Genomic DNA, 72,089 nt, shown 5'->3' with positions numbered 1-72,089 from the left:
TTTTCTCTCTTATGTATCATCGTTTTCGACAAACACGCTAAACCATGAATCAAGACGTGGGCACATTTCAATTTCAGTTCATTCTGATGTTTTTCCTTTACAATAAATGTAATGATGAATAAATTAAATAAATATTTATCATCTGGGTTCACTACTTTTGTTACTTTTTTTTGTATTTTATTTTAGTTTTAGATGAGATCCAATACATCATATTGTTTGTGTTGTACGATACATGATACAATTCATACGATACGATGTGATTCAAAGCGCAGCAATACGTACCAGGGGGTGTCTCTGAAAAGGGGTTTATATCATACGATACGGTACAAAAATTAAATCAAAATTGATAATTTTTAATATAAAAATAAAAATTGACTTTATGATTCAAATTTAAAAAAATATAAAACATTATTATCAATAAAGAAAAGAAAAGAAAGATTTTATTTTTAATTTTTAAACTCAAAAATCACTCTTAAAAATTTGTATTAATAAAGGAAATAATTAAATAAATATTTTAAAATTATTTTTATTATGTTTCTATATCTTACGATTCACAATACACGATACAAAAAATATCCAAACATTACGATTCAACAACCTTGCACTACACTATTAGAATAAAAGAAAAGACAAATAAGCATGTTATAAAATATTAATTTATAAATAACTTAGAATGTTGAATATAAACTTTGTAACTATTGCTATATATTAATGATGCAATTATTTTCATTTATGATTTTATAACCACCACGCTGATAAAACATTAACTCCTCAATATTATAATCTTATGTATGGACCTGAAAATGATTGGATAATAAGAACAAGAATTTCACCTTATTTCCTTTTCTTCTCTTTTCTCACATTTTATCTTCTAATACGATTTTCTTTCATATTTCTCTTTACTTTTTAACAACAACAACTTATATGGTTTTGTTATGGGATAAGAGATTAATTTATATCGGTACAAGATAAAAGAATAACCATCAAAATAATAAATAATTACATAGTAATGATTGGACTGATACAAGTTATATTTTATATAATATTTTTAGATAATGCAAGAATATGTCCTATGCAAAGATCCCTCCTCTTATTAAAAATAAAAAGTTTTTAAAGTTGTCCAGTGCAATAATATTTTATTATTACTTTAAATCCAAATTTTAATATATATTGTAAAATCTTGTGTGTCTCATTCATTATTTTGTAGCTATTTTTATATAATATTATAAACATTAGACAATCCATAATACAACTCATGGCTCAAAATCACCGCTCTGATTTTATTAGAAGAGAAACTTCTAATGATCTCGATGAATTTCAGTCATGTTTTATACATGTATAATTATTGGCCATGAGCCACAACTTTAAGATAATTATTTCTAAATAAACAACTTTACTGATATAAAAAAAATAAAGGTATATCAAGCTAATAATTTCTTAAAACTAATTTTTTTAAAAAATAAATATGCACATAAGTCATGCTTAAACCAAAAGGAAATATTATATTAAATTATATTATATTATTTTAATATTAGATAAGACCTTATGTACTTTGAATCTTAAGGGGAATGAGAAATAAGAAAGAATGCTCGAACTTACAAGTTAAAAACTACTTGGTACTGCGTTGGGTACAAGAAAAAAAATTTAGGGAGATTTGGTATGGGAAATATTTTTTTTGTCCGAGAAAAAAAAGATTTCTGATAATATGGTGAGAAATAATTTAGCCCTGAAAAGTAACAAAAAGTTGTTTGATAGGTCAACATTTTACCAAAAAAATGTGCTTAATTTCACTCATGATGCTTTTGGTTGATCGTAAAATATTGAAGAGAAAATTAACATAAATTACCAATTTACCCATGAATTTTGGATATTGTAGCCGACTGGAAGTATAGCATCGCGTTTGCGCTCTAAACCCAGCATCTGCAAACGTCAACGGTAGTCATTTTTCATCCAAAAGTCAGGAGCAACGCTGCAAGCTGCCATTGTCCCTGCATTTTCATACATGAATTCATTACAATCAGAATCGGAGTACACAGGGAAAAATAAATACCATGGGCTGGGGGCATAGTTTTTCTCCACTGCTTAGTGCAAATGAGGATTAATGGGAGAATTTTTTTGCTGGCAATAAATCACGATAGCTTATACCAAACACTAACAAAAAACATTTCCCACCCCACTTCTTCATCATTCTAAACAAAATCTCCATAACAGATCCCGGGATATTGATAATCTTATTTACCTATATTTAGTATAAAGATTTTGAATATTTTCCTCAAAAAATCAGATTCCGAATAAAAATTGTTATAAAGAAAAATGTTATTCAAGAATACCATATTCTTGGAAAAAAGTAATAAAATTAACTCTCTAATGACGACGACGAATCTCCACGCAAACCCTCTCCTCCACTCAACACCACTTCGTAATTGCCGCAGAGCTCCTAATCACCGTACTACAATGTGACGCCGTCGTCGGCCTCCGATGAAAATGACGAAGTTGCTATCGTCGGGAAGTTGAGTGAGGTAGTGGATACGAGCACAAGCATGGACAATAGAGACGACGAGGCATAAGTTGTGGAAGAGGAAGATACGGTTGTTGTGGAAGCGACAGAGAAGACGAAACTGTCTAAAGTTGTAGGGCTTGCTGCTAAGAACTTGGTTACTGATTTGGCTAGTGAGAGCCACAAAAATCAGCGTTGATAAACTCGACCCGATCGGGGTTCTGGGTTACTGGAGCACTGAGTGAGTCATTGGTCGGACAGTTGACTCGGATATATATAGATATATAAAAAATATATATAAATATGAACATATAAATTCAATTATATTTTTCATATCTAAAATGAATTCAACAAGGTTCACTAATTAAGTTCAAAAACATGAAGCATAAACAAATAAAAATACACGCTATTACTATGTCAATTTAAATTGCAACTCAGAATCCCCATAAACATACCTCTCAATGACATTGAACTCATATTTTTCAAATTCAACTACTTTAAAATAACATATATCACATTCTGTTAATTTATTATTCCGCAAATTGCTTCAGTGTTGAAAACTGAAATTTGAGGTCGTTGTAGGATTGTAGAAAAGTATAATAGCAAATAAAATTATAAAAAAAATTTAAAATGAGTTCTATATTTTTTTCCTGGTAAAATGAAACAATTTTGGTTTTTTGATTTTTTTTGCATGACCCGACCGAGTCAACGGGTCACCGGGTTTGTCCGGATTTCATCATGGCAATGCATGATCGGTTCAATGCTTGACCCAAACCGGTCCGATGATCGGGTCACTGGGTTCCGGGTCGACCCGACCCGTGAGTTGGGCCGGGTTTTGCAACAGTGCACAAAATGGAAGTTGTGGAAGAAACGAGCGACGAGATTTCTGTTGAGGAAAGCTTGGAAATGTGGAGTGAAACGATGTGGTGGCGTGTTCGTTCCTCGGAGGTGAACACTTTTCTGAATTTTGTTTTTGGTTGACCCTCTAATTTTGTTTTCATCTGTCAGAAGGAGAAAATTTGTTAATTGCAAAAGGAGAAATTTTGTTTTCGGCTGAATGTTGAAGGATAATTTTGTAAAATTACCTCACATTTACAACAATATTTGATAATCAACCAAATATAGAATTAGTAAATATGAGTCAATATTTCTAGTAATATTTTGGCCTACCAAATAGCTCCTTGATAACATTTTCAAAAAATTTATCTTTCCACTCTGGAAATCATAGTTCTCGGCACAAATTTTTTTTTCTGCCCTTTCAAATTCTCAGGTAAAAGTAGATTCATTTATTTTTTTTACTTATGCGGTGCAATTATATTGTATTGATGTAATTAAAATTAAAAGTTTACAATATTTTATATTATAAAATCTCGTGTACCTCACATATTATTTTTCTGTGACTTTTTAAAATAAAATTATAGACATTAGAAATGATTTAGATATGGATTTATTTTTTAATATTAATTTTATAAAATAATTAGCTTGACACTTGACTTAGTGCAGATTTAGTTTTTGTGTTATATTAGCAAATTCATAAATATAAACAACTTGATTTAAAATCATGACCGAATACATACAATTATTCTCATGGAGACTCAAAGATCAGTTTCATGAAATCCTTATATTTCCTAAGGAGCTTCTGCCAAACGCTCTTTAATAAAATTTTAACATTAATTAATCATAATCAAGAAATTATTAATTTTGACGGACTTACAAATTAACTAATAAACCACAGGGAGCACCTGCTAGAATAATAGTATTATGAGCCGCAGCAATGAATCTATTTGAAATGACTCTTTTGTACTTGAGATGTCAATATAGGTTATGACACGCGGGTCGACCCGCGACATGACACGAAAATTCGTGTTCGGGTTGAACAGCAAAAAAATCGTGTCGTGTTCGTGTTGATGTATTCGTGTTCCGGTTGACCCGTATTATTTTTTTAATTATTTTATTTTTATTTTATTATTATTTTTTTTAAATTTTTTTTAATTTCGATCCATTTTAAAAAAAAAATTCAATTACCATTTCAACCTCTATTTTGCGTGTTATTCGTGTCGTGTCGTGTCAGTGTTGAAGATTTTGACACGAATAAAAATTTGTATCGTGTTCATGTTAATGTATTTGTGTCGTGTCAAATTTGTATCGTGTCAATCTATTTTGACACTCCTATCGAAAAACCCATGTATAATGAACAACTCATTACGATATAACTCATGGTTCAAAGTTACAACTCCTTTAATAAAAAAACTCATGGTTTAAAGTTCCAACTCCTTTAATAAAAAAACTCATGGCTTACAAGTTAACATCATGATTTGTACACAATAGTGGCAATGAATGACCAAGATCCTTTAAAATGATATGATGATATTAAATAAGACATGAGAAAATTTAATTTCATCTATCTTATATCACAATATATAGTGATAACTTCTAGGCGGGGCTTCACTACAACTTGGGTATTTAAGCTAAATGTAATTTTAAATATTTTTTAACAACTAACTTTATCATAGATATTTCAAAATATATTAAATATAAGATATTTCGAAGTACATTAAATATAATAATTTGACTACGAACCCGGGGGAAAAAGTGAGTACTGAAGTAATCACTTCAGAAGGACATGAGAAATAGTTGCCGATCACCGAAGGACTAATTCTATATAGTCACCATCACCTTAGTCTTTTAAGATTAGGATATGATAAGTGGTTACTCTCCCGTTTCTCTATCTCTGTCTCTCTTTTAATATGTATATCCACGATGAATTGTCCAAAATTTATTAAATGAACTTTTAAAGGACAAACAAAAAATTTAATTAATAAAGGGTAAAATTGAAGAGGCATCTTTTGCAAGCCTGAATTAATGACGAGAAACAAAATATCAACATTTTATGTCAGATATCACAAAAATTGATCACAAGAATCTTCATTTCTGCCAAGTCAAGTAACTAATGCGTCAAAATACTCCAAATCCAACATATCAATATGCTCCTCCTACCGGAAGGTCAAGTAACTAGCATCTACCACCAATCCCTAACTACAATATAATCTGCTTATTTCTTATCTCGAATCAATAGGAGGCATAACATAGTTAACTATTTCAAATCAAAGGTAGTTTAGCTATGATAGCGAAAACAAAAATGATCTTCTCAATCTACATCTTCCCCAGCAACTGTCAGATAAGAAATATCTATCTCTCAGTGAATGACAAAAACAAGAATCATGTCCTCCCCTAAGGCCAAAGCACAAGATATTCCTTCAGAGGTGAGTCATTTTGCACATTGGGTTGACGTTTATGTGAAAACAGGTGGATGCGGAGAAGCCTACACTAATATGGTGGATTGCTTTGTTAAGGCTGATGATCATGTTGTTAACAAGTGCACTGATGTGATTGTAACATGGGGCCAGTGCATGTTTGCAAATCCTGAATATTACAAGCCCATTTTGACTAACGATACGACCCTTCTACAACAATTCTTTGAGAAACTGACGAAACAAGCTATGCATGGTGAAGGTCCAACTAAACAATAAAACAAGCTGTGTCTTGTTTCTTCAGTTTCTCAATGGATTGTTGCAGAAGGGTCGTATCGTTAGTCAAAATACGCTTGTAATATTCAGGATTTGCAAACATACACTGGCCCCATGTTACAATCACGTCATTGCACTTGTTAACAACATCATCGTCAGCCTTGACAAAGCAACCCATCATATTAGTATAGGCTTCTCCGCATCCACCTGCTTTCACGTACACATCAACCCAATGTGCAAAATGAATCAGTACCTCTGAAGAACATCTTGTGCTTTGGCCTTAGGGGAGGACATGATTTTTGGCAAAGAACGATGGTTTTTTTGGGTTGAAGAGAAGAGGAGGATGTGTTGCTAGGTCTCATGTCCACCGCTTCTTAAATACTCAAACTCTTCTAATGATGCGTGCATGATGCCTTTTGCATGAACTTAGGAAAAAGGCCCAAAAGAGAAAAGGATTTAAAAGAAAATTATTGAGATTACTTAAATGGATAAATAAATTTAATACTATATTAGTGAGATTAATATTTCACCTCCAAAACAGTCAACAAATAAAGTATTCTCCTGCAACCCAAAATGACGTTGTTTTATGGTTTGGAAAAAAAATAAAGTATTTTAATATAATCCATTATATGAGATGAGAGTAAAATTTATAAAATACCCTGTATTTTGTTTTCAAACCCCAAAACGACATCATTTTGAGTTTGCTTGAGATAACTTTATCTCTTATCACAGGAGAAAGATTTTTTCCTATATCAATATGTATTAATTTTCATTCAATTATATAGTTATACATGAAAAGAAAAAATTAAAAACATTTTAATATTTTAAAAATAAAAAATGGGAAAAAAGAGAGAGAAGGGAAATAATTTTTAGTCATGCAAGTAGGGTAATTATTTTAAGGTTAAATTGTAAATATAGACAAATCATAATGACAAAATGGCTTGACCAAAACAATAAAAGGCGGCAATCCCTTTTATTGGGTAGTATAGATTAAGTGTTATTTGTATATTATTTTTATTTTAAGTAGAAATTGTAAAGTTATGCTTTTCCAGAGGGGAAAGGAGATTAAAATCATTTAATGCTTTTAATTCGATATAACAAATTCAGTATAATATTTTGTAGTTGAGTGTATTAGTATAATATCTTGTGATCAAATCAATCATATGAAACCTATACCAAAATAAAGTTGAGGTAAATGGTATATGATTTATTAACTCATTTATTGTGGCACTTTTATTTAGTATAATATTTTGTATAGTTGAGTGTATTTAATATCATGTGATCAAATCTATGATATGAAACCTATACCGAAATAAAGTTGAGGTAAATGGTATATGATTTATTAGCTCATTAATTTATTGTGGCACATTTATTTAGTGCTCTATGAGTGCTATCCACAAATGCTTTTGGCAAAAAAAATTTATTTTAATAACAAATTCATTATAATGTTAAATCTGATGAATATATTATTTGAATTAGTTTTTTTTTTTTTACAGCATTTACACCGAATGTTAAATATCTTATGGAAAAAATATTTTCAGACTTCTTTTTTAAATATTTAAAGATATCTTTATAGTTTACAATAAAAAAGATGTCTTTATAATTTTTTTAACATTGGGATTAACCTCTCCTTAGACGTTAGCTAGGCCTTGATCACAAGATGTTTTTTAGGAATTTCAAATCCCATACTTCAGAGGTAAATACTTACCTATACGAAGATCAACTGATCAACCTAAACCATATTTGTACCTCTGGTGGTTATGTAATGAAAATATTTTTAAGCTAATATGCTTATTGTTAAATTATATTTATAATATTATATTAATTTTTTTTGCTAATTGCATTCCCACAAATTATTTATTAATACAATTAACTTATTATTAATGCATTCATATCTATTTTGATTGCATTTGCACTTATTCGATTCGAATCTATGACCTTATTGTTAATACATTGAAACTTATTAAAGCATTCACACCAATAAATTCATTCACACCCAAAAAGTGCATGTGAGTAATTATTTTTTAAGTTTTTCAAAGCAATTGATGTTACCCTTTTGTAGAGAAAAATACTAATGTAATATCTTTTTCTATTTAAATTTTTATGGAATATTGGAAACATTCTTATTAGGGTACCATTCTAATAGCGATTTTTTTACGATTTATATCTTGAAGTAACATGAGTTATGAATCTTGTGTTAAACTTTTCTAAATTTTTATCTGATTTTATAACGCGTAGATATTGTCTATTTCTCTGCGGCTTGTTGGATAAATTTTGGCATCTAAAACTACACATATATAGCACTCACAATTATTCCCGTTTAATTTTAAAATTTATTTTTATGATAAAATATGTGATCTGTAATGATAATATTGATTATATATTTTTAAATAATAATTACAATTAATTTGTAATTTCATTTTTTTAATAATTATCAACAGAAATTAATAACATAACTAATAATTTACAAAAGTACTTTACTAAATTGGTACAAAACTTATCCACGAACTAAATTCTTTTTTTTTTATCAAAATATCCATGGAGAAGGTTATACTTACAACTTATTTTCTTTACAACTTCTTACAACCATATATCTTAACTGTTGATTTCCGTCAATCAACGGTTAAGATTTTCGCAAATCAAATTTATTAATTAATTATTAAATCACAATAAATGATAACCGTTGATTGACGGAAATCAACGGTTAAGATATATGGTTGTAAGAGGTTGTAAAGAAAATAAGTTGTAAGTATAACCTTCCCCAATATCCATTTAAAAAATATAAAAAATATATAAATCTAGAATATAAAAATCCTATGAAAATGGATGATTTCAAATATAATTTTAACATCATCATGTCATGTTATGAATCTTATTCATTCAATAAAGATTAATGGTAACAATTTTATTGACAATTTATAAAATGAAAACAAATATTAAAATTAATTACTTATCATTGAATATTAATTAATTACTAATTATTATTAAGCAAAAAATTAAGAGGACATATAAAATCTTATTGAATTAATTTACTAAAAAAATTGAACCGGTAAATTTTTTACCTATATTTAAAATTTTATTGTTTACCAATTTTTTTTATCATTATCTATACAATTCTTTTATTATTAATGCATTCAAATATATTATTAATGTATTTGTATTATTATTTTTTGAAGCAATTGTACTTATTGTTAGTACATTGAACTTATTAAAGCGTTAACACCAATAAATACGTTCAAAAATGCATGTGAAGAATTTTACCCAGGATGTGCTGTAGTTAGCACCATTTATTTGTGTCTTTTTTTTTTTGCTGTTTTCTTCGTAAAGTTTCCAGAAAAAAAAAAAACTTAAAGCCTATGTCTTAATTTTTACAATGTAGTTGATGTTATGCCTTTGTAGAGAAAAATGTTAATGCAAGATAAATAATTTTTTCTTTTTTATGAAATAAAGGGAGGGGGATGAGGGAGAAAGGGAAGAGAGAAGACGAAGAGAAGTATTCAGCTATATATCCAATTACAAACTATGTCAATATATAAAGTTACAACCATGAATAAGAGATAATTGCACCATTAGTTCCAATAGTAACATAATGATAACATGATTAATTAAGTCATCTATAATTGCATAACGATAACACGATTTAAGTTATCCATATTTTAGAACACTCCCCTTTAATTGGATGGCTATATATTATGAATATGCCTCGTTAAAACCTTCCTAAGAAAAATTCAATGGGATAAAAAACTTAAGCGAAGGGAAAAAAAATACAAAATTTATAGCTACTATACCACATTTTATATGTTCATATAAACTGCCTCGTTAAAAACATCTACGAGTGCCGGCTTTGTGAGGAAACTAAGAGGCTGAGGGTTTGCAGATACAATGACGGTGAAAGGGAAAAATGTTAACTTTTTTACCCTAACTTGACACCAGCATCGAAAAATAATGTAAGTCTCTCGCCAATTCCCCCGCAAAATGCAACATATCGTTTTCCCTCGCAAATCACAAATCAATAACCATTAATGATCATTAATTCTCAAAATAATTCAAAATTGCAAGGGATTTTACATTTCCCTCACAAACTTTTGGCTACTTATTTGAATTTCAAAATTTATCAATTTCGCCAAGTTTTGAAATCATAATATCTGTTGCAAGCTCCGTAGCTGTTTGCGACGGATATTACAATTCCCTTGCAACACTAACTTATTTAATATTTAAATTTTGGAATTTTTTTAACTCAAAATTCCGTGTATATTGCGACGAATAATTATTTAGTGAACTCGTGAAGATGTAAACAATTGAAGAATATGGAGAGACAAACACAATCCCAATGGTAAGATTAAATAAATAACTCAACAACAAGTTGTACCAAAAACTAAAGAGGTATACATATAAGCAAGTTTCTGTCCAAAATGTATTCTAACTACCAGAAGTAACAACTCCAAAATTGCAACAATCAAATTAATTAAATACAAGATAGGAGGACACTTACTAATTTTGAGGACAATCCAATGGTTGAGTAAAGAAATATTCCCTTTTGTACCTCAGTGCCCAAAATAGAGCAGGAATACTGACATCTTCTATTTGCAGTCGCATGAATCCCTCTTGAGAGCTCCAATCGACAAACAGACCGTTAGATATGAAGTATAATGAGTGTAACCCTTGCTTAAAGTTTTTCAGCACAATCCAACAGTAAACTTAAGAAAAGTCTTTTCGGAAAATTATCTTCTCATCATATTTTTGGAAATCATAATTCTCGCTCGGCACAAATTTTTTTTCCTGCCCTTTCAAATTCTCAGGTAAAAGTACATTCAATTTTTTTTTTACTTATGCGGTGCAATTATATTGTATTATGATTAATTTGATGTAATTAAAATTAAAAGTTTACAATATTTTATATTATAAAATCTCGTGTACCTCATATTATTTTGCTGTGACTTTTTAAAATAAAATTATAGACATTAGAAATGATTTAGATATGGATTTATTTTTTAATATCAATTTTATAAAATTATTTGCTTGACGCTTGACTTCGTGCAGATTTAGTTTTTGTGTTATATTAGCAAATTCATAAATATAAACAACTTGATTTAAAATCATGACTGAATACATACAATTATTCTCATGGAGACTCAAAGATCAGTTTCATGAAATCCTTATATTTTCTAAGGAGCTTCTACCAAACGCTCTTAATAAAATTTTAACATTAACTAATCATAATCAAGAAACTATTAATTTTACTTGTTGGGCGGGAAATGCCCGACTTACCAATTTATCTAATAAACTATAGATAGCACATGCTAGAATAATAGTATTATGAGCCGGAGCAATGAATCTATTTGAAATGACTCTTTTGTATCCGAGAAGCCCATGTATAATGAACAACTCATTACGATATAACGCATGGTTCAAACTTACAACTCGGGGTCATTTGGTTTAGGGAAAAAAAATTTACTAGGTAAATATAATGACCGGTGAAATTGTGAGAATTTAAGTTTATTGATAAAGTTGAAAAAAAGTTATTTGGTTGGACGAAATATTACTGGATAAATTGATTAAAGTTTTGTAAGTCTATCAGTCTATGTTTGATTGAGGGTAAAACATTGATGGAAAAGTGGTGTAAAATGACAAAAATAACCATTTTTTATATTTTTGAATCTGAATAGAAGTATCTTGCATGTTACATCTCTCCTCCAACGTAGCCAGGGTACCATCAACCATACATCTGTCTTCGTCTCTTCATCTCCTTTCAAAGTCGGTAAAAAAAAAATTAAAAAAATTATGTGCACATACTTACCAGAGCGGTCACCACCAGTATCGATTGGAAACACCCGTCTTCTTTTCAACAGTCGCCTATAGATGTGTGCAACGAAGAAGATTGAAAATGACCTTCGATACTTTCAGCGCAACGGAGAAAGCAGAAAATGACCTTGGCATAGATGTGCAGTCTGATGAAGTTAGATTAGAAAAGGACCTTTCAGTCACGTCTCTCGTTTTCTTTTATCCATTTCCTCAATCATCTAAGAATAGGACATTCGAAGTGTGATTTCTGCTTTGTGTAATTGTCTGTTTTTTCCTCACAATTGATAAAAGATAGACAAATATGTTTGCTTGCTAAATTTATAAATAACTTGAACCAAACGTGGTCAAGAAAAAATGCCACTTGCAGATGCCTAAGTATCTCACCAGAATACCCGAACCAAACACCCCCTAATAAAAAAATCAATAAAAAAACTCATGGCTTACAAGTTACCATCATGATGTGTACACAATAGTGGCAATGAATGACTAAGATCCTTTAAAATGATATGATCATATCAAATCAGACATGAGAAAATTTAATTTCATCTATCTTATATCACAATAGTGATAACTTCTAGGCGAACTTGGGTATTTAAGCTAAATGTAATTTTAAATATTTTTTAACAACTAACTTTATCATAGATATTTCAAAATAAATTAAATATAAGATATTTCGAAGTACATTAAATATAATAATTTGAGTACGAACCCGGGGGGAAAAGGTGAGTACTGAAGTAATCACTTCAAAAGGACATGAGAAATAGTTGCCGATCACCGAAGGACTAATTCTATATAGTCATCATCACCTTAGTCTTTTAAGATTAGGATATGATAAGTGGTTACTCTCCCGTTCTCTCTTTCTCTATCTCTGTCTCTCTTTTAATGTGTATATCCACGATGAATTGTCCAAAATTTATTAAATGAACTTTTAAAGGACAAACAAAAAATTTAATTAATAAAGGGTAAAATTGAAGAGCCATCTTTTGCATGCCTCAATAGAAGCTAATATTTCTTCTTTTTTGTTTCTTCTTTTTTCTTCTTCCTTTTTTTTTTTTCTTTTTTTTTTTTTGCTTTCCTTTCCCTGGTTCCCTACAAAAATCGTGTATACTCATGGTGGAGCAGAAGAGTGCATTTGTTACTACAAAGATGCACTCTATGGTAGTTGACCTAGTAAGTCATCACAATTAGTTTCCTCACAAAGGCACTCGTAAGGGTTGGCATAGAAATAATCTTCTTCCTTTGGCTTGTCTAATATAACCCTACGCCGAGTTGGCTTTACAATTCTCTTTTCATGAACCTCTCGCACTGCATCTGCATACTCTTTCCAATGAAGGCTTCCATTCTGATGCATGTCAACCAATTCTACTACCTTTTTTCTATCCAGTAAGATGGTTTTCTTAAAACCAGAATACCTACACATCAACCTTAGTTAGTTATAAACTTTCCATGCCAAAATCATATTGCAAACTCTTAACTCTAAGGGTGAATATGCATACCTACGATGACCTTCCACGAGCTTTGCCATGTTCCCATCATAGGTAGGAATAAAGGTGTTACTGGCTACTGATACCATAAAATCCAAGGCTGCCATCTGCGATGAGTGATTCTGGAAATGCTGCAGATCATCGCGGGCCAGCAATGTTTCCTTCTTCACCTAAAATTGGAAACGAGAAAACTCAAAGTCAGATGCTGCCAAGTAGAACAATTTTTTGTAGAATCTGCCATGTAACTATGTGATACAAAATATGCATGGACAATTTTGGATAATCATTAGTAGCAGTCACAATCATTTTAAGACAGAAAAATGAGGGGGGGGGAATATAATGGGGTTGAACTCACAATTAGTGGAAACGCAGCTCTGAGTTGTACAAGTCTACGTTCACCACCATAAATCTCACCAGCTGCAATATAAATCTGTGTCTCCCTACCAAAACCTAAGGCTCGCAGAACTATGGCCGCCTCCTCCGGTGTCAAAGGACATAGACCCTGTGATCTCCTCTCTTCAGAAATTATCTCCTTTTCTCTCCACCAAGGGAAAGCATACCTGAATTAATGACAAGAAACAAAATATCAACATTTTATGTCAGATATCAAAAAAAATTATCACAAGAATCTTCATTTCTACCAAGTCAAGTAATTAATGTGTCAAAATACTCCAAATCCAACATATCAATCTGCTGCTCCTAGCGGAAGGTGCCTCCATCAGCACAAGTAACTAGCATCTACCACCAATCCCTAACTATAATATAATCTGCTTATTTCTCATCTCGAATCAATAGGAGGCATAACATAGTTAACTATTTCAAATCAATGGTAATTTAGCTATGATAGCGAAAACAAAAATGATCTTCTCAATCTACATCTTCCCCAGCAACTGTCAGATAAGAAATATCTATCTCTCAGTGAATGACAAAAACAAGAATGATTTAAAACCCAATATATAGAGCATAACAAGAAACATAAAAGACCTCATCCGCTTGAGCTCCTCAGCTTCTTTACCAGTGCAACCCTGAGTACAACCTGAGAAAGCTAACATGTCCATCTCGTATCTCAGATGCAATGCCACAAAAGGGCCATTCTCATGAAGTATCCGAATCAATTTGCGCCCCAAATTCTCAATTTGAGGAGTGAATTTAAGTGCCTGGTAATTGACTCGACACCTGAGCTTCTGTAGATCAAGTGGGAGACCATTGTTTGCCAGTCGTGTATCAGTTTTGTTGAAGTGTAACACCTTATGCTTTCCAAAAAGTGGCAGAATCTGCAGTGTGGAATCATTAGCATGGGATTAAACTCAATGTATTTACTACTCAAAATAAGGGAGGGGAAGAATATATTAGAAAGTAATTTTTTCTTTACTTCCAAACACTCAATGAAGTGTTACTTTTGGAACCTACTTTGGTTTTGCTACATTAGAAGAAAATCATTTTAGTTGCTAAATGTAAATGCTAGAAGTCACCCATAGCTTAAAATAGTACTTCTAGTTTTCTTCATATGACTGATCATTATTTCAATTGAAAAGTTGCAATGCTCTATTTCAATTCTAATATATTTCTACAACTTCAACACATTTCTTCTCCAGTATTATTCGTTTTCCTCTGCTGTCATTTCCTCTTTGAAGTACAGATATTTAGGAAGAACATAATAATGCATTTAATTTGCAGAATTTATATTTCTCAGCTAATAACTGCCAGCCCAGATGAGGAAGCAATTGATTACTTAGAAGGGGAGAATTGTCCATTAGAAAAGGTAGAGATTTCCAAAAAAAAAAAAAAGGTAGAGATACAAGCATTTCAGACAATAAGATCAAATTCCACAAACTCATGGTTATTTACAGGGAGAAACATGCAAAGTAAGCCATCTATAATAGCTTAGGGTTCTGCAAGATTTTTTTTTTTTTTGTAAGAAAATTGCATTTTAAACAAGAATCAATAACTTAAAAAATGACTTCTCATATGGAAGGTTAAAACATTTTTTGTCTATTATCCAAATTCACTCTAACACTATGGACAGGTACAGACAGTAAAGAGGCAATTCATTATTGAGAAAAATGAGCAATTATACTGCCCTCGCTATTTATACACTACAAGTTCTCCCTGCTTTTTAGTCTCGGTGCATCAGATCACAAGATCAAGATTAATCAAACTACAAAATAATATCAATTAGTAAGTAAAGCATGATTTTGAACAAGAAATCCATAATAATGGATTAGTGACGATAATAATTCCAAAGTTCCAAAGCCCCAGACCTTACCTAAAAAGGGTTATATTTCTCTTATGTTGCATAAGATAAACAAATTTTCAGCACACACAAAAAGGGATGGGTTCCACCTCTATTTTTTCTATCTCCTCTTACCTGTGAGTTCCACTTGTAATTTTATTTCTACCACATGAGATAACTCTTTTCCCACAACACAAGAAAATTATTTCCCTATCTAAAAAGCATTGAAAAATTAGCAATTTAAGGGAAACTATCTCCTCATAAGACTGATAAATTAAAGAAGCCATACTGTCATAAAACTCTAAATTTCAATGCAATAAAAATTAAGGTTAAAAATCATTAATCAGTCATATTATCAAACCCAAAATTACAAATAAGAAGCCCAATTATGTACAATATATAGCTTTTGGCTTTTTGCTCAAATGCAACTAATAAAATATGCAGACCTGCTCCAAGTAATATTTTTCATTTGACCAGCTAACAGGAGGCATCTCCAGGGTAGAGTATCCATTTTTAATATTAAACCTTTTCGGCACTCTTTTCACAATTCGAACTTCATCTCTTAAAGAATCAATGAAATGCTTCACATCAAAAATGTCCTCGAAATTACTGCAAAAAGAAAACTACAAAACTTTAAAATGATAAGGAGGCCAAATAAGAGGGTAATCAATTTTTTTTTCAGAACAAAGTATACACCTAGGGTCTGCCCAAAATGATGTCTTATCAAGCTCTGGAACAACCAATGTGAGATTCAAAAATCGAGCAACTGTTACCATGTCACAAATCTGAAATATCATACCTCGAAATGAGTATTTAAGCTTATCATACAATAGAAACAGAGAAATGGCAGATAAGGAATTACAAACCGCAGCACGCATTTGATTCAAGCCCCCATTGCAGGAAACTCTTAGAAAACCATTACTTGTGTAATTTCCTGTATGATTTCAGGTCAAAAGGCTTTAACATTTACCAAAATGAGTAAGAAAAATAAAAATATATTTTTATTTGGTCCAGCACTGGGGAAATTATCAATATTAGTATCCAAAACAAAAATCACAAGTAAACTGCCTAAAGCAGGCAGCTTCAAATAAATCATAATAAATACATATTAAATAGTTATAAAAGAAGTTACTATAGAAGGATGACACATAAAAGCTAGGAATGGAGATTTTTTTGTGATATTTTGAAATAATTACCACTTCAATTTCAAATTAAAAGGTAATGTAAAACTATCTGACGTGCATACATGCATGTCTCAAAAGAAGAAAGTGTGAAGCATTAGACCTTAAGTTATGCTACTTTTTGCTTTTCATTTAGTATTTTTCCCTCCCAATTGTTTGGGGCCACAAATCAGTATAAAGCAACTCTTTCTTACCAGGAAATCCTCAAAACATGATGATAAAATATCAAAATTAATATCAACATTCAGAACTCCCTAAGATCTGATCTTCTTCCTATTTAAAATCTCTCATCATAAATCCCCAATCACAGCCTTATAACAGCCCCAAGCAAGGTAGTCAAAATCGTGATCCTCGTGAGATCGCACGATCTTACAATTTTCCCCTCCCCAGCTATCCCGCTCACATTCTAGAACACGTTTTGGTGGGATCAGGTGGGATTTGTAGGATAGCGACAATCCCAGTGATCCTGAGAAAATCTGTTTAGGAAACACCCATGCCCACCAGACTGAAAAACCTGATTTTTTTACCCCTCGCCCCATTTCATTTAGATGGCTTTTGTTCTGAAGCCCCATGCATCTCCGTGGTGGTGGTCCTGCAGCTGTTCCTATTTCAAGCTTCAAGCTACAACGAGCTGGTTCAGTTTCTCCTGCTGCTGCTAGTTGAACCCTGTTTCAGCTGGTCAGCCACCACCGGTGCTGTCTCTTCTGCTGCTTGCTTTCTTCTGTTGTGCTCTTTGAAGGTGTTATGCATGTCCGCTATTCAGCTGTTCTGATTCTTTGCGTTATGCACGCTAATGCTAATAGTGATTTAAATGTTAATTTTCTTGTTTATGTTATTTTATATGTATATACATATGTTTGAATGTAATTTTATATCTTAGGTAGGATCTTACGATCACACGACCTACATGTCTCGGTTTTGACTACCTTGGCCCCCAGCCTGTTTGAAAATCAGTAATGAATACCACTATATGACAATCGATGAATACATCATTCATGCTCCCAACAGATTTAACAATCCACAAATCTACTTCATAACATAATGGAAAAACAAAAACTTCCAAGAAAATTAATTAACAAAAATACAATTTGCACCTACTTTCAGTTCATCACGACCATAACCATGTAACAATAAATATCACACATGGTCAATAATACACACAAATTTCATTGCTCAATTAAATTATATCCAAGGTTGCATTACATCTTCAAATTCATAATTTAAGCAAACAAACAATTTAGCTGATACAGAAAGCACTTTAAGACAAGTATTCAGTTAAGAAACTAACTTGCGGGAAGAAAAGTAGGAGGCGGTTGAGAAACTCCATTATCAGCTTGTATTGGAAGCTGAACTTGTGTTATGTGATATATACCACTAGTAATCCCAGAAATCAAACGTGAATGCCATAGTTCACTCACTGTCACTACCTGAACCAAACACGTCCACAGCACAATGCTTGAACACACACGAATGAACCAAATCCTCAAACGTGTCCTCGGAATCACAGGACCCTGAATTTTATCACACCTCACTTGTATACCCTCTGATCTAACCTCCATTTCTTAGCTACACACCTCATTGCCGCCTCATTGATCCTTAAAACCTTCACAAAGTTTCCAACATTCCCGCAACAGCCAAATCAGCATAACACGAAAAAAACAATAGCAACAACAACAACATAAAAAACTCATTCATGCACATTACATTGCAAGATTCGCAACCCCATGAAGCCCTACCTGGGGAACAAACAATGCAACAGAGTGAATCGCGTCACGCAATTTTGGAGAAATTGAAACTGAGCCAGAATTGAATTTGAAGCAGATTATTGTGGGTAAGGCTAAAAAAAGGAACTTCTTGCCCTGATTGCTTCAACAGAATTTGAAGAACTTCAAGAATCGAAGACCAGAAAATTAAAAATTAAAAATAAAAGAAAAAAAAAATGTTATAGAGAAAGATGGAGAGAGCAAGAAGAGATAAAGATCCAAGAACAAGGGAGTGAAGGGAAAGGATCAAATCTCAAATATCAAACACACCACCGACACAGGAATCGTGCAATGCATTCTTGGGTTCCCTTTTCCGGGAAAATTTTGTTTATTTTTCTCTCACTTTTATTTTCCTTTTCCCTCTTGCCTTTTCTATCTGACACCACGATTTCGCCAATATCAATGGAAATTCTCTCTCTCTCTTTTCACACAGAAAAAAATGTCCGCTTTCTCTCTCTTCGATTTTTATTTTTCTAAGTTTACATGAATTTTCAGAAATAAAATAAGTGAAACAGTTAGTCAGTTACTTAGTTAGGATCTGTTTGGAATTATATGAAGAGATTAGAGGGGACGAAATAAAATAAAATAAAATAATATTAGTTATGAATTTTAATTAGAGAAAGATATTGTAATAATCAATTAATATTATTATTAATGTTATCAATTAATTTTACTGTTAGATTGATTATATTGATCCAACATATATATTTATTTTTATTTTTGTATAGTTATAATTTCTTATATTTAATATTTTATATTTATTTACCCCTTTGTAGGGTTATGATTTTTCATATTTAATGTTTTCATATTAAATATGGGGAATCATAATTATACAAAGATGAAATTAAATATAACTAATCAACATAATCGATCTAACAGTGAAATTGATTAGTAGTAACATTAATTATTTGTTACAATATCATACCCCTTTAATTAATTAAAATAGAATGAAATATGATAGAATATTTTTTTATTTTAACCAATAATTTTATTGCTTTTTAAATAGTAAAATAGAAATTTTATATTATTCTCATTACTGAATATTTAATGAGAATATTTTCAATAATGATATAATATTTTCATTTTATTTCATTAATTTCACTCATTATTGAATATTTAATGAGAGCATTACTCTTTAAAAAATTAATAAATTGATATGTAATCACAATGAAAATAAAAGAAATGAAATGGAAAATAGTTTATGATTATTTCCTATGATTCTTGTATAGTTCTAGCATCTTATTAGGGCTTTTTGACCCTTTTGCCCCTCATTAATTAATTAATAACCAATTTGCCCCTGATCAAGAACTATCCACCAACCTGCCCCTTTTAGTCGACTACCTTGTTGTTTTAGTCGAGCAAATGGTCAATCTTCAGAAAGTGGACTTCCGCAAATTTAGTCGACTAAAAAATCATCTTAATCGACTACATTTTTGGGATATTTAGTCGACTAAGTATCGATATTTAGTCGACTAAATATCGACGGATTTGTTTTTTAAAAACCCCCATTCGGCAGAGGGGGAGTAGGATGACCTAATCGACTAAGGAGGCGGCCCAAACCCCAAATCCGCAGGAGCAGCTGAAGAACGCCCCAAACCCTTCCTTTAGGCGTGTGGATTGCCCCAAATTTGGTCCAAATCGTGATTGAGAGGATTACACATGAACAAAGGGAGCTATTTAGGTTTACACAACAACAACAATCGAAATGAGACCGAAAACATGGAAAATATAGGGTTTCAGTCGACATTTAGTCGACTAAATATCGATACTTAGTCGACTAAATATCCCAAAAATGTAGTCGATTAAGATGATTTTTTAGTCGACTAAATTTGCGGAAGTCCACTTTCTGAAGATTGACCATTTGCTCGACTAAAACAGCAAGGTAGTCGACTAAAAGGGGGCAGGTTGGTGGATAGTTCTTGATCAGGGGCAAATTGGTTATTAATTAATTAATGAGGGGCAAAAGGGTCAAAAAGCCATCTTATTAGCATAAAATGCAGATTCTGGAGTAATTAAATTTCATTATTCATTAATTATTTAGTTAAATGGTTCATTTTTTCTCTCAAGTAAATGCAGATAAGTTATTTGTATTGAATCCAAAATGACGTTATTTTGAGTCGAAAATAAAGTGTTTTTGTAATTATAATTTATTTTAACGTCATCCTTATAATTTTTTAATCTTTTAACCTAAAATAATATTATTTTAGAAATGAATGTAAGCAATTTATGTATTTACTCGAGAAACATTAAAATCTTGGTTAAAATTGAACTTTTGCATTAAAAAACAAAAGTATTTCGATTCAAAACTATAAATGTTCATGATGGGATTCTCTTATGATGTAAGAACATATTGTGATTCCCAGTAACAACTGAATAAATGGCAACAAAAGCTATAATTATTCAATGGTACGAAAATATTCATTATGAACTTGACGAATTTAACGTCATGAAATTGGACAACTCTACGCGTTTAGAAAAAGACAAAAATGAAATTAGTTTGTAGGAACCTATCCTGGGATAGTGGGATCAGTATTCAATTTGTTTTATTGTTAAAAATGCCACAAAATATTCTAAGTAGGGATATATATATATATATATATATATATATATGAGGCAGGATCCTTTGACACCGGTGTCAAATTTGAAGTTTGACACCTCATCTGAGAACCGTTAGATCAAAAAAGATCAACGACTTTGATTTGTAAGCATGTGACACCATTGATCTTTTTTGATCTAACGGTTCTCAGATGAGGTGTCAAACTTCAAATTTGACACCGGTGTCAAAGGATCCTACCTATATATATATATATATATATAGAGAGAGAGAGACTACATATGTCCAATATTTGTAGGTTATTCATAGTTGACGCGGCTATTTTAACTAATAAAATAAATTTATAAAAGTATAGAATTTTGCAGGTGCATCAAGCTGTTAAGTTGTTAATTTTAATATTACAATGTCAAATTTTGAAATAGTATAGAGACAATCAAATAATTTTGGTAGAAATAGTTGAGACTTTAAGTGATAAACAAAACTGAGTTGAGTGATTGAGAAGACTTTATAATATTGAATTATGGTATTTACAATTTTTTATAAGTTGAGCTTAGTTTATTTTTTTTTTGTAGAATTTTTTTTACTTGTTTCGGACTTTAATCCCAAAATATGTTTCTATTAAAATCTAAGAAATTTTTTAATCTCAAAATAATCTTTTAAAATCTTAAATTAATATACCCTTAGTTTTTGGTCACAGTGCGTCTTTAGTGCATTTTGTGTTTCTTCATTATAAGAAATCCTTATACACTCAACTCAAGGAATATATTATTCTCTTCACAAAAATATATATATATATAATTCGGTAATTAAATCATATTTTGTAGTTTAAAAATTAACACTATAATTAGTAATACAATAAATGATGATGAAGTTATTTTAACAAGAGAGAACCAATAAAAAAGAAGATAGATGAAGATTATAAAAGCAATCCTAAAATATAAATCCTTCTTAAAAGCATCTAGAAATAAATTTAGCTTTCATAACATGATTGCTGAGGAAGATAAAGGAACCCATATGTGCATACGGCAACAAAGTTGAACTTGTTCCCTACTAATTGCAAAAAAATTAAGATACCTTCGCTTTCAAGAAAAGTTAGCCTTTTTCATTCTCACAAAGTGAACAGGAAAGGAAAAAAAAAGCCTACAAGGAGCTGTAAGAGGCAATGATAAATTATTGATAATGAACAACGTTAGGTTTGGTACAAAGATGTCATGACCTAAAAGATAGCTAATAACATACATTCATGGACTTTGGCAGTGTCAATCATGGGATTTGATTTCTTTCTTATCTCTTTTCTAGTCCTGAAATCAAGAACCATACGAAAATATTTTTTAAGATTCGGAAGTATTCAAAATTTGGTATTCCCCCACGTAAGACTAATTTTTTCTTTTCTTTTTACCTTTCCTCTTTTCACAATCCTGAAGCATAAAAAATGATTTCGATTCATACATACATATTTGATTATAAAATTAGGGTTAACTAGAGAAAATTTCTTTAATATTACGGGAAAACCGAACTTGGCACTTCCTTTTATTAAAAAATAATTTTATTTTTATTTTAATCCATGTTTCTTTTTATAATTTTTTTCATGTCTCAAAAAATTTTCCTCTTTTGTAGAGATGTATCTATAGCTGAAGGTTTTCTCAACTGGACCACCCATGCATTCATTATGCCTGTCCATTCCCATGATTGATTCACATGGATTTTAGCATTTGTTAGAATTGAATTATTTTTTTTCTCTCATGACATTTTATGGAAATTTTACAAATCTCAAAATTATAGGCCTGTCCTTCATGCATAACTTATTGTCCTTATTTTACTAATCCATGAAGAAGGGAATGCATCAAAGGAATTGTCTACAAATTACCCCTCGCGAATCAACTGAACTCCAATTGTTCTTTTAAGCTGGAAATTCAAGCTGTTCAATTTTTTATTTTTATTTTATTTTATTTTCAAACAAACCTATATTGTTTTCATCCGCAAAATGAAATTCTAACTACCATCAAAGAATAAAGGCCTGCCAACGAATTCAACATCATCTATAGAATTTAACAAATATAAGAAATCGGTGTTTATTTTTGTCTCTTTCGCTTCACTCAATAGACTCATCTTAAATTATTTTTTTCACGACAAGTGTTATCTTGCAATTTTACTAAAAATTAACACTCTCTTTTTTTTTTTTAAGTAAAAACGATTCCCAACTAGTTGTTTTTTTTTTTCGTTTCTTTTGTTATGGGGAATCATGTGTAAATCTTACATAATATTGTAAGATTTACGCATGATTTTAAATAAATATGAAGAGAGAAATAAATATAACATCACAGATTTTAAATATTTTTTTATTGTTATTGTCAATTTGTTATCACCTTACAATTACATGAGTTATGTGTTTCTAATTTAGGTAGGTGGAGTGATTGTAATGAAAATTTACCCAGCACATTGATTCCACACAAATACAATGGTGATTCGAGTCAAATTTTGAAATTTCAAATGGGTTCTGTTCCTCTACTTAAGAAACCGATGCAGGGCTCATCAACATTCAAATGGAATCCACAGTTCCACGTCTTCTTCCTCTTTGAGAAACTATCCATATCCATTTTCTATTAATTTCTATTTTTCTATATTTACTTCATTTCAGTTAGAGATAAATAATTTCTTATGTTTACTTGTATACTATGGGTCATCAATTTTATAAGAATTTAGCTTTAACTACCCTTTCTATTATGATTCTTAGATAATTTTGGAACTAAGAATTATATTATTCATACATTTAAGGCAAATGCTATCCCGCAATAGAGGTAGCAATAGCCAATAGGTGCATTATCAATAGAACTAGGCAAACAAGCTATGAGCAAGAACGACATGATTTCATTTTGGTCCAAAACATTGTTATTTGCAAAGTGCTGCATTTTGCATTTTGGGTCCGTATAGGTGTTGATTCTTTAGGACTACAATTTTAGCGCACGTTGTTGTGAGTGATAACAATAGAAATTGCAGCACATTAGAGTAAATGAGCTGCACCAATTTGAGAGTTGAAACAACGAAAAATAGGGTATGAAGTAACAAAAGAGTGTGTTGGAAAAGGACTGCTACCTGACATGCCTCTCACATGTGAATGGACATCATTCTTAAAGCAAAATTAACTTTTTCAATCTAAAATTGGTTTAAGGGAATAGCTTCAGAAACACTACATAGGAAACACACAAAAATAAAAATAAAATAAAAATCCAAACATTCATGGTGCCCATTGTTAAATTTTTGCAATTGAGTTCAAGTGCTGAATTTGATTGTGGGTTATTTGATTTGTTGTTAGGTGGGTTCGCGTAATGGGAACAATCATCAATATGGGGACCATGTTCAATCGGGGCAGTGCATTTGGAACAGTGGAGGCTGGTGACTATATTACATGTTTCTGGGCTGATATTACAATCATGTGTGGCGGTCAGGGATTGGACCAATTTTGCTAAATTTTGATTAAGTTACTAAATTTTTCCTGTAAATACTGATCACAATCCCCGCATAACGAATATTTCTTCAGTATTCATGCAGTACATCCTTTGTTAAATTTGGGAAAAAAATGTAATTAACTTTTATCATTTTATGTAGGGAAAACTTTTAAAAAAACTGTTGTAACTTTCCTCATAATCATTTATCTCCTCTCCAAAATTTTGAATCATTTAATCCCCTCACTTAAAAATTTTTTTATCATTTACCACCCTCACTTAGGGGAATAAGTGATAAAAAAACTTTAAGTCAGCGGGTTAAGTAATAAAAAAAAGGTTCGTTTTTTCTACAGTTAATATAGATAACTTATTACATTGAGCTTAAAACGATGTCGTTTTGAGGCAGAAATAAAGGTATTTTTATAATTATAATTTATTTCAGGGTTATAATAGTTTTTTTTATTATCATTTTTTAATTTTTCAATCCAAAACGATGTTGTTTAGAAAGCGAAAGTAAATAACTTATCTACATTCACCGTAGAAACATTAAAGTCAAAAAAATAATTAAATAAGAGTATAAATAACTCAAAAAAATTGTGAGGGGGATAAGCAATAATTGAGAAAACTAGGGAAATTTTTGAAGTTTTCCCTTTTATCTATCCTTTTATAATTATTCTTACCTAAGTTCCATACTTCTCTAATAGTAAATGAATATATAATCCTGTAATACCAAAGATATGCTCTCCGATAACAATCTGACCATTGATTTTGATTGGACGATGGGTGTGGGAGCCAGGGATTCGACCATTGTTGCTAAGAAAAGTCATGTTGATTTAAGTCACTATATTATACATTTACCCACAATCAAGGCTAAAACAATAGGATGAATTTATCAATGACAACCAATCTGGTATTCAGATTGTGTTCTGTTGTCCAACATACTGATAGCTTCTCACTCCCCTCTGAGAAGGGGATTTTGAGGGGATAGGGGACAAATAACCTGGTATTCATTTTTGTCGTTTGGTTTGGTGTTCGGATATGGGAGTCTTTTATCAGGTTACGGATATTAATGTGTGCTTTTACATTATTCTTTTGACTGGAAAACCAAAAGAATCAAAGGTTGTACTCCTCTCAAAGAACTGAATAGAATGAGATTTAAATCCACACCAAAAAAAAAAAAAAAAAGAATGAGATTTAAATATTTAATAGCTGAAAACCTAAAGCACAATCTGATTGGTCAAAGTGTCTGACATCATTAACCATTAGTAATTATAAAAATATTATTATATTTTTTTATAATTTCCTGGTTCCAAGATGTGGGGGAAAAAATGGTAAAAACCATATTTTGTTATTTCATTTCCTTTACAAATTTTTAAAATAGAAAATAGTAAAAAACTAAAAATAACATGACATTATCAACTAAAAATTAATAAATAAAAATAAAATGACATTTAAGCACTAATAAAAATATATCAATTGAAATTAAAAACTGAAATAAACCAAATCCAGCATATATAATTTTCTCATCCAGAGCTGTGATATTTGCTCTGGATGGTCCCTGGTACAATGTAAAGGAAAGAAAAATCACGTGAAACTAGTAGAGAGAAACAAAATTGAGACGGGAAATCTGATAGTAGTGCGTAGCATTGACAAGACAACATAGAAATGGATCAAATCAGTATCCAAGAATGAAAACTACTATCAATTTTTAAATATAAGATAAAATATCGAACAGTGGATAGCATGATGTGTTCTATTTCCTCAATGGGTTTTGTACACTAAAAACATATTACACTTAAGCAACGATTAGTATCTATCTGCTTACTTGAATAGCTGAACGGAACTTCACAAGAATTTTGATGAGACAAAAGAGTAATCGAACATAGATACCTGATAAAAGCAATCAACATCACCACTTATGCTCATTAGAATCTAACAGATGAAAACAAGCCTCGTGACTTTGTCAGGTTTTCCAAGTTGGTTCTATTCACAAACCCCCAAGCAGTAGAGAAAGCAACCAGCTGGAATGGTAATGGCAAACAACCATCTGAAACATTCTAATGTTCCAAGAATTTATGAAGTGAACAAGCTCCAGTGATGATCAGAAGGTAAATTTTCCTTGATTTTTTCAAGCCGTTTAAGGATCTCTATGAAGGAAGGTCTTTGATTCATGTCAGAAGCCCAGCACTGCTCGGTTAACCTAAGAAAATGAAAGGTGTCCATAAGACTACTTATACGATTAAAAATTACAAGCCTAAAGCTGCTCTTTTAAATAGTTGAAAGAAATAAGTATGACCTAAACTGAAAGTTCTAACAGCCTAATTTGCTATGCATCCAGAACCTATTACTAAGTGATATTAAAATAAGAGATGTCATATAAAAGGTACCAGAGAATCAGAGTAAGTGAAACGAAAGAACTGAGTTTATATTGATAGTATTTTCTGGAAAACCCAGAACTTAGTGTATATTCATAGTATTTTCTAGAAAATCCAGATTACAGTGTGGTACTGGAATGTATAACGAAAGAAAGAAAATAATACTGACACTTCGAGAAGTCAGTGGCTCTCCCAGTACACCAGTGGTGTCCCCAAATTCACTTATACAATCCTTGCTTCTCACCATCCCTTTCTCTCCTAATATATCACTACTCCTAATAGATTTTCTCTCCAACTACCTCTCCCTCACTTCTCATGCTTGTCCATGTCAGCCACTATGTGGGTTGTGATCCCCTCCTTCATTCTTATTTCTTCTGATGTAAATTCTGTTTACTATGGGTCTACATCATATTAATGCCAGACACTAGGAGTATTCAAAATTGGATGTACCAAGTAGCAAGAATAAGCATATTTGTACAATATTCTTCCATATATGATTAAGAAGCAGGATAAAAATATAACCATCACTTTTGTTCTCTTAATCTCATTCGTAATGAATCAGATCATCAAGGACTTAAAATACTGTTTACACACAGTTAGAATATAGATGCTAGGTTGGTGTAGAAGTAAAAGAAAAAGAAGAAAGTGGATGACTAAGCCATTAGGTTCAAGCCCAAGAATCATTTATATTAGGTTTCAAACACATAGGAGAGCACACAGGTACAGGACACAAAAAGAAAAGAAGAGATTGGATGGGAAAATAAAAATTCAGATATGACTCACTCTCGCAGTTCTGGGACAAAACCCTTTGCCCGAATAATAGGTCTGTGTCCTTCTGCCACATATTTAGCTCCATCATAAGGTTCATAATTTGCAAAAGGTGGTTCACCTTCAAGCATCTGTACCAAATAAGGATTTCATGAATCATGAATTGGAACCAACTTCAAATTTTATCACACGATTATAAATCTTGAGCAAGCAGAATTACCTCATACAGAATCATTGCGAAGGAGAACACATCAACCTTCTTATCATATCTCCGGTGTTTCAAGACTTCAGGAGCCATATAGCGGTCTATTGTTTTCCCCCAAAAGAAGGAAAGTTCAATTTTGTGCAGAAAAATTATTATATTGATTGGAAAAATGCACACGCTCCCTCAACTTTACCTCATTTTCAAACAGCCACATTGAACTTCCAATTTCAAATGAAAGGCCCTTAAACAGTTAAACTCTCTGAAACTTATAAATAAACCCTGCCGTACATAACTAAAACCAAAAAACTTCCTCACCTGTCGTATGTATCGATTAATACACGTGATAATCTCTTACTTATTCACATTATTTAAAAATTTAAAAAAAAAATCCTCTATTATTTTCATTTCCTTTTAAATTATTGTACATTTTCTATTTTATTGAAATAGAAAATAAAAATGAATTAATTATTTTCTTAAAAAAATGAACAAATTAGAGATTATAATGTTTATTAATCAACAAATGGAAGTCTCATGATTACCAATTTTAACTTAATTATTGAAAAGAAGGGTCTGTTAGCAGATTTTAGGAAGTTAAGGACTTCACCCCGATTTAAAAGTACAAAGGCGACTTGCATCAGAGATTATCATGTGTATTAATCAACACATTCAAGTCACATGATGACTGATTTTAACTTAATTATTGAATAGAAGGGTTTCTTAGCAGATTTTAGAAAGTTAAGGACTTCGCCCCAATTTGACAGTATAAGGTGGATATTTCAAAACACGGTAAAGTTCATGGGGTGTCTAAGCATTTTTCCCTTATTAATTAGAAAGAACTTCTAATACTCACAGCTTCCAGTTTCACCCGTCATCTTGTATACATCATGAGAACTTTGGACCTTAATAAGCTTACTAAGTCCAAAATCTCCAACTTTTAAATGGTCAGCACTAGAATTGACTATAAGAACATTCCTGAAATTTTAGGGGGGGAAAAACATCAAAATGTAATGCATAGACATATAAATTCCAGCTACATGTTCTAGATGACATTAAATATTTTCAATCTAGGAGAAAGCAAAGATACTTCAATTTGTAAGAAATAATACATCATGAAATATAGTATGTGTCATGTCATCCATATCACGATAATAAATTCATATATAAGATAGAAACAATCACTTTACCTTGGCTTTAGGTCTCGATGAATTATAACATTTGGTTCATTGTGAAGATAGGCCATCCCTCTACAAACAATATTCACAAAATATAGATTAGCATAATGGTTAGGTTCAATGCTGAATGCTTGCATAAATTTCTAGATTTCCTAATGCTATTTTATCAGCATTGATAAAGTACAGGTCCTACAGGACACTCTGAGATTGGCTTAGTTAAACACCTGGAACATTCTTGAGGGTATCCTCCAATATCCCTCCCTCAGCCACCTCCTCAAATAGAACTAATCAGTTTCCTTAACTTAAGAATAACAAGAATTTCAACCCCTTTTAAGTCAGCTTGTCAAAACAATTTATAGCCATTGTTACTTGGTTTAGTGCTTCTTTTTAAACAAAAAAAGGCAAGTCAGGTTAGCATTTCCCGTACTACTAATACACACAGCAATGATGAATATGACAAAAAAAAAACAGAGAAACAAATACCAAGGGTCATATGTCTCGTAACAGGGTTACTACCACACAATTTCTTCAGGGCAGGTACAGAACCAGAATTTTACTGTTTGCTTCACAGCATGTCCTTGATCCTTTGAAGGAAACTTTGGTTCATAGTCAAATTCAAGGTACATATCAGACAGCATCAATGGCAATGAGAAGTAAACAGCATCAAGCACTAGGTAGTTGCTGGTAGGTTTTTGATGGGCCTTCAATAAAGTAACCAAGCCCATTAATTAAGAATTAGTATATATAGAGATGTTTAGGGTGGGGTTTGGGATTATTCATGTATTCAGAATTGGTTAGTGGAAATTTGAGAGACCTCTAGGGAACTCTTGAGCCTAGGTGTTTGGTTTAAGAGGGAGTTGAGGCTTTCTTGAGATTTATTTTCTGCATATTAGTATATGTAAAAAAGGTATGGCCTCCATTATCTCTATAATTTCAATGTTAATTTTCTGGTTCCATCAATTTGGTATCAGAGCACTTCCGATCTAGGGGTGTTCTTGATCCAGATCTGAAAAAAAAAAAAAAATGAAGTTCAGATTTACTGCTGTTCCAAAATTCTTTGGAGAAGGAGATGATGCTTGGGGATGGCTGATCGATTTGGAACAATATTTTCATATCGAAGGAATCAATGAAGATCAAAAATATAGGGAAGCAGTGAGAGGGCTAAGAGGGCGTGCGTTCTACTGGTATCAAGGTTGGAAGTGGTTGAATCTTACTGCAAACTTGAAGAAGTTTGAGAAGGCGTTCATAGAGAAATATCTACCTGAAATTATATTGGTAGATAGCGTAGAAACAGGAGACATAGAAGACAAAACAGATCCCAAAATAGAAGATGTTGATGTTGCAGAAAAGGAAGCAAATCGAAAATCAGAAGAAGACGATGCCGCCAAAGTTGAAAACGCAGAAGAGCGACACGAAGGTGAAGAACCAGATCGTAAATCAGAAAAACCAATCATCAACAAAGAAGATAAGGAAACAGTGACCTACAAAAAAAAGGTAGAGGCTAATGAAGAACAACAACAACAAGACGATGCAGAAGAAGAAAAATATGGACTGAGAATCGAAGAAGCAGAGAAAAAAGAAAAAAAAATTGAAGAAGAAGAAAGAGTAGTGAGCGAAGAAGATGATGCAGAAGGGGAAGATGAAGAAGATTCTGATGAGGAGACGACGCATGCAGTTCTTCTAACAGACTCGAAGGAAGACACTCGTGCAGAGGTTAGTCTTCATTTTTCCTTTGAATTTGGACGGACGATGACCCTTGTGCAGAGATTAGACGAAAGGGAGATGGTGAAGGAACGGGTCGGGTTTGTAGATGGACGGGCCAATAATGGGTCAGATTATGGAAGGGCAAGTTACACCAGAACATCCCTATCCAATCAGGCCTTTAGTAACATTGAAGGGCGGCCCAATGTTGGGAATAATGAGGTCAGAGATGGGCAAGGTAATGGGCCTGAATCAGGAATATTTAAGAGGGTTGCACTCACGGCCCATTCAAATAAATCAAACTATGAAGGAATGGGGAAAGGGGGTGCTGGTTTGCAATTTGGGCCAAATATTTATCACTGTGAGCCCAATTCTAAGGGTAACACCCAAATTAATGAGGTTCGGCAGCTACCCAAGGTGATTGGGGAAAGCCAAGGTTCGTTACAATGGAGTTCAGCGACCAACGACAATGTCCGATGCAGTGGGAGATACCGACGATTAATGGCAGAGGAAGGGGCTGAAGATGAAATCGAAATTGGGGAAGTGAGTAACGTTGTTGAGGACAAGTCCATTCAACGAAGCTTGCTCAGCGTGGTGGGCCATAATTGTTTGTTCAAAATCTGGAGAGAGGTTCATGGACGAAGAGGGGTGACCTTGATAGCTGCAGGTGTTGTGCAGATTCTGAAAGCTAGGACAGCAAGTGAGGCAATAGAGGAAGTGTATCAGGGACAAACAGAGGACCCAATCATGTTTCAGACTAAATTCCAGCCAACTCTGGGTTGCACCATGTACAGAAGTGAAACTGATTTGAGGGTAATCAATTGGGAATATACTGAAAGTGAGGTTCAAGAAACCAAAACGTTGCAGTTGCTAATTGGGTCAATATGCTTCAAGCTTTGGGACCCAGGAGGAATGTATCTCACATTACCTGTACTCTTCCCTCACCTTGAGGACAAGGTGAATTTTAGAGGGGAGTATTGATGGGCCTTCAATAAAGTAACCAAGCCCATTAATTAAGAATTAGTATATAGAGAGATGTTTAGGGTGGGGTTTGGGATTATTCATGTATTCAGAATTGGTTAGTGGAAATTTGAGAGACCTCTAGGGAACTCTTGAGCCTAGGTGTTTGGTTTAAGAGGGAGTTGAGGCTTTCTTGAGATTTATTTTCTGCATATTAGTGTATGTAAAAGAGGTATGGCCTCCATTATCTCTATAATTTCAATGTTAATTTTCTGGTTCCATCAGTTTTCTCCTTTTAAGTTTTAGAGATTGAAGTAACATGATTGTAAGAAACACTTAGATGCCTATACTTCTAGCCAATGCTATCAAAACTTACAGTTGACTTAAGAAATTGGGAAAGTCAGATTTCAGAGAAGGTCATATAGTAATATAAATGAGAGTTGAATGACCAGTCATCCATTTATAACACTGGTATTCTTGAATAATCACACTCTTGGGTATTTAAAGATTTGAGGTTAGAAACATTTTAAAGTTTTGTCTTCCCTTTTACTGTTACTTTTTTGAGATACTGTTGAAGTATATCAAATCCTCCAACTAAACTTTTTCCTATCCTAACTCTCCACTTAGTCTCATTTTATAATCTGCAAAAAAGAGAAAAATCCAAATCATAGAACAGGAAAATTCTGAATGATGCATGAAATAGGCAAAAAGAAAACAAGTAACTGGATTTTCGCAAGGACATCTTCATTTCTTCTTTTTTTATTTTATCTGTATAGCAGAGAAGGAAAGTACATCTATGGGGAGTATAATATATTGTCCCAAACAGAGGGGGAAACATCATAGAACAAATGCAGCAAAGCTGAAATGCCAATTCCCTTGAAGCATCCTGTTGGACAACCAAAACCATCTATTACTAAGGTTTATTACTTTATTTTAGGAGACAGTATAGGGAAATAAAACCATCTCAACTACGACCATAACTACTTTAAGGAGATGGGAAGGCACTTATGAAGTAACTGCTTGATAATGGAGGCAGAAACTGATGCATAGTGGTTATAGCAATTATGGATCTATAAATAAAATTAGCAGAATAAGGAGAGAACATGCCTCTCGAATGCATGCTTATGTAATTCTATGCACAGACATTAAATATATCAAGAAGGAACCAAGTCAGAAAGTTAGCAGAATAAGGAGAGAACATGTCTCTCGAATGCATGCTTCTGTAATTCTATGTACTGACATTAAATATATCAAGAAGATGTTCCAAAGTTTTATGAATCAGAGGAGTAATTCTAATTTACTTTTGTTACTGTTCTACTTTTCTCTATTGTGTATTGAGTTTTCTGTCAATTGGCATCATAGCTCCCGATCCGAGAACTTTTGATGGTCCACAACCACTGGAAAATGGAATCTTGGTTGAGTGCATTGGACGGACGAATGGAACAATGGCAAGAAAGGTTGCAGCGATGGTATGCAGAGCAAGAGGTTTGTATGCAGGCCTCTTTAGATAATCTTGCACATCTTATTAGAACAAGTGGACATGAAGATTCTCACGAAACCTTCTTGAGAAGTGCCTCATAGTCGGCACTTGAAAGAGTTACTAATCCAGTAGAAGGTGGTATAGCATCAGTTTGAGCAAAGTTGGCAGTCGGTGGCTTCAAATGAGGGTACTTCCTATAGCAGCGTTCTTCAAAATGCCCAAGATTCTGGCAATAATTGCAACGAGGCCTCTGTCTGCGGCCACGTCCGCGACCGCGTCCACTGTTCCAATTGGAATCACTGGCCTTAGAAAAGAATGGACATGGGGTAGTACTGGAGATGATGTCAGTCGTGTTTTTGGACGCATTACTTGAGCCCTCCATCACAAAATAAAATAAAGCAGATGACCAGATCTGAAAATAGGAGAGGAAGGCGAGCTGTTCTGTATCGGAATGGCCGATAAAAATTATTTTATTTTTTTGCGTGAACAGTACCTGTATGGACGCGTGAACAGTGCCTCTACGGACGATGAACAATAAATATGTACCGACGCGATGAACCGTGAGATATGTACGGACTATACGGACGGTGAACAGTAAAATCTGTACGAACTGTACGGACGCGGTGTACAGTAATTTTTTTTTTTTTAACCCGCGTGAACAGTGTAGAACCAAGCCGGAGGGACGCACGGCGTTAGAGGAAGGAGAGAACGCCTAAGTAGTGGGCTTAGGGTTTTACCGGAAGCAAAAATTCCCAGAACAAAGAGCTCTGGTACCAAATTAGAATGTATGAATGTGTTGTATTCAATTGTATATAGAACTGTACAAAAGACCTCTATTTAAAGAGGTAAAATGACCTAATGGGTCAAGCCCAAATAACCTGCTAGAATAACAGAATAATAAATAATACAATGCTATTTAATATTATATTATTTCTAACATCAACTACTATCATAACTGCCTTAAGGATATGGGAAGGCAATTATCAAGTATATGCTTGATAATGGTGGTAGAAATTGCTGCATAGTGGTTATAGCAGTTATGGATCTATAAATAAAAGTGGGAAATTGTAATTTGAGGGGGAGGAATTAAGTCAGACAGTTAGGAGAATAAGGAGAGAGAATGCCTCTCGAATGCATGCTTTTGTAACTCTGTATACTGACATTAAATATATCTAGAAGATGTTTCAAAGTTTTATGATTCAAAGGAGTGATTCTAATTTAATTTGTTTACTGTTCTACTTTTACCTATTGTGTATTGAGTTTTCTATCACATCCATAACCAGAAAAGCCATAAACACAATCCAATACAATGCAAGTTGAGGGGCAGAGAAACAGCCATAAAGATGTAAGATAATTTGCAAGGTCATGGGTATGGGTTGTTTACAATATCGTACAGCAATTAGGTTTTAAAGCAAGAAACTGACAATTAGCTAAGACACTATTTTTTATACCAATGTTTGTGTTATGTGCTTTTAGAGCTCAGATACAAATAGTCATCTTTTCTTAGATGTTGAGGTTGCTTGCCAGCTTTGGAAATGGCTTTTGGAATTTTTTGAGGAGTAGGTTGGTCGGCCTCTTTTGAACATCTTCTATCCATCCATTTCAGCAGCATTGAAAGAGGAAAAATTGCAAGGTCCTTTGGAAGAGTGCTCTCCTCGCAGACTCATTGATGGGATATAATATTTTTTCAAATTCTCATATTAGCATATATGGAGTTTATTTTAGTAGCTCAGTAGTTATTGTAGTGGGCTCTATGTATGTACATATTGTAATGGGCCTTATGGGCCCTGACTGTAGTAATATAGTCCTAAGTGAGCTTACTGTAGCTTTAGTGTACAGGATACGTGTCTCTAGTTTGTTACAACAGATCAACCGTTGTGTAATAGCTTTATATACAGGACAACACATTGCATGTATCAACCTTTAATCAGAATAGAAAATACACTTTCACATTCAGATCTTTCTCTCTTTCTCTTCATGTACTAGCTCCACTCCAACTTGTATACAGAATAGTACTTCTGATTCTCAGAAACCTGTAGTTTCCAATTAAATAAACTCCATATATGCTACTCCTTGTGGCATTGTCGCCTAGGTCATCCTCATAGTGAGGCTCTGAAAATTGTACTAAACTCTTGTAAGCTTCCTATTCCTAATAAAACTGACTTGGATTTCTGTTCTGCTTGTTGTTTGGGTAAATCACACAGACTTCACTCTCCTTCTTCTAGTAAGACATATGATAAACCCTTTGATCTAATTTATAGTGATCTTTGGGGTCCAGCTCCCATCAAATCCACCATGGGTTTCACCTATTATATTTCCTTTGTGGATGCCAACACCAGATTTACTTGGATTTATCCATTAAAACTAAAATCAGAAGCCCTGCAAGTCTTCACACACTTTCAAGCCCTTGTCCTAAACCAGTTTCAATCTATCATCAAGGCTCTCCAAACAGATTGGGGAGGAGAGTACCGTACATTTCAACAACTTCTAAAACAGCAAGGAATCACTCACAGAATTACTTGCCCACATACCCATCATCAAAATGGGGTAGTTGAAAGAAAACACGGGCACATTGTAGAGACTGGATTAACCCTTCTTGCTCATGCCTCTCTCCCAATGAAATTTTGGGATCATGCTTTTATTTCTGCTGTGTACTTAATAAATTGTCTTCCTACAGCAGCTCTGAACTTTGAAATTCCCTTCACAAAGTTAAACGAGACACCTCCTGACTATAAATTCCTCAAAGTGTTTGGGTGTGCATGCTTCCCCTTTTTAAGACCCTATAATCAGCATAAACTTGACTTTCGAAGCAGTGAATGCATATTTCTTGGATACTCACCTAATCACAAAGGTTACAAGTGTCTCAGCTCCAGTGGCAGAATTTTCATTTCCAAGGATGTCCTTTTTAATGAAACCAAGTTTCCCTACTCCTCTTGGTTTGATTCAAAGCTTACAACAACATTACCCACCAATTCCTTCTCTGTGTCCAGCTCCATTCCTCTAGTTGAATCATATAAAGCTTCTAACACTGATTCAGCCATTATCTCTAATGCTAGTTCTGCTGCAGATACTACCTCCCAGAATATTGTTCAGCAAACTGACTCAACTGACTCACTCATTCAGTCACCAGTGTCTCCAGCCTTGAATACAACACCTGCACACTCCCCTGGTCAGTCATCAGCATCTCAAGCCTCGCTTGCAGCCTCTACTTCTCCTTCAAGTGCTTCATCCTCCTCTTCCATTAGTTCAGGTTCTGAATACATCCCTTCAGGTTCTAATGTCTTAATTTCTCCTCCCACTCGTTCTATTCTCACACGCTCTAAAACTGCCATGAGACCTCAAGTTTTTCTTACTTCTCTTGAACCAAATTCTGTCAAGCAAGCCTTAACCAGCCCCAATTGGCTCCCTGCCATGCAAGCAGAATTCACTGCTCTTCTCAATAATTCTACATGGACCTTAGTTTCTCTACCCCCAAACAGAAAAGCCATAGGCTGCAAGTGGGTATTTAGAGTGAAGGAAAATCCAGATGGTACTATCAACAAATACAAATCTAGGTTGGTGGCAAAAAGGTTTCATCAACAAGAAGGTTTTGATTATAATGAAACCTTCTCCCCGGTTGTTAAACCAATTACTATTCGAACCATTCTCACTATTGCTATCTCTTTTGGCTGGCCCATTAAGCAATTAGATGTAAATAATGCCTTCCTAAATGGCATTCTTGAGGAAGAAGTGTACATGAAACAACCTCCAGGCTTTGAATCTTCTGACAAATCTCTTGTATGCAGGTTACACAAAGCTCTTTATGGCTTAAGACAGGCTCCAAGAGCTTGGTTTGACAGACTAAGAGCGGCCTTACTGCAACTGGGTTTTTTAGCAAGCAAATGTGACCCCTCTTTGTTCATTTACAGATGACAGTCTCAGTGTGTGTTTTTACTGATTTATGTGGATGATATTATCGTCACTGGTGGTGATTCTCTGTTTATTCAGTCTCTTATCCAGCAGCTGCACTCTTATTTTGCACTTAAAGATCTTGGAAATTTAGATTACTTTCTTGGCATAGAAGTGAAGAAAGCTTCTTCAGGTGCCTTGTTGCTTTCCCAATCCAAATACATTCGTGATCTGCTTCACAAGGCTAAGATGGCTGAAGCAAAAGGCATCTCCTCTCCTCTTCCTTCAGGGTGCAAACTCTCTAAGCATGGCTCCAATTACTTCTCAGATCCCTCTTTTTATCGATCAATTGTTGGGGCTCTGCAATATGCTACTCTCACTAGACCAGAAATCAGTTATGCTGTTAACAAGGCTTGTCAATTTATGAGCCAACCTCTTGAAGAGCATTGGTCTGCTGTCAAACGCATTCTTCGTTATCTAAAAGGCACCTTGTATCATGGAATGGTTCTTAAACCATCTAATCCCAGCCAGCTGTTCTCAGTCACTGCATTTTGTGATGCAGATTGGGCTAGTGACCCTGATGATCGTCGTTCAACTTCGGGAGCTTGTGTATTCTTTGATTCCAATTTAATATCTTGGTGGTCCAAAAAGCAACACCTTGTTGCTCGATCAAGCACAGAAGCAAAATACCGCAGCCTTGCTCTTGCCACTGCTGAAGTCCTCTGGCTCAAATCTTTACTTCAGGAACTGAATATTCAGTTTTACACTCCACACATATATTGGGATAATATGAGCACTGTTGCATTATCACACAATCCAGTCCTACATGCAAGAACCAAACATATGGAATTGGACATTTTCTTTGTTCGTGAACGAGTTCTTGCTAAAGACATTGTTGTCTTCCATGTTCCAGCTCTGGATCAGATAGCTGACACCCTTACCAAGAGTTTATCAGCATCTCGTTTTGCTTCTTTGAGAGACAAACTCACGGTTGTGGACACACATCTGTTTCTCCACCACCCCTGAGTTTGAGGGGGGCTATTAGCATATATGGAGTTTATTTTAGTAGCTCAGTAGTTGTTGTAGTGGGCTCTATGTATGTACATATTGTAATGGGCCTTATGGGCCCTGACTGTAGTAATATAGTCCTAAGTGAGCTTACTGTAGCTTTAGTGTACAGGATACGTGTCTCTAGTTTGTTACAACAGATCAACCGTTGTGTAATAGCTTTATATACAGGACAACACATTGCATGTATCAACCTTTAATCAGAATAGAAAATTTCACATTCAGATCTTTCTCTCTTTCTCTTCCTTTCTCTCTCTCACTTTCACTTTCTATCATTTTCTCTGACTCAGTAACTGTCCCATGAGAATTATCCATTTTAGGGATGATTAAAGAATTATCTGGAGCTAACGTTTCCTTTGTTTTGTGGTTTTCTGTTTGTTCTCTTTACATACAAATTTAAAAAATAAAAAAAAATAAAGAGAAATTCAAGCATGACACCATACCTGGCAATATCCAAGGCAAAGTTGATAGCTGTTGAAGGACTAAGTGAACCTTTTTCCTTGAGGTACTTATGAAGATCACCCTAAAAATGGCATGACATAGTAATTTAGTAAAGTTTAATCTTAAAGCATGAGATAGCATAAGTTCAGTGCATCAAAAACTACGTGTCTAGTGCTAAGCTGGAAGGATTTATATGCATTCACATACTCCTCTTAGATACTCAGTAATTAACATAAGGGGCTTCCTGTCAGTAACAGCTCCAAGAAATTGAACAACATTAGGGTGTCGAAGCTTCACAAGTAAATTAACCTCATGCCTGAAGTCCTGACTGTATTAAAAAGTAACCCACAAAAAAAAGTTTAAAGGATTAGTGACTGACAAATGACAGCAGAAAAATCAGAGATAGAAAATATGGTTTGTTTCTGAAAAAATACAAACTTAATCACAAGTCTGTGGGTCTCTTCCCCCATTCCCCTCCTTTAGTTTTGGTTATTCATTGATGAACAAAAATAATTATACATGCTTTAGAATAAATCATTTTTCCCTAAAGAGAAGTAGGTTCAACCAGAACAATATATCATCATCAGAAACATTTCAATTACTTATTGAAATGGTTATCTATAGCCAGAGGCAGAACTAGAGGAAGATTGTGAGGGGGACCAGTATGTAGCACCGATACCGACACGGGACACGAGACACGATACAACACGACACTCCGACACGTTAATTCTAAAAAATGTTAGATTTCGACACGTTAGGACACGTTTTGATATTAAATATTATTTTGAATTTATGTAATGTATATTATATTTAATACTCAATAATTTAACAAAAAATGAAGTTAAACTTATAATATCCATCAATTTTGTAAAGAAGCATAAGATATTCCAAATATTTATATTAAACTCAATAAAATGATAATCGTAATCCAACGAATCTAATAATTGGATCTAAAAACGCAACGCAACGCAACCTTTGAACCTTTTTTTGAGTCTCTACAACATGTATTAGAGTGTCTGGAAGTGTCGGAGTGTCGGAGAGTGTCGGGAAGTGTCGGACACGACACGTCAAGATTTTTGAAGTGTCGGTGCTCATAAGAGACCACAGTGAGACAATTTTAGTTCAGGAATGCGAAGTTCAATTTCTTTTAAGAATGCAAAAAAATAAATTAATTAATTAATTAAATACTTTTTAGTGGGGCCATGCTCCCTCTTCACAGGCTCCAAGAGGAGCGCCCCTGCCGATAACCCCGTGTAAGACTTGACAGAAGAAAGACAAAAGTAAGTCATTAGTTTTAACAGATTCATCAACTATATGCAGTCAGAAGACCTATAGATCACACATCCTCTGAAACTCGTAGAAATTAAAAAAAAAAAAAAAAAAATCTTACATCACCAATCTATCATCTGATAGAGATGGAAGAATGCGTTTGACAGCAACAGGTGTTCCACGCCAATGGGCTTTTAAAATCTCACCAAAAGATCCCTTCAGGAAAAACCCATCCACAATAAGACCAAACATCAAGTGCAGATTTAGTTCATCAACAGTGTAAATGCAAAGTATAAGTGAAATCATATAAGCAGCAAAGCAGACCGCAAAAGTAAGGGCAAGAAGCACTGCTTATACAGAATGCAAACTAAGCTAGTGCAGATAAATGTGTCTGATTTTTCTTTCAGTCGACCATGACTAATCTTTAACACTGATGATCACCCAACAGTGAAAAACCAAGACAGACAGAAATTAAAAAAGATTCAAATAGCCAAATTTTCACTATGATGACTGGCAGTGGCAGATTCACAACCTATAAAACCTGCATGTCTGGGTCCAGAAGGATAATAACATCAATCTCAAAGAAATCTATGATAAGACACAATTTCAGACCCACAACTCTTCCACAATAAACAGTAGACCACATACAGTGCAAGTTCTAAAATTCTTCAGTAAGATCTTAATACAATACAATGCCGCTGACATAAAGAAAATGTAAACAAAACCTTTCCAATGCAAACTGAATTCGAGAAGTCCAGCTCAGAAGGGTCAACTTCCCAATCACACTTGTTAGGCAATGGGGGTGGAACAGGCTTGGATTCAAAATGGCTTCCATTTTGGCCCTGTATAACAACGATCAGATTCGGAGACCCATAACAGTAACAAAACCATCAGCAGTCAAAGATTCTTCATGAAGCAATCTAGAGTAAATTTGTATAATGGTTATAGAATATTAAGGCCTCAAGATCTTAAATAAAAATATTGAAATTAACCGGAGGATCCTATCACATTAATAAAGCAACTGAAATTGCAGCAGTAAAGTACTTGTCAAAGCCAATTTACAAGTACTATATTCCACAGCCACATAATTTATATCTTAGTTATCAGGCAGCACTTTAAGTTTGAGATAAAGCAGCAGATTTTATTTTATTTTATTTTTTCACAAACATGGAATCAATTACAAATTACAATACAAGCACACAAATTTCATTTTTCCTTTGGTTTCGTGAAATAAGATTATGGAAAATGCAACTTAATTTGAAACCACTTAATTTCATTAGAGAGAGAGAGATAGAGATAACGAACTTACATAAGACAAGCCTCCATGTGATTCCAAAAGCTCAATCATTGCGGTTCGTTTAGCTCCTTCTGCATCAGCCAGAGGCTTCGAAGAATAAAACAAAACCAAATTTCAGGCATTCATCAGAAAACCTCAATTACGCAGTCACAGAGAGAGAGAGAGAGAGAGAGAGAGAGGGTACAGTGTTTTTCCAACGATCCTGGGCGTTGACGTCAGCACCGAATTCAATCAAGCACTTAGCGACATTGACCCAGCCATGGAGCGAAGCCACGTGGAGCGGCGTGCGACTGTCGTAATCCCTGGCATTCACCAGCGACGGATCCTCCTCCAGGAGCTTCCGCACCGCTGCCGGGTCGTTTTGGTGCGCGTGCCATAGTATCAGCGAAGTCCGGCTCACCCGCGCCTTTTCCTTCTCCTTCGCCGCCGACCCGGACGAACCGCCGCTGCTCATCCCCGCCGTTTGCTATTATCGTTGGGCTGTGGAAACTGATTACTAATGTGAAATTCAAGAGGGAAATCACATGCAAATGCAAATGCAAATGCAAATGTAAATGTAAATGTAAATGCAAAATGCAAGTGGTTCTCTTGCTCTATAGCATAATTTGTGGCTTTCTTTCTAGTCTCTAGGTGTGGTCTGATGGGGAAGTTTTTGGTTCTTTATCAGTTACTCTACTTTTACTCATTCAACGTAATTTATTTTTTCTCCACTGGAATTAAATAACTAACACTCTTTCTGTTTTTCCAACTCGACACTCGTATAAAAATGAGTTGACTCCGTTGTAAAGAAAAAAGAGATAAAAGATTAATAACCCTCATTTATTTTTATGTGAATACGATAGGAAAAAAATTTCTATAATAAAAATAGAAACATTTTTTCCTTCCTTTTAACATGCAATTACAAATAAATTATAATTAAATCATTAATCTACTCAATTAAATTAACTAAATTACTTTACCCCAAAAAAAAAATTAATTAAATTACGACTTAAAAGTCTTACCGATTCAAATTTCAATTTGATTTAAAAATATTATCATTCCCACGTGCTTCTTTTTCTGTTTTAATATAAGTGACTCTTGACCTTGCCACTATCTGAATTATATATGCACGAGATTGCGACCATAAACATTGAGAATTGCTCTGGCTTTTTTTGTCAATCTCAAAACAATAACTCTACTGTGGGAAATCATTACATAATATTGCCTATAACTATGAAGTACCGGCACTTCAAAAACTCTGACGTGTCATGTTCGACACTTTCCGATACTCTTCGACACTCCGACACTTTAATACACGTTGTAGAGACTCAAAAAAAATTCAAATGTTATATTGCGTTGTGTTTTTAGTTCCAACTATTAAATTCGTTGGATTACGATTAACATTTTATTGAGTTTAATATAAATATTTAAAATATCTTATGTTTCTTTGTAAAATTGATAGGTATTATAAGTTTAACTTCATTTTTTTGCTAAATTAATGAGTAATAAATATAATATACATTACATAAATTAAAAATAATATTTAATATCAAAACGTGTCTTAACGTGTCGAAATATAATAAGTTTTAGAATTAACGTGTCAGAGTGTCGTGTCGTAGCGTGTCTGGTGTCCCGTATCAGTGTCGATGCTACATAGGCCTATAAAAGGAAAAGTGGAAAATTCTACTAGTTGTGTCTTAACGTGTCGAAATATAATAAGTTTTAGAATTAACGTGTCAGAATGTCGTGTCGTAGCGTGTCTGGTGTCCCGTATCAGTGTCGATGCTACATAGGCCTATAAAAGGAAAAGTGGAAAATTCTACTGGTTGACCCCAAAATCAAGTCTTGGCATATGGAAAAGTGGAAAATTCTACTGGTTGATACCAAAATCAAGTATTGGCACATGATAGTGGATAACCGGATATTCCATGTTCCAATAGGGGAGCAACACCTATGATACTTTCTTTATACATATAAGGCCGATTTATCTTGGATCCATAAAATCTATATAGGGCTACCTTCCATAGGTTGTTTCAAATTCTCAATGAAAAGCCGAAAATTTGAACATTAGCATTGAGCAGCCATATATATACACGCTATGTTTTTGTTTTTGTTTTTGTTTTTTTGGATACATGTTATATTCTTTTCAATTATACTGATGAATGAATTTCTAATCATTATACATATTTTTGTTCCTTTAGGGGGCTAAGCATATTAGTATACAATTGCTTTCCTCCCATCACAAGGGAATTTGAAATTCATATCAAATCGTCTTGGTCTTCTAGGGACCGTTTTCGAGCTCGCAGATTGAGCTTAAGACTTTCAGGTAGAGGAGGTGTCCTCCCTCTGCGGAATAGAACTGCAAGAGCCCTCATTTTCCGGCAAAGATCAAATATCTGCAGGAAGTTGTGCAAATATTATGGTATAAGTTTTCAAACAACAGAGAACAGTGACAAATAATATTTGCTTAGTTATTTGTACCGATGAGGCTTCTATCTCAGCAACACCCTCACAGCCTTGACCACCTCCTTGTAGCAAGTCACAATACTTTACCGCTTCATTTTCATCTTCAAATACCTGCAACCATTTGTCAAATTGTAAGTGATTAAATTATGTGAATGGATCAAAAATTACAATAACCAATATGTTATATACAATATTGTATCATTATAAGAAAAACAGTCCAATGCAACGCTTTTGCTTTCAATAAAATCCTAGGCATTAATAGGTTCTGTGTTCCCCACTTCTTCTTAATTAATGGTCATGTGACTCATGTCTTAATTAGAAATGAATTTATTTATTTTTAATAATTTATAAATATTTCTAATTTATATGGTCTTCAATCCGTTAGGGATACCTTCAAGAATCAATGTATGATAGGTATTTGAATCTTCACTCGGATTAGCCAGCCTTCCCACGCCCTCAAAACAAAAAAAGGAAATAAAAAAAATAAAAAAATCGCAAATGCATTGAAAGTACTGTAATGGCATGGTTCAGCTTATTCTTTAGGCTAGCAGGGAATATTAGGGAAAACAAATCAAGGAATTTTGTAAGTTGCATCCTAGTCCTAGTTAGCATTTGGAAGGTAAACCTTAGTACAACAATTAATGTTATTGCCGTGTGACTTGGAGTTCACAGGTTTGATTCAACTAATCTGCCTCTTGAAAATGCCAAAAAAAGCCACCTCCTGTAGACCCATTGATGCGGAATGGGTGTTAGAGGACCCAAACCCTTCAAAGTCTATTCTAGACAAATTAATTAATTAATTAGTTTTTATGTATTAGTAAATAACAGTTGTGACAGGAGCTATTGTTAGTTTATGTTTATGCATTAGGGAAGTGAACTGTTATGGATTAAGAGCTAGGCTATATCCCTCAATGGATGAAGTATGTCAATATGAAAGTGTTCAAAGAAGCAGGGACCAAAGCTCAAGAAGAGTCACCACTAGTGCAATCACAGAGATGGCTGTGATGAGGGGGATGGTGTGTAGGCTACTGTGACTCTAAAATCCAACAAAGTAACAGCACAAAAACGTATTAGAAACCAGGTGCCTCCTCTACTGGAGAGGAGGGATTATACAAAGGAGTGAATATTCCCTAATGATGATGAGAGAGAGAGAAAACGTGAGTCAAAATTGTTAGTCATTGCCTCCACTATTGCAGTGAGGTGTTGCCTTACCAACTGAGCTGTGCAAGGAGAAAGGGATCCCCGTGGTGTGACCCATGAGCTCACTCACAAGGTATTACCTAGTGAGACCTCTATTGGGCCATTAAGTGTATGGCCCATCCCACTGGGCCTGTGTAGGCCGGCCACAACAGGAAGGAAGTTACTTTGTAATTAGGAAGTTATTCTGTTTCTGTATTTTATTAGTTATGTGATGGTTTATGGGAGTTAATCAGAAGATAGATAGGAGAATAATATGGGACTGAGGAAGGCTCCGACTCCTTGTGAAGAGGAATATCCTCTAGTATTGTATAATTATTGAAGTAATTGAATTCTGCCAAGTGTGGTTTCTATTACTCCTTCTCTGTTTTCCAGTTGGAATCTGAAAATCAATCCTGGGCAATAACACCCACGTAATAAAAAACATTTTCGGAGCTCCTGTTACACCAAGTACTTGGTACATCATTTATTAAATATGGAAAAAAGTAATATTTTTATCCTATCCTCACCTTTATGATTATTTCCACTCATCCCATATTTTTCTCTTTTTGGTAAAGGAGTACATTATACATACTCCAGTTGTACCTAAAATGAGCTCCACCTAATGAATCTAACCCTTTCCTGGACCATTTATAGCACCAGGTTGCCCTTTTTTATCCTAGTTAGCAATTAGCAAAGCAAGCATATTACAATTACGTTGGAAGGAAATGGAAGCACATAAACTTCTAGTATTTTCTGAAGCATTTCATGTTACAAATTGGATGTTTGGAAAGATACAAAATAAAAATATAGAAATTTAGCTACAATTTCGTGTGTATGTGTATGTGTGTGTGTGTGTGTGTGTGAGAGAGAGAGAGAGAGGGAGGGAGAGAATAGAATACATACAAGCACTCCCTCTCTAATATCTTCAACAAGCATTGGAAACTTTGTCCCTCCCCTTGCTTGTTTGGTCTGATTTCCAATTCCAGATCTCCAGTTTCCTCCTTTAGAAAACAATAACCCAAGCTCTCTTTCAACTTCACTGTTACACAAAAAAAAGTAAGCTCAGGTAAGGCAAAAGCCAATTATTAATTAATTAAATTTTTTTTAAAAGAAAGAGAACAAAGCGAATGAAACCTTATACTTCTCCGGGTTTTCATTGTGCACAATTGATTTTCCTTTTGGGTGAGCACATACACAGGCTTCGAATCTTCTCTCCAAGGGTTGGCATCCAAAACTGACGAAAAGAAAAATAACAAATTAAAAACCAACCTTGTCCCTAAAATGAACTCTGTTATTTTTTTATTTTATTTTTTTTTTTCCATAAAACGCAAAATGGAAAAGGCAAAACGCAGCGCGTACCATCGTAGCTGCTGGAATCGAAGGATTGATGGAGATGTCTGCGCATGTCGTAAGCGCGAGAGGAAACGCGTTTGACGAACTCGTTGGAGGTTCCGGGAATGGTGCCGTCCAAGTGAAGCGCCCTGTCGACTTCGTCGTCTCCTGCTGCTGCGGCGGCGGCGCCGCCCGAGTTGCAGGAAACGTGCTTCCTTCTTGTTGAAGAGACGAGGGTGGTAAGAAGACGGGGACGATGAGAAAAGAGAGGAAGTCGTCGAGTTTGAGGGTGGAAAGGGTTGCTTGCAGGTAGAACCATGGAGGGCGACACAGAAGGAAGCGAATCCATCTAATCAAATCAAATCAAATCAAATTGGTTGCAATTGGGTTTCTATTTTCTACTTTGAAGAGAAGAGAGAAGAAGAAGAGAAGCAGAGTTAGGTTTGTGAATGTGGGGGGATTTTGTGTTTTTTTTTTTTTTTTTCTCTCTCATCTGTGTCTGTGATTCTGTGAAGCGGTGGGACTGGGAGGTGTGGGTCCCACGTGGATCTTCTTTCTTCCAAACTCTTAGCACGCTCACCAATCAGGACCCATTTTGGCATGGCATGGCATGGACTCAACTTCGTGATCATCTTTTACATGATAACTTTCCCCGTTCAACCATCTAACTCATATTATATTCAAATCGGGGATTCTTATAGCATGTTTGAAATCTGTTTCAAAAAATTATTTTTCGATTTTTACAAATATAAAAAAATATGTTTGATAAGGTTTGTTTTCTAAAAAAAATAAATTGTAATTGTAATTATTTCTCACTTTAAGAGTCAAATTTAAAAATACATACGATTTATTTTTATTATATTTTGACTTTTAATTTTCAAAATAAAAAAAAAATATAGAACGTATTTATTTCATGGGAAAGAATATTATAACAACCAATTAGTATTATTACCAATGCTACTACCAATCAATTTCACTGTTAGATCGATTATGTTAATCTAACAGTTATATTTATTTTTATCTTTATATGGTTATTATTCCTCGTATTTAATACTTTATATTTATTTTCACTTTTATATGGTTACGATTTCTCATATTTAATGCTTTCACATTATATATAAGGAATCGTAATTATACAAAGATAAAAATAAATATAACCGTTGGATCAACATAATCCATCTAACGATGAAATTGATTGGTAATAACATTGATAGTAACACTAGTTGATTGTTACAATATTCTATCCCTTATTTCATTAACTATTCTACGAAATAGTTTAAGAACTAAAAAATCATAACACAATAAAACAGGCATTTAGGGCCCTGTTTAAATAATATTTTTAAAAATAATTTTTTGGTTTTCAGAATAAAAAACTCATTTGCTAAGGATTATTTTGTTAAAAAACGAATTTAAATTTGTTATTATTTTTTTATTTTTAGAATCAAATTTAAAGAATATATATGAGTTGTTATTGTTTTATGTTTTAACTTTTAATTTTTAAAATAGAAAAAACACATAAAAAGTACATGTTTTTGTAACTATTTTACAAAGTGAAAAATATTTATCTTTAAAAAGATGAAGAAGGTTATATTTATTTTCGTTTATAACCTCTTACAAACATATCTTAACGGTTGATTTTCGTCAATCAACGGTTATCATTTATTGCAAAATAATAATTAGTTAATAAGTTTAATTTGCGAAAATAATAGTCGTTGATTTATGGAAATAAACGGTTACGATATAGTTGTAAGAGATTATAAACGAAACAGATTGTAAGTATAACCTTCCTCTTAAAAAATATAGAGTTGTGACATTTTAAGTGAAAGAAAGACACAAATAAATATTTTTATTTAAAATTTAAATTAAAAAAATCATCCATTTTTTTCCATAATTTTGATTATTTTTGTCTTTCTCTCACTTTAAAATTTAAGTGGTACAATTCTATATTCTTTAAAGGGTTTTCGTTTTATCCTTTAACATAACACAATAAACTTTTCTACACTCACAACATTTTGTGGGGCCCACATTTTTTAAAACAAAAAAATAAATAAAAAATTAAGGCACGTAAAACGAATCTCTATAACGTTACACAATCACTTTTCCTACAACATAACTCTTATAAAACCCTTCTTTAAAAGAACAAACATCAAACTTGTCAATTAAGAGTGTGCAAAATAACCAAAAAACTGAACCGAACCATGAACCGAACTAAATTGCACTTAAAATAACCGATTTTTAAAAATCAAATCATGAATCGAACTAATTTAAGAACTGAACTGTTTCCGAACCAAATTGATTTTTATAACTTTATTTTTTCATTTTTTTTATTTTCAAAATAGGGTCGACCCGAACCGGTTTCGAATCGAACCGAATCGTTTCCAACCAAATCGAATCTCTTTTGAATCGAACCGAAACATTTTCGAACCGAAATATTTAAACCAATTCAATTTGATTTTTTAAAAAAATCGGTTTGGGTTGACCCATACACATTTCTACCTTCAACAAATAGTTTTAAGAAGAAGAAAAAAGTCAACACAACTAAACATACCCTTCGTTCTTCATTTTTTCATCGAATCATGCATCCTTTATAAATAAATTATGTCTCTTTGTACTGAAAAGAAATTATGTCTCTGTTCTTGAATGCCTGAAACTGAAACCGGCAGATTTACGAAAAGTGTTTATTATTTTAAATGACATAAAATTATGTTATTTTAAGAGAAAGATAGACACAAAAACATATTTTTTTACTTAAAATTTAAATTAAAAAAAAAATCACTCATTTTCTCTCCCATGATTTCCATTTCTTGCGTCTGTCTCTCTCTTAAAATTATTTAACTTATGTCATTTAAAATGACAAACACCAAACTCATATAAACGTGCATAAAATTATATAAATGTAGGAAAAAATGTGTATCATTTTAAAGGATGTAAAGTTGGGTCATTTTAAGTGAGAGAAAGAGATAGATAAAGGAGAAGAGAGAGTGGACGAAAAAATATAAAGGTGTGAATCTCACCTGAAATGACACAACTTATGTAATTTAAAAGGACAAATATTTTTTCTATAAATGTATAATGTGTGTTTTTCAATATTGTTGTTAGGGAATAACATCTGCCATTTTAAAGAATATAAGATTATATTATTTTAGATCTTAACCGTTGATTTCCGTCTATCAACGATTATAATTTATTGGATCAAAATTGTTAATTAATTAATAATATATTTGGCCAATAGATTATAACCGTTGATGGAAGGAAATCAATGGTTATGATCTAAAATGATATAACCTTATATCCTTTAAAAGGATAGATGTTTTTCCCTTGTTGTTATAAATATTAATTTTTTTTTTTAGTTTGTACTTCCTTTAAAACTTTTTTCTAAAAAAAAATCTGCGTCATAATATATGTTTATGCATATTGTAAATGTGAATTTAGTCTGTAATAATAATACCATGTAGGTGGATTATCAGAAAGAAAAAACATATTCCGAATTTTTACGTAACTTTTTCAATTATTAGAGAGTTTGGCATCCCTAGTCTTTCCGGAGGAAACCCTTTTGAAGAACAAATCGCATGAGTATATCAACGGGCAGACGAACGTTGGGAAACATGAAAAGACATTTATTTATGTTACATATTCACAATTTTGACATAACTTCTTTAATTATTAGATGAAATAAAGGGATTTAGACACTATGACTCTAAAGTCAAAAGGCATAGAAAAGAAGCACAACAAATGAATTTGAAATTAATAAAGAGAATGATTGTTCTCAAAAATAATAATTTATATTCGAAATTCAATAACCTATAATTCGAGTCTTAAAACCTTATGTCAAATAGTCCTAAAGCATAATTAAAATATGCTTATAATAAAGAAAAATTTAAATATAATTGATTACATATAAATCAATATTAATCACATCTAGAATAAAGAAATAATTAAAATTAAATCAACCTAATAATTAAAAGATTAAGAAAAGAGTCAAATCATATTCTGAATGTAAGCCTTTCCTTGTAAGTCCATTCTAAGTACATCATCCTCATTTTCTAAGAAAAGATTTGTCCTCGAATATGCTTTTTTGGGTGGCAACTCTTCTAGTATTATATCACTAAATTTCCTAATTAAGAGTAGAGCTTGTGAATGACTATTTGATCTGCTTGGCATGTTCATCTGTATTAGAATTGAATCGTGTGGGGATTGCAATGGTGTGAGATCTATATAAGTAATTGGATTATGCCCATAAACTATCTCCAAATAACTATTAGTGATTCGATTATGTAATCTGCCATAGGAGAATTTTGTCTAAGGTAACATTAAGTTCCATTGTCGCGGATTATTTCCAATCAAACTTCCAGCAAAAGCTAAATCGTCTTCTCCATAGAGCATGATGTTGTTATATTCGTTGTACCAAAGTTCACCATTTTGCTTGCAAATTAAAGACTTCTTGAATAAAGAATCATTCTCCATGGCGTCTTTGGATATAACTTCAGCTTTGTTGGAGATATTAGGATTTCCTTGACTTTCCACGTAACCCTTTCATTAATCTCAACGAAATACAATATGAAGGATGCAATCCAATATCTTTTATCTTCATTTTAAAGTTTGCCTCCACCGTAATAGTAAGCAGGTCATTCTTGTAGCTCCCTCCGTCTATTATCATATTGCAGACTTTTCCTCCACTAGTGCACTCAATATGAAAGATGGTGTGCCTAAGCCATAATTTATCTTCTACTTTAGCAACACCTAAAGCTCTACTGGTAACTACGGACTCACCATAATCATTATAAAGGATCTCCTCTGCCTCTAGATTCCATCGTATCACTCTCCCTCATATTTATCATAGCCAGGGAATTTGTCATAGATTGGAGCATCAACAAGTGATTCGCATGATCTTGCTCTCAATCGGATTCATCATAGACAGGGAACTCGTCATATAATGGAGTCTCAACAAGTGGATTCTTATTGTTCTACTCTTTATCGAATTCATAATAGACATGGATCTCATCATAGACCGGAGATTCAACAAGAGTCACAATCTGCAGATTTGGACAATCCATGACGAAATGCCTAATCCATTAACACTTGTAACACATCTTTGCTATAGCTCTTCTTCTAGTAGATTTTTAGTATTATGCCCTTCCTTGAAAGTAGGTTTGGAAATCGCTTCATTGGCTACCACTTGTGTTGGATTAGCAGTCATCATTGGCTTGAAAAAATGGCTTTGAAATTTAAGACTGCTACCCTTCCTTTTACACTGCCATTTTACCTTTAAAGTCAGTCTACACACATCATTATAGCTCCAATATTGATGTAAATGAACAACATCGAAAATCTTAATTTGCAATCCTCTCAAATATCAAGCAATTGTTTCTTCTTCTTCTTATTCTCTAGCCACATCACAACACATCCTCAAGCGGTCAAACTCATTAGTATACTACTTAATCGTTAAATCCTCCTACTTTAAGTTGTGATATTTAATAAATGATTCTCCTTGTATTGATTACGTAGAACCTTTTTTGTAGCATCTTATCCATCTTGTCCCATGTCACAATGTTCTTCCCATCCCTAGCATGATGTGTTTTCATGTGTTTCCATCAATTCAAGGCATGCTTCCTTAATTTGATTGCCACGAATTTAACCTTCCGGCATTCGGTCAAATCTTTGATGTCAAAGATCCTCGTGATGGCATACAACCAATCGATAAACTCATTTGGATGAATTTTGTCCTCAAACTCAAGAATCTCGATCTCCATCCCAATGTTTGGAAGAGATGAATAAATTCTTAGTCGAAATCTATAGTTTCGTCCCTAGCTCAAAACAACAAAGAGGGGGACGTCTCTCTCATCATATGCATCTCTGGAGTTCATCTTGTCTTCTGTTTGAATGGACAATTGCGATCTCGCAAATTGTCGTTCTAGTTCCTCAACCCATCGTCATAACTTTTGTTGAAACGTTAGAATATAGCTTGAATAAACGAATTTGGGATTGATAAAGAAAATCTTTGCTCTCAAAAATAATAATCAATATTCAAAATTCAATAACCTATAAGTGAAGTCCTAAACACTATTTAATAACTTATAAGTGAAGTCCTAAACACTATTTTATAGGGTGTCAAATAACCCTAAAACATAATTAAAATATACCTATAAAAATGGAAAATTTAAATATAGTTAATTACAAATACAACATTAATCATACCTAAAATAAGGGAAACAATTAAAATCAAATCAATCTAATAATTAAAAAATTAAGAAAAGGAATCAAATCACATTTAAAATATAAATTTTCTCATGTAAATTGATTCTAGGTGCATCACACTCAACCATTGAAAAATCAATTAAGATGTCAAATATATTTTATTAAATTTCTGGCAAAAAAAAAAATTCTGATTGTCTAGCATTTTTCCAAAAACAATAAGATTTTATGAGAGTGAAACTAAAATGAAAAATAAAAGAGAGTTGTCAATGTGGTTTATGCAAAAAGATAGGACTTAGAGTAAAATAAAAAAGGATGGGAAGTATTGACCCTTCTGATTGGTATGTTAGATGAAATATATTGAAGTCACGCCATTTTTCTTTGGGTGTAGAAACTTTAAAAATAAAAAATAAAAAATCACCAAAGAAGGCTAACAGGCCCTTCGATTTATGTTAGAAGGGGGAAATGAGACCTAATTGGGGAACGGACTTTTAAAACTCCCTTATTAGTTCCAAGTTTTGCTCTTTAAAACTCCCTTATTAACTTTTAAAACTCCCGTACAAGATTTTTTTTTAGGATTTTCAAGTTGTAATTGTATTTATCCACGTTTGATACAAGATTTTTAAAATTTTCTCAAAAATATGATTTTTTCAAGATTTTATTTGTGTATAAATTTTTTTTTAAAATACCATCCAGGGAGTGGTATTCTAAGATTTCTATGACAAGAAAAAATTTAATATAACTAAACATAGTATCATGAAAATTAATCAAATATTTTCAGAAATATTTTAGTCTATCAAACAATTTTTTAGTAACATTTTTTAAAAATTTATCTTATTATCATATCCCTGGGAAATCGTGATTTCCTAATAACTCCTCTGCCGTAAATTTCAGTCATGAAACAAACACTTCAAGAAATTGGCTGTTATGTGTCTTACACGTCAAAAGCCTTGTGTTGGACACGTTTTCATTTCAGAACATATGTAGAAACAACTAATTTCTTCGTGTCCCGTATCCATGTTTCTCGGATTTTCTGAGACGATACTGAACAGTTCAACAATCAAAAGTGTTTCTTTTTTCTTTTTTCTTTCCCTTCCCCTGAGTGCAGTGCCGGGGGGGGGAGTCTTTAGCGCTTCAAACCGAAGCTATGACAATGAGCAAGGCGCTAGCATACAGCATTAGCACAAAGGATTTGGAATTCATAAAAAATGCTTGCAAAGCATCTTGTCATAAAATGAGTATACATCAACAAAATACTTGAATCAAGTACACGCTCTTTCAGTTCGAAAAAAAAAAAAAAAAAAAAAAGCATAAACAGCAAGATATCACTGAAAAGCATCACAAATGGCTCCTATATACAACGAAGCACATACAAGCATAAAAGATAGCTTGCACCCTGTCGTATCTTGTGCATATTATTATTAGTTAATGAGATAGCTTGTAAAATAGAATAACAACTATAGCAAGAACAAGAGCTCCAATCAGAGATGCAACGATCCATTTGTTTCTAGTTATTCTTCGTGACATGCTCGTTAAAACCTTCTTACTCTTGTCGATAGCATCATCTACCCCATGAAGCTGCAAGTCATAGAAAAAAATGACCATCAACCAACAATCACCACGGCTTCTACATTGCACTTGCAATCTTATTCTCCGAGGAAGCATATCATGATTGATTTTAATACTTCTCCTTAGAGAATAAGATCATCTCATGATTCTTTCCTAGTAAATTAAAAGAGGACTAAAACTATCTAAAGTTGACATAAACAGAACACCATTCAAAAAAACAGCATTCACATATGAACATACCTTCTTATGGGAGTTCAGGAGAGTCTCACGCTGCTGGTGTAAATCTTGAAGTATTGAGACACCAATTTCTTCAGTCTCCAACATTGTTCTTCGGCTCTCCCTAAGTCTCTCACTCGAATCATTGATTCTCTCTACTGACATAGTTAATCTTTCTCTCTGATCAGCAGATGCCTGCAATATTATCCATTTCCCCCCACCAAATAATAGATTACAACGTCAGATCTACTGCATTTCTTGCCTTACAAGTTCAACCAACTTAAAAAACCTACTAATTTCAAAATTCAGAAAACAAAATATGGGGATAAGCCAAACAGATCCTAAGGGATGCATGTGCAAAACATTTGCAACCTTATTTGCACGAAACTATCAGTCTCATTCCCATCCCAGTCATAATGCTCTATGACGTAAGTGATCAAATACGTATGCCATGCTTAATAACAATAATAATCGCAACTCAGGCTGCAAAATGGATGCAAAACACAAACATCTTACAATAAATACACCTGCAATAACATAGCCTCTATATGAACTGGGTGCAGTTGCTGATATCGAACCCACATTCAGTCACAAATATTTCTTCAAACTTTAATGGTCTCTAGGAACTAGAACCATACATTCTACAACGGAATTCAGAATTAAAAAAGGCTAAAGATATCAACACTAAATACCCTAATATGATGTACAAAAAAAGAGAGTAATAGAACTGTGAAAAAACAGTAAAAAACTAATGATGAATATTAGTGTGGTAACTAAAATAACATTCAGATTCAGTCAATTAAAAGATCACTTTCTGAAGAGCCTTAATGGTAGTTACTTGGTTAACAGGTCAAGACATATTCATTCATGATCCCAAAAAGGAGATACAGAAGTGAATAAATAGTATTTGATATTATCACAAGCAAACAAAAAGGAAAATAATAAGAACTAGAAACAGAACTCCCCCCCCCCCCCCCCCCCCCCCCCCCCCCCCCCAAATTTAGAGCTCTCTAACCAAGAAAGTCACAAGCTTCCTTCTTTTGTTTTTCAGATAAATTTGCTATCAAGTAAAACAATCCAGAGTTCCAGATATACCAAATGTGCATCTGCCATTCCAGCCTCCAACAAATCTTCACGGGCAGCCTGATCAGCAGTAGGTGATGTTAACCGTTTAAATTCCTTTTTCAACATGTTTAGATCGGATTTGTATTCCCTCAACTTTGCAAGAAGCATTGCTTTTACACTTGGCTGCAAACTTCTTGCCTCAAGGTCCATCTTCCGAATCTGAAGAGAGAGAAAGAGAGAGACGGGGAATCAAAAACAGATAAAAGATAATACCCATAAAAATAAAGCCTGGGGATGTAAGCAAATATTTCAACTTTGTACCAGAACATCAGCGTCATCTAGTCCAGCTTTGATCTCAGAAAACTTTTGCTGCTTCTGTTCTGAAATTAGTGTTGATTAAATAAAATTCAGCAACCAGGATTTAACGTGAAAGTAAATGATAAGCCAAAATACATCTTTATGTCACAGAAGCATGCACAAGAAAACATTAGACACCCAGCGCAGTAAATTAAATCCTCCAGCTTCACAGGAAAATTTGTTTAAGAATTCATTTCTAATGAGTAAATATTATTAACAAAGGGAACATATGACCAAATAGATGTCACTAGGGATAATCCGATTGCACTGCAGCAACCAGCAAACTTCACTCAAGTCCAAGAACTTGCCTAGTCCCAGTTATATAATTAACTCAACTGATCAATAACTGTTGATATAGGATACTTCATCAAATCATATAGCTATAGCACGACATTATTTAATAACACAATTATGATTTTCACTTGTTTTGGCCACCTCTTGTCATTCAAAGAATTTCTAGTACAACAAATTTTGGACAATAATCCCTATTATCTTGCTCATAGTCAATTCAACACCATCTAATAGACAATTTGGAAGAAGAGTAAAGCAATCAGCCAATCTAAGCAGTTCCACTTCCCAATAGACAAACTATGATGTCTTCAGAATCAATCAGAGCAATGAAGCTACAGCAGCAAAGGCGAAAAAACACATAAGGGCAGCAGAAGACATCAAAGAACAACACAGAAAAACAGGTAAACGACAAGGAACAGGTGCAAAACGAAAAAGGGTCCTCTGGAACTGGGTCAAAAGACAACAAAGTTTCGATTTTTAAGGTACCTTGGTCAGAAACAAGAGACGCGGAACTGCATTTGCGGGAGAGATTAGCAGAGAGCTCGCAGTACTGGCGCTCGTAACCTTCGAAGACCTCGCTCATGGTGAGTATTTGGTGAACACCCTTTTTCAGAAAAGAGAAGAAATTGGGAATAGGGAATCAGAAATAATAGAAACCCAATAGTGTAAGGTCATGGGTGCTTGATTTTACCTTACCTTGGATCGAATGGTGAGAGAGATCTAAACAAGCTTGAGTTTTTGGGTCTGTTGTTGTTGGTTAACGATTCTTCTACTCTTCAGGAACAGTGAAAATCATAGCGCAAGTTTCCTCTTGCACTGGATGAACTGTAATTTCATAAAAAGCAGGGAATGTTCGCGTGCGGTTCGGACACTTTGGATGTTGTCTGTTAAGTTAGCGGTTGCCGGTTTCTGTTGACCTTAGTTTATAAAAGTCAACAGTCAAATTTTTTTTTTTACTACTGATTATTAGAAAGGTGGAGAGTCTAATCAAATTCACCTCATTTTGCTTAATTTAGAAGAATAATGTGGATCCAACTAGAGACAATTTGACACAATTATTTTTTAATTTTTCTTTTCTAAAAAGCAATCAAATATAATTCTATAAAAACTTTTATTATAAATTTTTTTATAACGAACAAAAAAAAAGAAAATTATTAAAAGTCGAGTAACTTTTTTTAAGATATATGGCAGATTTTTGGAGTCCCCCTATTTATTTTACTCTTATTATAAATTTATATTTATAAATTTTATCCTTTAGCATAATGATTTATTATAATGACAAATCATATTTCATTCTTCCCTTTAAAATCCTAACAACAGTTTTATATAATTACCAAATAGCTTTTAATTTTTTTTAAATTCTTTTCTTTAATTTTAACTTAATAGTGATTTTTAATTAAAAAAATAGGCCAAACATGCTGTTATTCTTGTTATTTTTAGAGTTCACTTTGGAACTAACTTTTTAAATTTGTATACTTTAATATAAATTTGATAGTTTTTCATGAGTACATAATTTTAAATAGGAATTTTATAATTTTCCTCTCTTTTATAATAAAGTTAATTAAAAAATTACAAATTGATACAAGTAGTTACAAATTCATGGGGGGGAAATCACAATGGCTATTTTTAAAATTATAAACTCATACAGATAGTTCATATAATTATAGTACTGAAGTAACCCTATTATTTCATATTTATATTATTTTACCATTTAATTACAATTAAAGTTACATATTTTTTTACATATTTACATTATAATTTTATCACAGACGGTTTACCAAAAAAAAATAAAAATTATCACACACGTTATATGCAAGAAAATATAATTCTTTAAAACGTGGATGAATTGAAAGTTTGTATATGTTCTTCCGGAAAACATTTTCATTGTTAATAATTAATAAAGATGTCGAGTTTGTTACCCAAAAAAAATGTCAAGTTTCTAAAAAAACAAAAAAGAAGTTAAGCTTTTACGTGGCAAAACATCAGTTTACATGCATTCACTACTTGTATACATAGCTCTTTAAATTGTGAAATCAATGCATTCAAAATGAAAAATCTAAAGATATAAGGATTTTAATCATAACAAACAAGTATGGAAAGAAAACTTCAAGTATTACAATTTGCAACAATCAAAAAGAAGTCTAAAGAATTAACCAACCAATGTGAAGTTCATTAAGACAATGGACAAAGCTTAAAGAAGATCAAAACTCAAGTTTCAAGAGAAGAATCTAAGGGCTCGTTTGGTGGACAGGATAAGATATTGGTAGGATATGATATGAGGCTGATAAGGATAAGATATGATATGAGGATGATAAGCTTATATCATGTTTTGTGTTTGATGAGCACCTGATTAGCAATCTGATAAGATTATGTAGAAGAAGAAAGAAAAAATAAAATATAATGCAATAAATACAAATATATTGGGTAACGTGGGAATATATTGGGTAGCGTGAGGATATATTGGGTATTCAATATTGGTATCATATCCTATTGAATCCTAACCCAGCTCCTCCCATAGAATAAGAAACCATGTATTGGATAGGATAAAATTAGTCAATAGGATAAGCTAATCATATCCTATTGACCCACCAAACAAGAGATAAAAGTAGGATATGATAAGTTATCATATCCTATCTTCTTTATCAGGTGCTCCAAACAGGCCCTAAGTCTAAAGAGTCCACGAGTAATATATATTTTAGGACTTAGAATTAAATGCAAGGGTGATTGACAACTTGCATGAAAAAGCTCAAAGTATTTTTCAAAACTCATGCATTAAATCATCATTTGATATTGAGAATCATTCCTAGTATCTCACATTCATGAAAATATGTTTTCAAATGTTTATCAAACTAGTACATGACACGTGCGATGCATGGAGAAAAAAAAATAGTCAGTTTGTCGGGAAAAAAAAACATCGAGAAGCAATTGTATAGTATTATACTCAAAAAAATATGTTTATTAGAGCGCACACAAGCTATTCATCCTTTCACAATCAAAAACCAATTCTTTATGTTTTCAAATGTTTATCAAATGATTGAAAGTGATTAAAATACACTTGAAATAAAGAAAACTATTTTCTGATGAATTTCCAACCTTTTAATTACCTTTTGAGGTAACCGATTACCCCTTTAAGATAATCGATTATCCATTGCAGCAAAAGACAAAAATAACAGCTCTTAATGGCTAGTTCTCGAAAAATGGCTGAATATACTCATTTATTATGCTTTTAAATACAAGGAATCACTGTTATATTGAACTCTTAACACTTCTTGATCATTATTCTTGATTTGAAACACATTATTTGCTCATTCTCATTCATCTTAATCATATACACTCTTGAGCTTTGTTCTTGTGAAAGTGTCAACACTCATAGTTCTTTCACTTGTGTAATATGTACTTTAAAAGTACTTAGCCATTGTTAAACATTTTCTCTTGTATTCTTGAATTGAGAGGAGACTGAACCCCTTGTACTTGAGAGGTTACCAAATTTCTAAGAAAATTTTGAGCGAAGTCTAAAGGCATCCAAGAGCCCAAAATCTTGGAAGATTGTAGCGGTTTATCAAGCACCCTTGAAGCTTGACCATTAGTGGAAAATTGATCGAGCGGCTTTAGTTTGGATGTGGGTCATAAATGGTGGTGACCGAACCAGGATACATTTTGTTTATAATTCCTCTAACCTTCATCTCCTTAATTTATTTCTAAATTACTTTACTTGATTGTATTTGCTTGTTTAATTGCTTATATATTGTTCATACACTAGCATCCTCACCTAGAACTATTTGTGTTAAATCAATTCATTGAATAAATTTTCAAAATATCAAAGAAGGCATTTTGCGAATTTTTTTTATAAAACTCAATTCACCTCCCTCTTAAGTTTTGAAGCCACTTGTCTAACACAAATTTCCTTTATTTTATAAAAAAAAAATAAGTTGTTTAGGTGAAATTAATTTTGTAACAGTTTCGATAGTTATTAAATACAAGTAATTTATAAATTAAATTTTTTGTATAAATAATTATATTACATTCACAAATTCAAAAAAAAATCATTAAAAAATATTATGTATTAATATCTAATGGTCAAGGTTAGGGTGATAATTTTCAACACAATCCGCATGACATGAAAAAGTCATGTTCGATCAACCCGTTTTCAAATTCTTATCGTGTTTGTGTTGGCAACAATTGACATGAAAAATTTGTATCATGTCACAAGTCAACCCACGAACCTTAAATTGAATTGTTTTAATATTCTTACAGGTTATTTGTGTCGTTTCGTGTCAAGTCGTAAATAGATTATTCATGTTTTATCGTGTCTTGTCAACCCGCATAATTAGCAACACACTTTGAGATTGACAAATTATTTGTGTTATTTTGTGTCATGTCAAATCGCATAATAAGCGACCCTTTGAGGTTACATGTTATTTGTGGCATGTCGTGTCAACCCACAAAATAAGCGTGTCGTATTCGTGTCGAACATTTTCATCCGATTTTAAATTAATGACATATTCATGTTAAGTATATTTATATTTGTGTTCTGTGATGTCAACCCGAATTGTCACCCTCAATTAAGGTCAACCTTTGGACCATATATATATATATATATATATATATATATAGAGACAGGATATTCTTACACTGGTGTAAGAGTTAGAAGTCTTACACTCAATCTTGATAATTGATCCACTTGTATTCAATGGCTCACATTACTAAATAATTACAGCCTTTAGATATAAGTGGGATAAACGGATAAGATTGAGAGTGTAACTTACACTGGTGTAAAATGATTATGACCCATATATATATATATATATATATATATATATATATATATATATATATATATATATGGGTCAGGATCCTTTGACACCGGTGTCAAATTTAAAGTTTGACACCTCATATGAGAGCAGTTAGATCAGAAAAGATCAATGACTCTAATTTGTAAGCATGTGGCACCGTTAATCTTTTTTGATCTATCGACTCTAGGATGAGGTGTCAAACTTCAAATTTGACACTGGTGTCAAAGGATCCTACATCTCTCTCTTTCTCTCTCTCTCTCTCTATATATATATATATATATATATATATGTGTGTGTGTGTGTGTGTAATAGGGAGAGGCCAAGCTCCTTGGAAACAAAATTACATTGCTATGCTAACAACAGACAAAACACATCTTTTGACAACAATTCCAGCAGATGCGGGGGAGGGTTGTGGTAAACATGAGCCATGTTATGATTCTTGTGATGATTCTTTGCTAACCAGTAGGGGTGTCAAAATGGGTTGATACGACACGAATTTGACACGACACGAATACATCAACACGAACACGACACAAATTTTTGTTTGTGTCAAAATCTTCAACACTGACACGACACGAATTTTTTGCGTATTGACACGACACGAATAACACGCAAAATAGGGGTCAAAACGGTAATTGACAACAAAATTTTAAAAAAATGGTTCAAAATTTAAAAAAAAATTAAAATTTAAAATTTAAAAAATAAAATAAAAATAAAATAATTAAAAAAAATATGGCTCAACACAAACACGAATACCTCAACACGAATACGACATGAATTTTTTACGTGTCATTTTTTTCAACACGAACATGACACGAATTTTTTTACGGGTCAACCCGAACACGAATTTTCGTGTCGTGTCGCGGGTCGACCCACATGTCATAACCTATATTGACACCCCTACTAACCAGTGGGCACAAGAGTTGCTTTAACAAACCGTCCAATCCTCTGCCAGCCATTTTTGAATCTGTGTTACTACCCTAGAGTCCCTATGGTCCTCCTGCCTCTCTTGCACTAATGCATTGGCATTAGTTGAATCACATTCAACCTCCAAATTCTTTATCCTCGTTCTCTAAGCCATATCCATCTCCTTTAAAATGCCACATAGCTCTGCATCTTGAGGGTTGCAAAAGCCAACATTAAGACTAAAACCACCTATAAATGCGCCATTGTGGTCCCTTAAAAGTCCCCCGCAGCTAGCCTGCTTTGTTGTGCTAGAAGAGTTCCCATCTACATTAAGCTTAGACCGGCTATATTCAGGTGGAGTCCAATGACATTGTATCTGATCTTTATTTCCATTGTTGGCCTCACGACTACCTTTGTCCTTGGCTCTTCTATTTTGCAACATAAAGTCTGAGATCATCATTTTACCTTTATACGGAAACTCATATTATGGACTTGCTGATTTTTCCATATCCACAAAAACCAACAAGTGGATAAGAATATATCCCTTAAGTCGGAAGATCAATTAAAGCCCCATGATCCTTCCATATTTTTCTTTAGCCAATCATTTACCCCCAGACTATGAAAAGTGTGGGCCACATGTCCTATAAACCACTCGTGTCATATAGCTTGAGCATGCTTACAATCTCGCAAAACATGAATGATAGTTTCTTCTTGGTAGGGGCGGCTCTGAGATACGTTTGGCCACCACCCCATTTACTAGTATTACTTCAAACAGGTAAGTTGCCTAGTACAGTCACCTACATCACCCAAGCCCACACTTTCTTCCAGATTGTGTTAAGTTGGGTGTACGAGAACTTCATTATGTTTCTACACACAACTTTAACTAGGGATGATGAAGTATGGTTATTGCTCATCACCTTTATAACCTAATCGTTATTCAAAAATCTTTGTAAGTAAGCAACGTTCTATGCACCTTGGACTGCACACTCCGTTATGGTTATACGAACCTCCTCTAGTGGTACTTGGATCTCTGTGAATTCTCTGAGAGGTTTTTCCAACCCCATCTAGTTATCAGGCCAGAGTTTAATATCTTCTCCATTCCTAATCTCTTATCTTAACCTCGCTAGAAATCGGCTCGAGCACTTCCCTAAGTCACACCACAACATTAACGTGTTCCAACGCGTTTTAATGCTTGGTTGCGACCCAATTAAGGCCCATTACGTGGTTTTCACCTAAAATAAGGATTCCTACACCTATTTAAGCTATTCTACATGACTTCTTGATATCACTTGACACCAGAGGCATAATTTATATTGTAGAAGCGCGTCATTCATGCTTTTGGGAGTTAGAGACAAGCTAGAGGTAAGATTACAATGGAAACCTTAAAGATTCACCGCGCCATCACACCAATGGAGTTTGGGAAGCTTTTATGTTTTCTTATGTTCTTATTTCTACTATGTCAGGCTAGTTTTCTTTGTAGTTAGGGCTAGTCCAATCAATTCTTTATGTTATGAATAATCTTTAATGTTAAATTTCCTTTTTTTATTGAATGAAGTTTTCTTTTCTTCATGCCTTCTATGTGTTTGATCTTATAGATTGATTTAGGGTAAGTGTATGACAATAGGGATGTTGGTACATGAACAATGTGTGGTAAATTCGTCGTTAATTCTTATGATTGTAGGGATAGACATAAGGGTTATGCAATCTTTATGATTATTGGATTTAAATCTTATTTTCTTTGAAGAACAACCGGGGAATTATGATTGTTTAAAAAGAGTAAAGAATTAAGATGTCAACATATTGAGTCTTAATTAACTTAGGTGAGTCGATTAGCGATATGAAAAGGACATTTAATTAAGGGTTTTAATTCATAACATAAATGGGACATTGGGGAAATCAAAACCCCAGCTACGTTTCTTGATTGTTAAGTAACTCGATTTTTGCTTTCTTCCTTTGTTATTTAGTTTAGTTTTTATACAATTCTCTTGTTCAATTGTCCAACTTAAGCATAAATAGAAAATTACTTGTAGGAACGATACTCTTACTCATACACTTTATTACTTGTACAACTTGTGCAATTGGCGAGTCCGCAACAAGTTTTGGCCACCGTTGCTGGGGATTAGTTTATTTCAACATTAATAGTAGTTATAGACACTTTAGATTGGACCTATATTTTATGTTATTTAATTTTATTTTTGATATTTTGATTTATTTTTTATTTAATTATTCTATTTCCTGGTTTATGCAAGATACTGTTGACATCGAGTCTCTGCAATTCGATCCAGAGATAAAGAAAATCGCAAAAGAAACAGAAAGCTTGCAAGGGAAAGAAGGCAACAAGAAGTGTTATGTTCTACAATATTGGAGGAAAAATCCATGGCTGGAAGAGAATATCCACCATCGTCGCCTCTGAGGAGGACGCTAGAAGACTACATGACTCCATTTAGAGTTTAACCTACTGCAAGTATTATGAGGCCTCTAGCGGACACAAACAATTTTGAGATCAAGCCATCACTACTGCAACCGATCCAAGGTGAGCAATTTTATGGAGGAGGCACAGAGGATCCTCACCTTCATCTAGAGAATTTTTGCTTTTATGGGACACTTTGAAGATGAATGACGTTCCAAGAGATGCTATTTTACTTAGTCTATTTCCATTTTCATTGAAAGATAGCTAGGAGCTAGTTACAAGCAATACCTTCGGGGAGCATTACTACTTGGGATGATTTGTCGACTCCATCGTCCAAGCGGGCTAAGTTTAAGGTTGATATGTCTTGTTATACTCAGAAGGACAATGAGTCACTATATGAAACGTGGAAGAGGTTTAAGGGACTACTCAGAAAATGCCTACACCATAGATTAGAGGAATCATCCTAGCCTCTCTTACAAGCAGCAACTATAGTAACAACAGTATGCAAATGCAATAAAGACCTATATCTATTTTAGAGAATGCTTTATTGCAATTAGTCAAAAAATAAAGAGCTTTATGCAAGAGACCCGATCTCCATTCAATATGTATTTGGAGGTTATCTTTTAAGACAATATTGACATTCTGTTAGAGGAATGATTTATAATGAAAGTAATATTTTGTATCTGAATTATTATCATTTCGTAACATTTCAAATTGATAACTGAACTATTTGTAAGGAATAGAATACGAACTTGACAACTAGAATGAAAAGATATGCTTGAATTGATCTAGCAATTTCTGTGATTATGAAAAATAAAGCTAAATATGTTGCACAATTCTCCTATAATAACTATGTCTATAATGCATAATTACAAAATATATGTCTTGAACTCTAAATATGTATGTTTTTGTAAATAGGCACTGAGTGACTCCCTCACGTTAAACAATCAAAAAAGGAAAATGTAACTTACAAGTTTTCATTTCTTACTTCTAGCTAGTAGGTTAAAGCTTGACTATCGCTGACGATTGTGCATTGCTTGTTTCTGCGAAAGTTTCAACAATTTTTTTACCTCACCAACGTATTTAAACCCGCCTTATATAAGTGTTAGTCAAAACAGGTTGAATTCGCTGCAAACATGTTATTCATTTTTTAATAAAACTTTAGTCACTAAACCTTTTGCATCTCTTTGATATTTATTTGAGATCCAATCCTTTACTTTTTTTTGGATACCATAAGCTTTCAAAATTATTTTATATTTTTGACATATAGGCTGGTTGGTAGGGAGGAATGATATGGATTGAGATTTTTAACCTACTTTGTGACAAATTAACTTATTTTGAAATGGGTTGGAGGCAAGACGAGATGAGTTATCTACTTTGTCATTTCTACTAAATATTTATAAATGTTAAAATATGTAGTGCGGAACTTTCATTACATGATCACGGGAATAACATTTCTCTTGTAATATGAAAATAACTTTATCTCTTGTACTCACGTAAAAGTAAATGAGATCCACTTTTATTTTCTCTCTCTTCTCTCTTTATAGCCTTACAAGGCTCATTCACTTTTGTGTGAGTGCATGAGATAAAATTATTTTCATCTTACAAGAGCAATATTAATTCCCATAATTAAAATTAAAATCAAGACATAATTATCAAAGGGAGGTCCATGCACAAGTCAATAGTCAAGTTTTTTTAAACTATCAAGTATACCACAAGACTGGAGAATCAAATCAAATTCACTTATTTTGTAAAATTTAGAAGAATAATGCTAGATATATTTATAAAGGAAAATTATGATCTCATTTTACATGAGAGTTATCTCATATTTTTCTCACATTAAAAGTTGTACCATCACTTTTTTATTTTTTAATAGGTGATAGATCCTATCACATCATGTTTTTATAGTAGAATATCTCCAACAACACGAGAAAGTATAATCCCATTTATAAATTACATTTATTGTATAATTAATTGTATTAAGTGCACAATTTTTTATTTTATTTTTAAAAGTCTCAAAATGCTACCCTGCTAATATCTTACGGCGAGGGTCACAAATCAAATCTATTATATTAAAAAGTACAAAAGGCTTAAACTATGGAGAATAATATGTACTATATCCTAATTTTCGTAATACTTAATAGAGTAAGTATTAAGGAGGAATGTTATACTTACAACTTTTTTTTTACAACCTCTTACAATTATATCTTAAGACCATTGATTTTTGTCAATCAACGGTTATCATTTATTGTGAATTAATAATTAATTAATGAGTTTAATTTGCAAAAATCATAACCGTTAATTGATAGAAATTAACAGTGTTAAGATATGGTTGTAAGAGATTGTAAAAAAAAAAGATTGTATGTAGCGAGTCAGTTCTAGAATTAGGAAGGGAAAAAGAAGAGGGAAAGAATAGAGAGAATTGAGAGAGAATTTTGGAATTTTCTGATATCATTATTCAAAAGGGAACCTACTACTTATAGTCTTCTAACATTACCATCAATGCAAAGGAAATATTAAGGGCTTGAATATAAACTAACAATGATATAAAACTAGGCCCAATAATCTTGGAACCTCTTAGGTAGCTGACTAACTCGTTTGGGCCGCATGGGCCGCGCTACATTATTCCCCTCATCAAGTTTGGCCTTGTCCTCAAGGCCCACTGGAACCAAGCCCACATGCTGATGATCACCAGGGTCTAAGGGTGTATGTAACGGTTGAATTGGGAGTAAAGGTTGGTGAGGTGGCATAGCATTTAATGGCACATGGGGTGGCGTCAGTGTAGTAAATGGAGCCTGTGATAGTGGTTAGGAAGAGATAAGAGGCGGGCTATTCTCATTGGCCGAAAATCCATGCGCAGGAACTTGATTGGATGGTGGGGACAAGGGTTTTAATGGTGTGGGCAGAGGCTTGAATGGAAAAGCAGGGGTTTGGTTAGATGAGAAAATATTTGGGTGACTTTGATTGGTGGGAAATCGCACAAGTGGTGTACGATTGGCTAAGCTGGTGGTGGGTTTGATTGAGTGGCTAGATGGGTTTTGTATACTAGTGGGTGGAAGGATGTGAGCTAACTCTGCAGAGGACTCATGTGTCTGAGTTTCATTTCGGTGCTCTCCCAAAACACCCTTCTGCTTCCTCAAAATTTCAACTTCCTCAGCACTCTCCCACGATGAGCATTCCGGTGGTAAGTCCGACCACTGGACTAAGACCTGCTCAACCTCTTTGCCGCGTCTCCACACTTTTCTGGACGCAACAATGGCCACTGGAGTATGTGTTGGTGGCGTCTTCTCCGTGCTTTCCGGCAGAGGGTGAATGACATACTGCCGGTCTGAGAAGAAAGGCTTTAACAACGACAGATGGAACACGAGGTGCACACGGGAACCATCTGGGAGTTTCAATCTATAAGCAACCGCGCCTATCTTTGCTAAAACTTCGAACGGTCCATAGAACTTCAGCCCCAGTTTTGCAGAAGATCGCCGGTGGACTGAGAGTTGTCTATACGGACGGAGTCGAAGCAAAACTAAGTCACCAATCTCAAAGGTGATGTCTTTTCTCTTTTGATCAGCATAATTTTTTATGAAGTTTCGTGCTTTTTTTAAGTTCTCTTTTAAATCCGCGAGAATCTGTGCTCGAGTGCGAAGATCCGAGTCCACAGCTTCGAGTGCACTGGATCCAAAAGAGTACTGCAACACACACGGCGGAGAACGTCCATATGTGGCTGTAAACGGAGACGTGCCCAGCGATCTGTTAAATGCGGTGTTGAAGTGATATTCGGCACATCTCAGATATCTCGCCCAAGTGGACGGTTGATCATACACATAGGCGCGAAGGTACTGCTCTAAAACTCGGTTTGTTCTTTCGGTCTGTCCATCGCTTTAGGGGTGATAAACAGAGGAAAAATTAAGAGTAGTCCCTTGTAGTCTGAAGAGGGTAGTCCAGAACTCACTCAGAAAGAGTGGATCTCTGTCTGAGACTATAGATCTAGGAGTACCATGTAGTTTGCCCACTGTGTCCCAAAAAACCAGAGCAACCTTAGTTGTTGTGTATCGTGATGGTAAAGGGGCAAAATGAGCTCCCTTAGTCAATCTGTCAGTTACCACAAAAATGGTTGTGTGTCCGTTAGATGGGGGTAACTGAGTAATAAAATCCATCGTAAAGTCGGACCAAATAGATTCTGGTGTTGGTAGTGGATGTAGTAGTCCATAAGGCGCATGGTTGGTTGCTTTGATCTTTTGACAGACTTCACAATTTTTAACAAAATTTCTAACATCTGTCCTTACTTTTCTCCAGGTAAAATTGGCACACAATCGGACCAATGTACGATGTACACCCACATGACCACCCAAGGCTGAGGAATGGTACTCAGAGAGAAGCTGGGGTATCAAGGTGGAAGCTGCTGGCAGAAACAGACGGCCATGGTGATAGAGTAGACCATTTTTATATTGCCATTGCGGCCATTGATTTATGGATGACTGTAATCCCCTAATAACCCCCATAGCATAGGTGTCTGCTTGTAATTCTGTCTGTAATTTGGTGTTGTAGTTAGAAATGGGGCTCGTAAGAGCCTGAAATTGGGGAGAGTTATCCGAAGAGCTCTCTGCAGGTAATCGCGACAATGCATCCGCGACACGATTTAATTTACCAGGCTTATAAGTAATACAATAATCATAACCCAGTAACTTGGCCAGGAACTGCTGTTGTTCTGGGGTTTGAATCACTTGAGTCATAAGGCAATGAAGACTCTGGTGATTAGTACGAATGACAAATTTTGCACCAAGTAAATATTGTCTCCACTTAGCTACCGCAGCCGTAATTGCAAATAACTCGCGAATATAAGTAGATTTACCTTGCATGAGAGGAGAGAGCTTGCGACTAAAGAAGGCTATATGGTGCTCGGCTTGGAGCAAAACAGCACCAATGCCAATTCCTGAAGCATCGGTTTCAATAACGAATGGTGCTGTAAAATCAGGTAGGGCTAAGGTAGGAGTTGTAGTAAGTGACTCCTTGAGTTGCTGGAAAGAAAGATCAGCCTTTGGAGACCAAACAAACCCATCACGAGTAAGTAAATCAGTTAATGGTCCAACAATGGTAGCATACCCCTTAATAAAATGTCTGTAGTAACCTGAAAGCCCCAAAAAGGCCCGTAGTTGTGTCTGGTTAGTTGGTAGGGGCCATTCCTTGATAGCTTGTATCTTAGAATCATCAGGAGAAACCCCTCTGGAGGAAATAACATGGCCAAGAAATTCCACAGTAGGTTGCACAAAACTGCATTTAGATGACTTGACAAATAGAGTATGAGTCCTAAGAATCTGCAGAACTTGGGAAAGATGTTGCAAATGGGCCTGCAAAGTTGGACTATAAACTAAAATATCATCAAAAAAAACCACAACAAATTTTCGTAAAAGAGATGTGAATATTTCATTCACAGTAGCCTGAAAGGAGGAGGGAGCATTGGTAAGCCCAAACGACATAACCAAGAACTCAAAGTGACCATGGTGAGTTCTGAAGGCCGTTTTATAAATGTCCTCGGGATGCATCTTGATTTGATGGTAGCCAGAGCGAAGATCTAACTTAGAAAATACTGTTGCTCCATGTAACTCATCTAATAGTTCATCCACTGTAGGTATAGGAAATTTGTCTTTAATAGTGACAACATTAAGGGCACGGTAATCAACACAGAATATCCACGTGCCATCCTTCTTCTTAACTAGCAAAACAGGGGAACTATAGTCTGAGTGACTGGTTCGAATTACACCACTTGCAAGCATTTCTTGAACCAGGCGTTCAATTTCAGATTTCTGGAAGTGTGGATATCGATAGGGGCGGACTTGGACTGGTTTAGTATTGGGTAGAAGATGAATATGATGGTTGTGGGTTCTGTCGGGAGGGAGATGAGTGGGTGTAGCAAAAACATCATAATAGCTGGATAGTAATGCTGCCACGGTAGGTATAGGATGGCTGGATAAGGATGAATTTGGTGTAGAGGCGTGTTGGGATTCAGAGGGTGAGGTGGAGCTTAGATACATCAAGCAGAATGTAAAACCGTCATGAGAAGCCAACTTAGATAGTTGAGCTGGTGTAATGGCACTTGGTGCAATGGATGTGTCACCCTGTAAAACTATAGCAACGTTAGAGCGGTGGAATAACATAGTCATAGATGCATAATCGGTGAGCACAGGACCCAATGCGGCTAACCACTGTATGCCCAATACCACATCTGCTCCTTTTAGGTCCAAAAGGAATAATTCCATGGAAAATAAGTGGGATTGCATGAGCAGAGGAACTGCTGTACAAACAGCCTGACAACGCATAGAATCACCATTCCCAATCTGGACGTGAAAAGCAGAAATGGAATGTAGTGTAAGTGACAAATGTGAAGCCATACGATCAGAGATAAAACTCTGAGTACTCCCCGAATCAATTAGAACCTGTACATTCTGCCCATGGATAGAACCTTTCAAACGAAACGAACGAGAGGAGTGATGCCCAAACATAGCATTTAGGCTAATTTCAGGTGTAATTTCGGTGGGTATATCTTGTTGGGTTAGTGGTATTTCGGGTTGTTCTGGGTTTCTGATATCATCATCCTCAGTACCAGCTAAATATAATAGTGTTGCCTTGCCTTTGCACTTGTGACCGAATGTATAACGTTCATCACAGTTATAACAGAGATTTTGGTTTCTCCTAGCTTGCATTTTAGCAGGGGTCAATTTCTTGATAGGAATGGTAGGTATGCGATCTGGAGGTTTTGGTTTAGGAGGTAATAGTGTAGAAGGAGGGGGAAGGTTTGTAGGTAAGGGTGATTTTGTCACCCAGGGACGAGTAGAACGTTCCTCTGCAAATTGTTCTTCAAATAAGCGTGCTAAAGCAAAAGATCCATGTAAATCTACTGGTCTCATGGTCAATACAGAACGCCTAATTCGCGGTTTCAGTCTGCTAATAAACATGCTCTTAAGAAGTACTGGTGTAATATCAGGAACTTTACTAGCAAGGTCCTCAAAACTGGCCTGATAGTCATTTACAGTGCCAATCTGAGTAAGTTTGGTTAACATACCAGCAGAATCTTCAAAATCTGTACGTCCAAAATGTTGCTGCAATGCAACTGTAAAAACACGCCATGAAGTACAAAGGCCATCTCGATTCAGCCCCTGAAACCAACGAGCAGCAGGAGAATCTAGGTGAAACGAAGCAAGTAACAATCGTTCACCATCTGGAATGTCATGATAGAGACAGTAACGATCCACAGCAAAAAGTCAATCTGTGGGATCGCCTGAAGCAAATCGCGGAAAAGCTAGCCGTGGCCGTTGTGCGCGAGGTTGCTGTGTTGCAGCAGAAGTGGAAGATGCAGTTATACCAGGTCCAAATCCAAGAATACCAGAAGAAGATAGTCGGACAGATTCAACCAGATTCGTCACTTCAGATTGCAGATCAGCGCACAGACCTTGGATCTGTTCTCTAATCAGATCTGGAATATGGAGCTGTTGTTGTTGCAGTTCGTGCAACTGATTTTGCAGATCTTTGTAACGTGTTTCAGCCATGATCAACGTTTGAGTAGCATGAACTCAATGAAGGCACCAATGTAGCGAGTCAGTTCTAGAATTAGGAAGGGAAAAAGAAGAGGGAAAGAATAGAGAGAATTGAGAGAGAATTTTGGAATTTTCTGATATCATTATTCAAAAGGGAACCTACTACTTATAGTCTTCTAACATTACCATCAATGCAAAGGAAATATTAAGGGCTTGAATATAAACTAACAATGATATAAAACTAGGCCCAATAATCTTGGAACCTTTTAGGTAGCTGACTAACTCGTTTTGGCCGCATGGGCCATGCTACATTGTAAGTATAATCTACCTCAGTATTAAGTATAAAAAAGAGTAAAGCATTTAATATTTTAGAACGTACAAATCATTAAGCATATTTCAATTATGCCCTCAATGAAGTGGTTGTTTTTTGGGGAGGAATTTTTTTTTTCAAGACGTTAATCGGTTTGGTATTCTATCTAGGTTTTATTAATTTACAAGCAAGTCCTATAATTATCTACGTTTAACTCTATAATTATTATTAATTTCACATTATCTGACTTTTTTTTTTGACCAGATCCAAAGAGACCTATCGGTATGAGAATAGTAAGGTTCATCTATGATGCCTCAATGAATTACACGTGTATATATTCTAAAAGATACTTGCTATATACGAAATATATTATATGTTGTTTATTTTGAT

General features: G+C 33.9%; 4 protein-coding genes and 1 non-coding gene across 7 annotated transcripts; all 5 read right to left on the bottom strand.

The window, feature by feature from the left end:
- Nucleotides 1-12,911: 12,911 nt before the first annotated feature.
- Nucleotides 12,912-18,842, bottom strand: LOC133312495 (rhamnogalacturonan I rhamnosyltransferase 1-like). Its single transcript, XM_061513700.1, has 9 exons — nucleotides 18,461-18,842; nucleotides 18,013-18,327; nucleotides 16,410-16,477; nucleotides 16,240-16,328; nucleotides 15,990-16,152; nucleotides 14,295-14,584; nucleotides 13,666-13,870; nucleotides 13,323-13,480; nucleotides 12,912-13,238 (listed from the first exon to the last, which is right to left on the bottom strand). The coding sequence occupies exons 2-9, from the start codon at nucleotides 18,281-18,283 to the stop codon at nucleotides 12,980-12,982; spliced, it is 1,503 nt and encodes a 500-aa protein (XP_061369684.1). The 5' UTR covers nucleotides 18,284-18,327; nucleotides 18,461-18,842; the 3' UTR covers nucleotides 12,912-12,979.
- Nucleotides 18,843-26,169: 7,327 nt separating this feature from the next.
- On the bottom strand, nucleotides 26,170-41,724 carry LOC133312494 (serine/threonine-protein kinase VIK). Its single transcript, XM_061513699.1, has 11 exons — nucleotides 41,293-41,724; nucleotides 41,121-41,195; nucleotides 40,537-40,653; nucleotides 39,933-40,027; nucleotides 38,750-38,870; nucleotides 38,545-38,624; nucleotides 29,017-29,076; nucleotides 28,683-28,804; nucleotides 27,848-27,933; nucleotides 27,643-27,758; nucleotides 26,170-26,684 (listed from the first exon to the last, which is right to left on the bottom strand). The coding sequence occupies exons 1-11, from the start codon at nucleotides 41,560-41,562 to the stop codon at nucleotides 26,558-26,560; spliced, it is 1,269 nt and encodes a 422-aa protein (XP_061369683.1). The 5' UTR covers nucleotides 41,563-41,724; the 3' UTR covers nucleotides 26,170-26,557.
- Nucleotides 41,725-43,107: 1,383 nt separating this feature from the next.
- LOC133312507 (uncharacterized) lies at nucleotides 43,108-46,564 on the bottom strand. Of its 2 annotated transcripts, none has more exons than XM_061513718.1 (5): nucleotides 46,092-46,564; nucleotides 45,867-46,020; nucleotides 45,636-45,771; nucleotides 43,569-43,664; nucleotides 43,108-43,483 (listed from the first exon to the last, which is right to left on the bottom strand). In XM_061513718.1, exons 1-5 carry the CDS (start codon nucleotides 46,411-46,413, stop codon nucleotides 43,346-43,348), a joined length of 846 nt encoding a protein of 281 aa, XP_061369702.1. In that variant the 5' UTR covers nucleotides 46,414-46,564; the 3' UTR covers nucleotides 43,108-43,345. The 2 variants fall into 2 exon arrangements, with proteins under 2 accessions (XP_061369702.1, XP_061369703.1); XM_061513719.1 differs by having other exon boundaries at nucleotides 43,110-43,483; nucleotides 45,867-45,966; nucleotides 46,092-46,557.
- A 6,891-nt stretch (nucleotides 46,565-53,455) lies between these two features.
- On the bottom strand, nucleotides 53,456-56,588 carry LOC133312493 (vesicle transport v-SNARE 12). 2 transcript variants are annotated; one of them, XM_061513697.1, is made up of 6 exons: nucleotides 56,451-56,588; nucleotides 56,241-56,358; nucleotides 55,428-55,486; nucleotides 55,137-55,325; nucleotides 54,066-54,236; nucleotides 53,456-53,834 (listed from the first exon to the last, which is right to left on the bottom strand). In XM_061513697.1, the coding sequence occupies exons 2-6, from the start codon at nucleotides 56,335-56,337 to the stop codon at nucleotides 53,682-53,684; spliced, it is 669 nt and encodes a 222-aa protein (XP_061369681.1). In that variant the 5' UTR covers nucleotides 56,338-56,358; nucleotides 56,451-56,588; the 3' UTR covers nucleotides 53,456-53,681. The 2 variants fall into 2 exon arrangements, with proteins under 2 accessions (XP_061369681.1, XP_061369682.1); XM_061513698.1 differs by having other exon boundaries at nucleotides 53,458-53,834; nucleotides 56,241-56,318; nucleotides 56,446-56,508.
- Nucleotides 56,589-64,207: 7,619 nt separating this feature from the next.
- Nucleotides 64,208-64,314, bottom strand: LOC133312523 (small nucleolar RNA R71). Its single transcript, XR_009751688.1, has one exon. It is a non-coding gene; the product is annotated as a small nucleolar RNA R71 (small nucleolar RNA).
- Nucleotides 64,315-72,089: the final 7,775 nt, after the last annotated feature.

This window comes from Gastrolobium bilobum, unplaced genomic scaffold, assembly GCF_033153095.1.
Source record: "Gastrolobium bilobum isolate Gb01-03AN ecotype WA unplaced genomic scaffold, APGP_CSIRO_Gbil_v1 utg5873, whole genome shotgun sequence".
Lineage (NCBI taxonomy): Eukaryota > Viridiplantae > Streptophyta > Magnoliopsida > Fabales > Fabaceae > Gastrolobium > Gastrolobium bilobum.
This window is presented reverse-complemented; position numbering and strand designations above follow the sequence as displayed.

Bases quoted from the DNA above. Each gene is read 5' to 3' on its own strand.
- LOC133312495 (XM_061513700.1), bottom strand. From the start codon at position 18,283: ATGGAGGTTAGATCAGAGGGTATACAAGTGAGGTGTGATAAAATTCAG. The intron at 16,153-16,239 runs GTGTATACTTTG...TTCTTTTTGCAG, and splicing joins TCATTTTGGGCAGACCCTAG to TAATTTCGAGGACATTTTTG. The intron at 13,481-13,665 runs GTGAGTTCAACC...TTCCAATTTTAG, and splicing joins GAGCTGCGTTTCCACTAATT to GTGAAGAAGGAAACATTGCT.
- LOC133312494 (XM_061513699.1), bottom strand. From the start codon at position 41,562: ATGAGCAGCGGCGGTTCGTCCGGGTCGGCGGCGAAGGAGAAGGAAAAG. The intron at 40,028-40,536 runs GTTTTGTTTACA...TTTTTCCTGAAG, and splicing joins ATTCAGTTTGCATTGGAAAG to GGATCTTTTGGTGAGATTTT. The intron at 27,934-28,682 runs GTGAGTATTAGA...GGAAAACAATAG, and splicing joins GACGGGTGAAACTGGAAGCT to ACCGCTATATGGCTCCTGAA.
- LOC133312507 (XM_061513718.1), bottom strand. From the start codon at position 46,413: ATGGATTCGCTTCCTTCTGTGTCGCCCTCCATGGTTCTACCTGCAAGC. The intron at 46,021-46,091 runs GTACGCGCTGCG...AAAAAATAACAG, and splicing joins CGATTCCAGCAGCTACGATG to AGTTCATTTTAGGGACAAGG. The intron at 45,772-45,866 runs GTTTCATTCGCT...TTTGTGTAACAG, and splicing joins AAAACCCGGAGAAGTATAAG to TGAAGTTGAAAGAGAGCTTG.
- LOC133312493 (XM_061513697.1), bottom strand. From the start codon at position 56,337: ATGAGCGAGGTCTTCGAAGGTTACGAGCGCCAGTACTGCGAGCTCTCT. The intron at 55,487-56,240 runs GTACCTTAAAAA...CACTAATTTCAG, and splicing joins GTCTCTTGTTTCTGACCAAG to AACAGAAGCAGCAAAAGTTT. The intron at 53,835-54,065 runs GTATGTTCATAT...TATGACTTGCAG, and splicing joins TCCTGAACTCCCATAAGAAG to CTTCATGGGGTAGATGATGC.